The 72089-nt window shown below is 42.2% G+C and overlaps 2 protein-coding genes across 2 annotated transcripts; both read left to right on the top strand.

Annotated features, from left to right (window-relative positions):
• The first annotated feature begins 15088 nt into the window (after nt 1-15088).
• FETUB (fetuin B) lies at nt 15089-32298 on the top strand. The gene is made up of 8 exons (XM_010376613.2): nt 15089-15348; nt 19744-19969; nt 20315-20425; nt 21773-21860; nt 24360-24529; nt 25557-25658; nt 30507-30590; nt 31553-32298. The coding sequence occupies exons 2-8, from the start codon at nt 19745-19747 to the stop codon at nt 31919-31921; spliced, it is 1149 nt and encodes a 382-aa protein (XP_010374915.1). The 5' UTR covers nt 15089-15348; nt 19744; the 3' UTR covers nt 31922-32298.
• A 6941-nt stretch (nt 32299-39239) lies between these two features.
• Nucleotides 39240-52538, top strand: HRG (histidine rich glycoprotein). Its single transcript, XM_010376615.1, has 7 exons — nt 39240-39496; nt 42274-42390; nt 43282-43372; nt 45043-45209; nt 46208-46288; nt 49409-49510; nt 51354-52538. Exons 1-7 carry the CDS (start codon nt 39314-39316, stop codon nt 52191-52193), a joined length of 1581 nt encoding a protein of 526 aa, XP_010374917.1. The 5' UTR covers nt 39240-39313; the 3' UTR covers nt 52194-52538.
• Nucleotides 52539-72089: the final 19551 nt, after the last annotated feature.

Below are 72089 nucleotides of genomic sequence, written 5' to 3'. Positions count from 1 at the left end.
AAGCAGTCATAGCCAATATATAAATGAATAGGCATGGCTGTGTTCCAATAAAACTTTTATTACAAAGTTGGCAGTGAGCTGAATTTGGCCTTTGGCTATAGTTTGCCAGGGTGGCCTAGAACAGTGGAAATAAGGAGAATCGAGTTGGGGAGAAAATGGCAGTCAAAGAGTAGATCAGTTTCATGTGCAGTTAGGTGCTGGTTTCTGGTGTCAAGCTGGTCAAGCGAGAAAGAAGTAAGGGTGTTGTCTGTACAGAAGATGAATTCATGTGAGTAACAACAAGGTGAAGGTGGAGGGCAGAAGTGTAAGCCAGGAGACGAAGATGTTAGCAACACAGAGAGACCAGTAGGTCAGAAGATGGCCCGAACAGGAAGAGGAAAGTGTCTGCAAGCTAGGTGGCATGGTCCTCAAAGAAAAAGGGTTCTTTTGTTTTGTTTTGTTTTTTCGCTCTTGTTGCCCAGGCTGGCGTGCAATGATGCTATCTCGGCTCACCACAACCTCTGCCTCCCGGGTTCAAGCGATTCTCCTGCCTCAGTCTCCCAAGCAGCTGGGATTACAGGCATGTGCCACCATACCCAGCTAATTTTGTATTTTTAGTAGAGATGGGGTTTCTCCATGTTGGTCAGGCTGGTCTTGAACTCCTGACCCCAGGTGATCTGCCCACCTTGGCCTCCCAAAATGCTGGGATTACAGGTGTGAGCCACCACACTCAGCCGAGAAAAAAGGTTTTCTGTGAGCACAGAGGATTAATATCCTGGAAATAACATTGGGAAATTGGGAGGATACCAATGTTACTAAAAATAAGCATCCATTCCAGAGTTCTTATGGAGAAGTTGTGCTTGAGCAAAAGTGAGACTCGAGTTGAGCACAGAAAGTGACTCAGTTAATAGGGCAGGTAGTCTTTTATTCACTATGGCATGGAAATTTCAGAAGGCATGGTAGAAGGATGCGGGCAAAGGAGGCATACCTGATGGTACAGCAAGTCGAGGAAGAGGAAGCAGAAAGTGAAAAGAGATGATACTGCTGAGAAAGGACAGACAAAAAAAGGGTTCTGTTTGAGGCATATCGAGCTTTCAGGAGCTAGAGTACAGAATGAGTAGGCAGCAGCCTGCCTGGATTGTAGTTTGATGATTCAGGTCAAGACCAGGCCATGGGATTAATGAACTCTCAGGCCCTCAATACAGGAAGCAATGGCAATCTCTGGAGGATGGGAGGCCTTTTCTGAACTGGATAGCTGCCAGCCCCTTTCTGGAATCCCATCTCATCTATAGCCCATACATGGCTATGTTTCCTTAGGTCTCCACTGAGACAAGCCATGGATATAACTGGCTTGGGCGATAATGTTTTTATCATCTCCATCTCATCTTCCCTTGCACTTTCCATAGCACCTATAGTCCTGACTTTCTTTTTCACTTCTCTACCTCTTGGTACACTGCCTGGAGGAAGGACTCAACAAGGCTTTACAAAATCTATTCCCTCCCCTTCTCCATCTTATTTCCTTTAAATACTATGCTCTAACCAGGTAAGATCACCTAGTAGATCTTACTTGAACAAACCTGGGATTTCTTGTTCCTCTGTGACCACATATTACTCCCTGTGTGTACTGCCTCTTGCCCCATTTCCCAACACCATAAGTCTAAATGCTACTTCCACATCCACCTCAAATACCCTCTTCTTCAGAAGCCTTCCCCTAAGCCCCAACTAGGAAAACCTCAGCTTTTTCTGGACCTATTTTATGGTACAAAGCTCTTTCTGATCTGTTTTGCGTTGTTTAATGTACATGTGGCAGCTTGTCTGATCCATTTTAATTCTCTCCTCTCCTGCCCCAGCCACCTTCAACGCCCCTGCTCCAGCCACCTTCAACACCCCTGCTGATGACCTGTCCATCCAACATCTGCATCTCTTTCCATCTTGCCTTCTCTACCTCCACAACGTTTCTGCCACCCCCTGGTTCCCTCAGTCACACTCTCATGAATTAGTGGTCCTCTTCCTGGATGGCAGACCTCGTGTCCCCCTCACTCTGCCCTCAGCCACCTTTTGTCCACCTCTGATTCACTCCTGATCAGCTTCACTGAGAGCATCAATCCCTCTGTCCTAGGTATTGTTCAAGGTGTCAGACACTTCCTGGCTTCACTTCCTTGTCTTCTGGCCCCAACCCCACATTGGTCATTTCAAAGACATTCATGTAAGCAACTCTCTGCAGACCTTAACCTTCTGTCCTCCAGACCACATGCCTTATCAGGGCCCAACTCCAGCTGGACTTTCTCTCTGTTCCTGTTCCCACCCCGCAGGTCTCACTGAAGGGCTTTCCAGAGCATGGCTCTTGCTGCCCTGACAAAGTTTGCGCTCCATCCTCAGGCGGGATCCCCTCAGATCGCCACCATTATTCTTGTCTCTTCATGGCTTAATTTCCCCCTCCCCACAATGATTCACCTACATATTTTCCCCTCTCAAATCCTAATCACATCCCCACATCTCAACCCTCAACAGTTGAATCTCCCAGCTTCCAAAGAAATTAAAAGCTATTAGGTAAGAACTCCCTCCAATATATCTCTGAAGTCACCCACTCTCACCTCCATCTCTCCGGCTCAGAGGAAGTATCATTCTCCTCTGTTACGTTGGTTACTCCTCCCACCCTCACCTTCCCTGACCACTTCACCCTTCCCAGCATCCCTCCCACCTACACCAGCGTCACCCTTTCCTCTGACCACACTCTCAGATGACACCCATGCTAAAAGATCACTATCCTCTGATTCTATGTTCCTTTCAAGCCATTTCCCTATTTCCCCTTTTGTTTTACTACCAAGCCTCCTTTTAAAAAACATTTATTTCTAAAAATTTCTAAATGCTACATATTTACTAAAAAAAACGATGGAAAACTTCGAGAAGTTGAAGGAATGAAAATAAATGCCTCGCACAATCCCGTGTCTCAAATGCAAACACCGTTAACATTTTCCTGTATTACATTACCTTTCTTCCGCCTCCCACCTGCACAGCTAAGCAGGGCTGCTTTAAAAAACACAGCGCTGTGTCAAGGCAGTGTAGTTTCAATTGTCTGTCTGCTTTGCAACTTAACATTATAACATAAACATTTTCTGTATCACTAAACATCATAGCGTCATTTGTGATGGCTAACTGGTATCCATCAAATGTAGCCAAATTCAAGCTGGTACCACTTTCTGCACAACAGTAAGTCAAGAGACAAGGCACTGGGGCAAGGCAAACAACTTCATTCTTAGAGCAATATTTATTCTTTCTTTATTCTTCTCAGCAAACTGAGAAGATGGGCAGACTCATGTCCTAAAAAGCCATCTTAAGTTAATATGCATTTCAAGCTCCTTTTATGTTAGGGTAAGGGAGAAAAGGGAGGCAGTTGAGGTAAAGAAATAACCAATGACCACAGGCACCTGGGCGGCAGCAAGGGTCTGAGGAAGTGAAACTTCTTTGTCCTTGGCCAGGTCACAATGCTCTTATAAATCTTTAATGCAACATTGTTACTTTGTGTGTACACCCTTCTTTTCTCCTTGGGAGTTAGTTTTGGGAGCAGACTATTATCATCCTTGCTTTAAACTTCAGGCTGGGCGTGGTGGCTCATGCCTGTAATCCCAGCACTTTGGGAAGCCAAGGCAGGTGGATCACCTGAGGCCAGGAGTTCGAGACCAGCCTGGCCAACATGGTGAAACCCCCGTCTCTACTGAAAACACAAAAATTAGCTGGGGGTGGTGGCAGGTGCCTGTAATCCCAGCTACTTGGGAGGCTGAGGCAGGAAAATAGCTTGAACCTGGGAGGTGGAGGTTGCAGTGAACCGAGATCATACCACTGCACTCCAGCCAGGGCGACAAGAGCAAAATTCAGTTTCAAAAAAAAAAAAAAAAAGTTAAACTGCAGACTAAATGCCTCCCATAGTTAGGTTGGCCTATGTGCAAAGATAAGCAAAAGTAATTAACCTAAAAGATACCATTTTGGGGGTAGTTGCAGGGAGACTGGGAGAAAAATGGAGATAGTCATGTTAAGCCCCCTTTTCACTGTTACATAAATGGAAGTTTACTTAACCATTCTCCTGTTGTTGGACATTTAGATGGACACTTTTTAATGGTCGTAAATGGCGTATCAATAAATATTATTATGCGTAAAAGCTTTCCTATATGTGTGAATACTTTCAAAGGTAGAGTCTCAAAAATAGAACTAATACTCCAAAATAATGTGACTATCTTGCAACTCTTGACATGTATTGTCGAAGTGCTTTACAAACGGATTTTGCAAATCTACACTTCCAAAACCCAAGTGTGCCCATCTCACTGAACCTTTGCTATCACTTGGCCTTATCTTTTCTCTCTCCCAAGAATACCGACTTATAACTGTCTTAGTTATTAAGAGATGACTTATTATCTCTTCATCACATCTCAATACATTATATTCACACAGTGTAGTAAGATTATTCTGGAAAACATCATTGTTGACCTTCTTATTGTCAAAACCATTGACCCAGTGGTTTGTTTTTCCTTCTTATGCTATTTGGTCTCTCTGCGGCATTTGATGTTACTGCCTACCTCCTACTTGGAACTCTTTCTGCCTCCATCTCCTCCAGTTGCCTTTAAAATGTTGGGGCTTCTGAGATTTTCACCTTTATTTTTCTCACTTTATATGCTCCCATTGGTAATCTTATCCACTCTTGTAAATTCAGTTTATTCTATCTAGATTCTATCCCAAAAAATATATATTTTATTTTATTTTTTGAGAATCTCACTCTGTCGCCCAGGTTGGAGTGCAGTGGCGCAATCTCGGCTCATTGCAACCTCCACGTCCCTGGTTCAAACGATTCTCCTGCCTCAGCCTCCCTAGTGGCTGGAATTACAGGCATGCACCACCACGCCCAGCTAGTTTTTTGTATTTTAGTAGAAATGGGGTTTCACCATGTTGCCCAGGCTGGTCTTGAACTCCTGAGCTCAGTCAATCCACCCACCTCAGTCTCCCAAAGTGCTAGGATTACAGGCGTGAGCCACCGCGCCCGGCTTATTTTTTATTTTGAGGCAGAGTCTCACTCTGTCGCCCAGGCTGGAGTGCAGTGGTGTCATCTTAGCTCACCGCAACCTCTGTCTCCTGGGTTCAAGCGATTCTCCTATCTCAGCCTCCCAAGTAACTGGGATTACAGGTGTGCACCACCACGTCCCACAAGCTAATTTTTGTGGGATTTTTTTTGGTATTTTTATTAGAGATGGGGTTTAGCCATTTTGGCCAGGCTGGTCTTCAACTCCTGATCTCAAATGATCTGCCTGCCTTGGCCTCCGAAAATGCAGGGATTACAGGCGTGAGCCACTGTGCCTGGCCTTCTATTTATTCTTTTAAAGGTCTTTCCTCAACCTTATATTCTTCTTTTTAATGTTTGTTTTCCTTCCATTTATAAAGAAGCTTTTATAAACAATGGTCTATACTTGCTTGTCTCCACTTCCTGAACTCCTATTCGTTTTTTTTCCCACAGTAATCTGGCTTCTATTGCCACCCCTCCTCTGAAACTGCTACCAACAAAGATCACCGGGGAACTTCTGGATCAAATGGATACATGTTTAGCCCTTTATATTCAAGCTCTCCATGGCATCTGACCCTCTGACCATGCCTTTCGTTTTTGAATGTAGTCCTTCCTGGTCAATGGAGCCTGTCTTTCTCCTCTGCAGCCTTTCAATCTCCGACTCTTTTTCTTTTAGTTCATCTTCCTCTGCTTCCTCCTTAAATATTAGTTTTCTCAGAGCTCCACCTCATTCTCATCTCATTGCCTTACCTGCTCTCCCAGAATGAACTCACCCACTCCCAAGATTTTAGCCTCCACCTCTGGTTAATGATGATCTTGCTTATCCCCTTTAAGCCTCAAGTCCGTACATCCAACACATATTATGAGTCTCCACTTAGAGATCGCTCAGATTCTTCAAATTTAACAGCCTCAAACTCAGGTGCCCATCCCCTCCCCCTTCCAAATCTGCTCTATTCCTGTAATGGTAGCTCAACTCTTTGACTCGGTCAAATAACCTGAAAACTCTGGAGTCATTCTCGATCCCTCACCCCTTCTTGCTGCCATATTTTGTGAGTCACCAGGTCTTAATTTCCTAAATCCTCATCATATCTCAGATCCAGTCCTTCCTCTCTGTTCCCACTGTCACTTCCATCTCTTCAGCAGTGTCTCCTCACAGGCTTTTCTCATTCACAACTGTATCACTCAGGGTTCAACCAGGTTTAACATAACCAGGGAGGTATTGTAGGGAACTGGATTATGCAGTTGTGGGGGCTGGATAAAGAGTCCCTGTAAGGCTGTCTCTGTATCTGATGCTGGAGCCTGAAGTCCACAGGGCAGGTGTTCAGAAACAGAAGATGGATATGAAGTAGGGGGAATTGACAGCAGATTGGAACCCGCAAGCATGAGCTGAGACCCTACAAGGATGGACCCTCATCCACGTCTGTTTTTGTTGCCTATGGCCTTGCTGGTAAGGGTATCCTGGAGAAGCTGGGGTCCTTTCATTGCTGCTACTTGGAATAATCTTTCTGAGAATCTAGTTCTTAAAAACTTCAGTGATTCCCCAGTACTTTTAGTATGCTATTCTAATCACTACAGCACAGAAGACTCTCAGGCTTTTGCCTGACTACTACTCTGGCCTTATATCTTGTCATTACCTCACCATGCCTCTTCTCACCTCTTCCCTTCCACTTTCTAGTTCTCTCTCTCTCTCTCTCTCTCTCTCACACACACACACACACACACACACGCACACACACATAATCTCAATTACAGTAGAAAAAAATTTACCCATAATATTTGGGGCCTGGTTTACTTAAAATTAACTAGAAATGAGCACTTGAACAATTTTGTTGTTACCTGCTAAAGCACATAGATGGCAAGAATTGTCACAAATTTTACATTACAAGCCAGATATCTCAAATGTCACGAGAGATTTCATTTCAAAGAGTGTTACCCTGTTCTCATCAGAGAGGCTGTCCTCCCTATTGTCACCGATGGGTCCTTGGCAGCCCTGTGGTGTCTGTTATCTCACACTCAAGCAAAGGATTCTTCAATTGTTACAATGCAGAGGATTGAAAACTAGGCACTTATTTATTTATTTATTTATTTATTTATTTATTTATTTATTTAATCTTCTTGAGACAAGGTCTCACTCTGTCACCAGGCTGGAGTGCAGCGGCACAATCATGGCCCACTTCAGCCTTGACATCCTGGGCTCAAGTGATAATTCTGCCTAAGCCTCCTGAGTAGCTGGGTCTACAGGTGCATGCCATCATGCCTGGCCAATTTTTAATTTTTTTTTTTTAAGAGATGAGGTCTTGCTATTTTGCCCAGGTTGAACTCAAGCTCCGGGGTTCAAACAATCCTTCCAACTCAGCACCACAAAGTGCTGGGATTACAAACATGAGCCACTGTGCCCAGCTAGCTTTTTAATTTTTTATCCCCAACATCTAGCATAGTGCCTATCACAGAGCAGTTACTTCACTCACTGGAGAAGAACTTACGACATTACTTGAATGAAGGAACTTTTTTCTTACCCCCTAAACTCCTGATCCACCGGTCCATGGAGGAGCCCAGAAAGTCAAGCTTCACAGCCTCTCTCTGCATTTTTTTTTTTTTTAAACAGACGCTCACTCTGTCGCCCAGGCTGGAGGGCAGTGGCACCATCTCGGCTCCCTGCAATCTCTGCCTCCTGGGTTCAAGTGATTCTCCTGCCTTAGCCTACTGAGTAGCTGGGACTACAGCCATGCGCCACCACACACGGCTAATTTTTGTATTTTTAATAGGGACGTGGTTTCACCATATTGGCCAGACTGGTCTCAAACTCCTGACCTCATGATCTGCCCACCTCAGCCTCCCAAAGTGCTGGGATTACAGGCGTGAGCCACCTCTCCTGGCCTTTCTACCCTTTCAAGATAAGTTTTTGTTTACTGTGCTTGGAACATTCAAATGAAGATCATTTCCTAATGCTTTACCCACTGCTGGTGTGAATGCTATTGTTATAATATTTCTGGAGAGCAATATGGCAAATTATTATAATTATTAATTAATTTTTTTTTGAGACATGGTCTTGCTCCATCACCCAGGCTGGAGTGCAGTGGTGCAATGATAGCTCACTAAGTGCTCAAACTCCTGGGCTCAAGTGATCCTACCGCCGCAGCCTCTGAGTAGCTGGGACCAGAGATACATGCCGTCAAGCCCAGCTCACTTTTAAAACATTTTTTATAGAAATGAGGTCTTGCTGTGGTGCCCAGGCTGGTCTTAAACTCCTGGCCTCAAGTGATCCACCACCTTGGGCTCCCAAAGCACTGGCATGAACCATTGTGCCAGGCCTAATATGGCAAATTATATCAGAAGTTTTAACAGTAAGAATTGCCCTTGACCCAGTAATTCAATTTTTAGGCATTTGTACTAAGCAAATAATTAGGGATATGAACAAAGAATGTTAATTGCAACATTGTTTAAAATAGCAGAGAATTGGAAACAATCTACCTGTCTATCAAAGACAGTTGGCTTGAAGAACTGACTCACCTGTCAACAGACTATTGTGTAATAATTAAAAATTAAATTGCAGAAGTAGATTATCTCATATGTCAAGATGCTCAGGATCTATTGTTGGATTTTATTTATTTTTTTATTTTTTTGAGACAGAGTCTCACTCTGCAGCCCAGGCTGCAGTGCGGTGGCACTATTCTTGGCTCACTGCAAACTCTGCCTCCTGGGTTCACGCCATTCTCCTGCCTCAGCCTGGACTACAAGTAGCTGGGACTACAGGTGCCCACCACCATACCCGGCTAATTTTTTTGTAATTTTAGTAGAGACAGAGTTTCACCATATTAGCCAGGATGGTCTCGATCTCCTGACCTCATGATCTGCCCACCTCAGCCTCCCAAAGTGCTGGGATTACAGGCGTGAGCCACCGCACCTGGCTATTGCTGGATTTTAAAAGCAAGTTACCATACAGTAAGTGTACTACTACAGTATTTTGTATAAAAATGCATGTGATATATGCATAGAGGAAAGTCTGGAAGGACATCCATCAGCTATTAGCAGTGTGGTCAAATATTTTTGTCTTTTTATTTGCTTTTTATTTTTCTATAAGGTGCATATCACTTTGGTAATATTCTTCTAATGAGAAAAAAATTTAAATAACTTGTAGTGAGTTCTCCAAGCCCTGCACCCAGCTCCATTCATAGTCATAAATACTTTTGGAGCAAAAGAAAGAAGAAAACAATGACCAATTACTAAGATTTACTGTTGGGTGGGCATATATCACATACATGATCTCATTTAGTCTGGTAAATATGCATGTTGTTGCCATTTTTACTGATGAGAAAACTGAGTGCCAGATAAAATAAATGGTAGCTGTGCCTGAAGTGACACAGCTAGTAACAGATCTCATCTAGCAGCTCTACCCAACTATAAGCTCCAGCCCTTTCCACTGCAGCACACAGCGCAGGGAGCACCTACCTCTGAGACCATGGTCAGCACTGAGAAAGGTGAAAATAAATCAGTTCCCAGGGTCATTGTCCTCTGATGTAAGCCCACCAGAGGTCAGGGACCTTTGCATTAGCAGAAGCTAAGTCAAAGCTGCGGGGGTGTATATTGGCTTGTAGTTAATGGATAACAATGTATTTGTCTGAGTATTGACCCATGATGAACAAAAACAACCAATATCATGCACTCACTGTAAACACCTGGCCAGAGAGTCTTGGGCTCAACTCCTGGCTGGCTGTGTGGTTTTAGGCAGGTAATTCATTTTATCAAGATTTTGGTTACATCATTTCAAGAAAGTAGGATTTGGTCTACTGACTCTCTAAGGACCCTTCAACCTCTAACACTTTATGATTCTTTGATGAGTTGCAGATATCATGCACTTTTCTCTTTATCCCTAAATATCTCAGGGTCTAACTTTCTCTTACATAATCACTGTGTAGTTATCAAATTCACAGAATTTAACATGTATACATTATTACATATACAAAATCTGCCAACTGTCCCATGGTGTTCTTTAGAGGAATTTTTCCTTCTTATCTCAAAATCCAATCCAGGATCAAACTGATCGCATGTTGCATTTAGTTATGTAGTCTCTTTAGTCTCCTTTAATCTAGAACATTTCTTGAGCCTTTCTCTCTCATGAATTGACATTTTGGAATAGTACAAGCTAGTTGTCTTGCAGAATGCCCTTCGATTGGGTCCGTCTCATCTTTCCTCATGATGATTGTAGGTTACCTGTCCCCTCTGGAATACCATAAAAGTTGGTATTGATGTTGTGTCCTTCTCAGTGCATCGCATCAGGAAACACATGGTATCTGTCTGGCTTGTTATTGGTGATGTTGATTTTGATTATTTGGTTAAAGTGATGTCTTCCAGGTTCCTTTGGTATATAATTATAATTTCTCCCTTTACAGTTATTAAGTAATCTGTGGGGAGATACTCAGAGACTATGTAGATAACCTCTCCCATTTCAAATTTTTACTCTGTAGTTTTAACATACATTGATGATTCTTGCCTGGATTTATTATTACAATGATGATTGCAAAATAATGGTGATTTTCTAACTGTAATCTCTTCTATATTTTGCAATTGGCATTTTATCGTAAGCAAACAGTTTTCCTTTTTTTTTCTTTTTTTTTTTTGAGACGGAGTCTTGCTCTATCACCCAGGCTGAAGTGCAGTGGCATGATCTTGGCTCACTGCAACCTCTGCCTCCTGGGTTTAAGCAATTCTCCTGCCTCAGCCTCCCAAGTAGCTGGGATTATAGGCGCCTGCCACCAGGCCCGGCTAATTATTTGTATTTTTAGTAGAGACAGAGTTTCACCATGTTAGCCAGGATGGTCTCAATCTCTTGACCTTGTGATCCGCCCGCCTCAGCCTCCCAAAGTGCTGGGATTATAAGCGTGAGCCACTGCGCCCGGCCGTTTTCCTTCTTTCTTATTCAATTGGTGTCAGTATGGACCCATAGTTTGCTATTTTATTCAGTGGATTGTAATTCACTACTATCATTTTTTGTTGTGATGCTCAGATTGTCCTAGATTTCACAATGGATTCTCTTCAAGTGGTTTCTTTTTACATGAACTTATCATTCTTTGAGTCCTTCCTCACCTTCTGCACAGAATCAACTTATACTCTCCCTTTTCCTGGAATCAGTCATTTCTTCAAGGAGCTGTGGTTGCTTTTCATGGGGAATCAGATTTAGAAACCAAGTTCTGATAGTAGGTGGGCTTATTGGTACTGGAATATTCTCGCTTCTAGGCTTTCTCAGGGGACCAAGTTGGAAAGAACAATAATTTCATATGGGTTCATGTAAAATTATGGTTTCATTCTGCTACCTCTAGCACCAATCCAAGGTCCCAGAGTTTCTTGTCTTCTCTCATTGTCACTCTCTCACACAGTGAGAATCCTGGTTTTCAAACAACGTTATTAATTTGCTCAAGATTACAATACACATAAATAGTTTTAGGAATTGCTACACCCATTCCACTGTGGAAAAACAAACCTACTAAGTCGATTCCAAGATTTGTTTCCATTTCTTTTTGTTATTGTTGTTGTTCAGATTGAGGATATATACAATTGTCCCTTGGTATCTGTGGGGGATTGGTTCCAGGACCCCAAAGGATAGCAAAATCCGGGAATGCTCAAGTCCCTTATATAATATGGCATAGTATTTGCATATAACCTATGACATCCTTCCATACACTTTAAATCATCTCTAGATTACTTGTAATATCCAATACAATGTGAATGCTATATAAGTAGTTGTTACACTATATTGCTTTTTAATTATTTGTATTGTTATATTGTTTTTTGTTTTTTTCAAGTATTTTCATTGGTTGAATCCAAGGATGTGGAACTTACATATATGGAGGGCTACTGTAATCAAAGAATTGTGTCCAAAAGTTATTTGGATTAGTTTTCTTTTTTCCCCTTTCATTGTGTCTAGTATTCATTTGAAACACATTTAGGTTCATTTGTTTCTGTTGGTCTTTTAGTTTCCATTCCCCTATCTTTGTTCAACTGATTTTGTTTTAAATATATAAAATGCTAACATGATTCCAAAAGTCAAAATTAAAGAAATACTCTGAGCTTAGTATTGGAAATTTTGAGTAATTTTTTCTTTTACTCATATTTAGAATTCTCTTTTAATTATTACTAGATATACCTTCCTTCAATAGGATTTGATGAGATCGCCATTGAACATACCTCCTCCTTGTTCCATTCAATTTTGGCTGTCCCCATATACTTATTTTGTTGTTAAGATAGAGTCTCGCTCTATCATCCAGCCTAGAGAGGTATGATCTTGGCTCACTATAACCTCTGCCTCCTGGACTTAAGCAATCCTCTAACCTCAGCCTCCTGAGTAGTTGGGACCACAGGCACAGGCCACCACATCTGGTAATCTTAAAATTGTTGTAGAGATGGGGTCTCCCTATATTTCCCAGGCTGGTCTCAAACCTCTGGGCTCAAGCAATCCTCTCGCCTCGGCCTCCTAATGTGCTGGGATTACAGGTGGGAGCCACTGTGCCCAGCCCCCATATACTTTTGCTTTTTCTTTCTTTTTTTATTTATTATACTTTAAGTTCTATGGTACGTGTGCACAATGTGCAGGTTTGCTACATATTAGAATGTCGATCGTTAAACAGTCAGGAAACCACAGGTGCTGGAGAGGATGTGGAGAAATAGGAACACTTTTACACTGTTGGTGGCACTGTAAACTAGTTCAACCATTGTGGAAGACAGTGTGGCGATTCCTCAAGGATCTAGAACTAGAGATACCATTTGACCCAGCCATGCCATTACTGGGTATATACCCAAAGGATTATAAATCATGCTGCCCCCATATACTTTAAAAAAAATTATTAATGTTTTTATTGAGTTTTATTTTTTCAATATTTATTTATTTTAGACACAGGAGGTACCTGTGCAGGTTTTTCACCTAGGTATACTCTACCTAGATAATGAGCGTAGTACCCAATAGGTAGTTTTTCAACCCATACCCTCTCACATCCTCCCCACTCTAGTAGTTCACAGTGTCTACTGTTACCATGTTTATGTCCATGTGTGCTCAATGTTTAGTTCCCACTTGTAAGTGAGAACATGTGGCATTCGGTCTTCTGTTCCTGTGTTAATTTCACTTAGAATTATGGCCCTCAGCTGCAACCATGTTGCTGCAGAGGACAAGATTTCATTCTTTTTTATGGCTATGTAGTATTCCATGGTGTATATATACCATCTTTTTTTAATCCGTTCCACCATTGATGGGCACCTGGGTTGTTTCCGTGTCTTTGCTACTGTGAATAGTGTGGTGACAAACATACAAATGCATATGTCTTTTTGGTAGAGTGATTTATTTTCGTTTGGTTACATACCCAGTAAGGGGATTGCTGAGTCAAATGGCAGCTCTGTTTTAAGTTCTTTGCCAAATATCCAAGCTGCTTTCCACTGTGGCTGAACTAACTTACATTCCCAGCAATGGTGTATAAGCATTCCCTTTTCTCTGCAGTCTCACCAGCATCTGTTGTTTTTTGACTTTTTTTTTTTTTTTTTTTTTTGGAGACTGAGTCTTGCTCTGTCGCTGAGGCTAGAGTGCAGTGGCACAATCTTGGCTCACTGCAACCTCCACCTCCCAGGTTCAAGCGATTCTCCTGCCTCAGCCTCATGAGTAGCTGGGATTACAGGTGCGCGCCACCATGCCTGGCTAATTTTTGTGTTTTTAGTAGAGGTGGGGTTTCAACATGTTGGTCAGGCTGGTCTCGAACTCCTGACCTCGTGATCTGCCCGCCTTGGCCTCCCAAAGTGCTGGGATTACAGGCATGAGCCACCGCTCCTGGCCTTGACTTTTTAATAATAGTCGTTGTGACTGGTAGGAGATAGTATCTCAATGTGGTTTTGATTTGCATTTCTCTGATTATTAGTAATAATAAGTACTTTTTCATGTTTTCTTGGCTGCTTGTATGTCTTCTTCTGAGAAGAGTCTGCTCATATACTTTGCCCACTTTTTAATGGGGTTTGTTCACTTTTGTTTGTTGATTTACATTCCCTGCAGATTCTGGATATTAGAATATGCATATTTTGCATATTGTCATATGCATAACTTGTGAATATTTTCTCCATATCTTTAGGTTATCTGTTTACTCTGTTGGTAGTTTCTTTTGCTGTGCAGAATCTCTTTAGTTTAATTAGGTTCCACTTTCAATTTTTGTTTTTGTTGTAATTGCTTTTGGGGACTGCCAAAAATCCTTTGCCAAGGCTGACATTTAGAAGGGTATTTCCTAGGTTTCTTTTAAGATTTTTATAGTTTGAGGTCTTACATTTAAATATTTCATCCATTTTGAGTTAATTTTTGTACCCATATACTTTTATTTCTTCATCAGAACTTCAAAAATATCCAATATTCAGGACAAATCCAGGAAAGAAGCAACTGAATCATAGCTGAGTTTCCACTGAGAGAAAATGTGCCAGAGCTGTGACTTCTCCATGAGGATATGGTTTGCTGTTAGATCCTCGCTCTGTTAATTTGGCAGATGTTATCACATGTGGGGTATTTGAAAGGACATATGCTTTGAGGTGACACGATTGTCAAGTGGGATGAAGACACCTCCCAACAAAGCCTCATAGGATGAAATGTACATACCTCACACTTAGCACAGTACCTGGCATACAGTAGGCAGGCGGTGGTGTTAATCCCCCTTTCCTTCTTTGGTCAGGGTAGGAGTAGTACTGGTTATGATGGAATTTGGCAATAAAACTACCCATTGGGAGTGACACCCATAAGAACCAACAGCACTGGTTGAAGCAGTCCATCTACAGGGTGGCTGCACTCTCTGAATTGGCTTGTAAAGATGTTGATGAAGTAATCTGGGAAGAGCCCAGGTGTGTCCAAGGAGTGGGGCAGCTTCCAAGAAAAAGACTGTACCTAATTAAAGCTTAGCCTTCTGCTTATCACCCTGCCTTCAATTCAGGATTCAGGGTGTATGCCCGGCACTGGAGTCCAGCTAACCACCTGTATTGTTACCAGGTGTTCTGAAGTGACGATGCAATCTGTTTGTGGGCTATAAAAGGACAATCAGAGAGGAAGAACTTGTCAGCATTTGTCCAGGCCAGCTGGAGAGACACTAGGAGAGGCATCGGTCTCCAGTACAAATTAACAAACGGGCTTCTGGCTTATACATCAGTTGCGTATGCATAGGGTCAGTGTACTCACCCCCAGCCCTGAGCAACTCTGGCTCCTCAGGAACCCTGAAGGTGTGACTGGCAAAGCTGAGGCCCTGGCTCAGGGGCTGCTTCCCTGAAAGGACTGCACCTACAGCATCCTTGACATCTTTTCATAAACCAGCACAACTGTGAGTATGAGATATGGCTTGAAGATCCTACCTGCCCCTTCTTATCTTTTAGAATTTCTTCAGTGAGGTACTAAGGGCAAACTGCATGCCAGGCACTTAGTGTATAAAATCCCCCCTGGTCTTCACGTCCATCCTGTGGATTAGCTGTAGCCTCAGAGAATGTGAGAAACCCATCCTCGGACACAGCTGATGAGTGGCAGAGCTGGGATTTGAACCCCTGTGCTCTTAGCCATACCGCCATAGGGATTCGTGGAGGAAATCCCACTTTTGATGCTGTAAGGCAGATTTGTCCTAAGAATATTTTTGATTCTGAAAATTTTTTTGATTTTTGATTCCAAACATTTTGATTTTTTTTCATACATTGTCTAAATATGGTTGATAAAAGTAAGAGAGAGAGGGAGATTCCAAACATAGGATACTTCAGGAAGGAGTCAAGGACAAACTGCCAAAAGGTAGCCCTGAGGCTACCAGGTGGATTGGGAGCAGCAAATACTATCCTAATGACAGAAGAGACAGCTGCAAAAGTTGCAAGGACATAGAAAGTAAATGATGTGATTTATAGTTTTCGCCTTTACAGCTCCTGCAGGAAAAGTAACGCTCTGTTAGATACGCTCCCTGCCTTGTGCCTCAGGCATACTCTGTTCTTCCTTCAAGCCCCAGAGTGAATGTTACCCCCTCTAGGAAGCCTGTCTGGACTTCCCCAGCAGCACTAGTTTCTCCCCCTGGTGCATTCCTAGCATCCACACCTTGAGGGCAAGAACCATACCTCCTTCTCTGAAGCCATGTAGGTTGGATGCAAACCCTGGCTGTAAGACCTCAGGCAGGCAACGTAACCTTTCTCTTCCTCAGTCTCCTTATCTGTACAATGGGAATAATAGTGGTACCTACAGGCCTCGGTTGGTCATGGGCTTACATGAGAGAAGGAACACAGAGTGTTTAGCACAGGGCTGTGCACACACTGAAGCATATCAGTGTCATATGTAGTGCTGGGCCTTGGCGGTTGATGGAGTAGATGTTCATTCAGTGTTTGTGGAAGGAAGAAAAGATAAAGGGAGGAAAGGGAAGAGAGAGAGAAACACACCAACTAGCTGCAGAGACCATCATGAACCAGGCAGCACCCACCTGGTATTTTGGAGCCATGGCTGCTGTCCAGTTTTGCTAAGTACACACCCCGTCTCCTTATGCCAAGACTTGGTACCTAGATTTCTAATTCTCTGGATGCCTAATCATGTGTGCTGTGTGTCTCCCAGCTCTGCAGCCAACAATGTCTCACCTGTCTGATCTCTCCTTGTTCTCGAATCAATAATCCTAAGTCACCACCCTGGATCACACCTGTGTCAGGACGTGGGCAGGCCAGGAAGCCCCCTCCTTCTCCCTCCTCACTCAAGGAAAATCAGCCTTGTTTCTCCCAACCTGGTTCACCTGGAGATGCATCCATTCAAGTGTAACCAGAAAAAGGCCACTGACAGAGTCACATAAGAATCTGCACTGTGGGAGACAAAGTGAGGACCACAGGGTACAGTCACAGCACTGACAGCTGTCCTCGGACATTGTCTCTGGACGTCCTGTGCACCAGGACTGTGCTAAGCACCTCTGCACAATTCCCCTGTGATAAGTTTGTATTGCAACCTCAGAAGATGGAGACTCCTTTTTACATGGGAGGAGCCTGAGGCTCCCAAGAGCTAGACCTGGGCTGTCTGATAAGGTACCCACATGTAACTCTTGAGCATCTTAAATGTGGTTAGTCCAAATTGGGGTATGCCATATTGTGAAACAAAGAATGTAAACTGTGCCTTTCATAATTTTTATGTTAGTCACATATTGAAATTATAATATTTTGGATTGATAGGTTAAGCAAAATATCGTTAAAATTAATATCATCTGTTTCTTTTTACTTTTTGAATGCAGATACCAGAAATTTTAAAATTAAATATATAACTTGCATTGTATTTCTATTAGACAGCACTGGATTCAACAAAGCCTAGATTGATCTATCTCCACAGCCTTGTTCTTCACTCCTGTGCTGAAACTAAACTTTGATGCTGGTACTAAAGTTGTTCCCATGTATGATGGGAACCAAACACAAGTGTACCTGGGTTGGGCTTCTAGGGAAAGAGGAACTCCATTGTCTTTCTACAGGCGGGTGCAACTGTGCATGTATACATATGCTGGGAGTGCCATTGTTGTAGGAATACGGAAACAAAATGCTGTGTGGCACACCCAGTGTCACAGGCCCTCTGACCGTGCAGTGGAAGAGGTGGAATTTAAACCCAAGACTGCCTGACGCCAAAGGCTGGACTCTTCCCCTGCTTCCTCTCCCGGAGTTCCCACACTCCACAGCCTAGGAGGAGGCTGACTCAGGTTGTTTGAGACTGGGTTGAAACCCAGGTGCATAAGTGGTGGTGCACAAGTTCCATGTTAATGGATCTTTTTATCTATTTGAGTCCTGCCTTTTATTTTAGTTGCACTCATGGCCTTCACCTATATAAGTCTAATATATTCCTCAGGCCCCAGACCATTCTCCTCCTCTTTGTTCTGTGTCCTCAGGCCCCACATCCTTCTGTACATAGCTCAAGTTCAATTAATGTTTTTCTTCTCACTGGCTGAAGCTAAACCTTTGTTGTGCCCCAGAATCTGAATGTCTGGTTTCTGTACCCATTTTCCTAGTATTGTTCCTATCTGAAAACAATGCCTACGGCCCACATCCATGGAGCTGGGATCTTTAGATTTGGGTTTTTCAATCAATCCTCAAAAGCTACTTGCCTCCAGAAATTAATTAAGACTGTGCCTCAGTTAGTTTTGTGTAGTTATAGCAGAATATCACAGACCAGGGAATTTATAATGAACAGAAATTGCTTTGGCTCAACGTTTTGGGGGCTGGGAAGTCTGAGATCGAGGGGCTGTACCTGGTGAGAGCCTTCATGCTGCATCATAACATGGTGGAAGGCATCGCATAGGTGAGAGGAAGAGAGAAGGGGACCAAACGCATCCTTTTATCAGGAACTCACTTCCAAGATAATGGCTCCACCCTCATGAACAAATCACTTCTTAAGGGCCCCAACTCTCAACACTGTTACACTGGGGTAAAGTTTCCACCATGTGAACTTTGGGGACATATTCAGACTGTAACAGACTGTATCTAATTATTCTTAAAAGTTTTATTAATCCTCAATTCCCCCCAGAATCTTATCTCAGTTCCTGGCGTTTGTGGAGTTGCTCAGTAAGTGCTTGTTGAGTTATAAGTAACTATCAGGATTACACAATAGCCACCATTGTGTACCAGCAAGCACACAGAGGGATGCAGCAGTTCCTAAACTTATTCGAACACAGAATCCTTGGACAGGGACAGGAAGAGGGAAAAAGGACTAGCAGTCGGGAGAGAGTTAGGGGTGGTTACTCACCTCATGGACTAGGGCTTTATAGAATACCTTCCATGATAACCTCATCTAGAGGCTCCTTTCCCATTTTGTCTCTTTTCTCTCACGACAAACTACTGCTGATATGTGTTTTTTGTTGAAATAGAAAGTTTTTAAAAGATAATTGTCTTTTGTATGGTCCCAATAAGTAGAACCTTTCTGAACCACAAATAGAAGCTAAAAAAAAAAAAAAAAAAAAAGATAACAGTCCCAACCAACGTGTTGCCACTCACCCGCCCTTCAGTATCTTTCTTTTAGCAAGAGTATGGGGTTTTAGTCTCTTAATGAGTTTGCTTCCATCATATGCATAAAAGGAAGAAGAGGCTTGAAATATGATGTGAGAACTTTCGATATCTCTGTGACTTTTTCCTCTTAAGTAAAGTCATTGTTTAAAGATAACCTAAATGATGATTAGTGGAACATTTTTCACTCAGATGACCAAAGTGCTTAACGAATCTCAACTGTGCTTCTGGCAGATGACTGAAGGGTTCCACCACCTTCCTGATCTAACAAGGGCTTTGCACAGACTGTCAGCCAGGAAGTCTGAATTCACCAAGCACCACTGGGGCCTGAGAAAACTATTAGAGTGGCCAAGGAGATCTCCACAGCAAAGGTGCTAGGGGACAGGGGAGAATGGGACAGTCCTCCATATTCCTATTCAGGAGGGGATCTGCAAATCAGAATATAATCATAATAGCCTTGAACAAAAGTTATGATTTCTCGGGAAACAGTTGGGAAACTTAAATTTGTTTGTATGCACAGGTTGATATGAGGTTGCTCAAGGGTCTAAGGTTAGAATCATTGGCAAATTCTATCCAAAGTACTTTCTTAGGAAAATCCAAGTCCAGAATTCAAGGTCAACTTGTTTAGCCCTTCCAGTTATAAAAAGAACTACTCATGTCTGCCTTAAAGAGCCTCACAAGCCGGCCAGTCCCTACAGCTCCACAAACTGACCCATCCTGAGCCTTGTTTTCCACAGAATGGGTCTGCTCCTTCCCCTGGCACTCTGCACCCTCGTCCTGTGCTGCGGAGCAAGGTCTCTGCCCCAGCCGGTCCTCAACCCCTGGGCTCTGCTCTCCCGAGGCTGCAATGACTCAGATGTGCTAGCAGTTGCAGACTTTGCCCTGCGGGACATTAACAAAGACAGAAAGGACGGCTATGTGCTGAGTCTCAACCGAGTGAACGATGCCCAGGAACACAGACAGGCAAGTAATGACAGTCCCCACTCGGGCAGGGATGTGGGCAAGCTGGAGAGACTGGCCAGAGTGAGGGAACCCAGAGACACATGTTGGCAGGTGTTTTCCGTATTGGAAGCCCTGCCAACAACACTCTGTTCTCCTCTGCCAGGGTCAGCGACAATGCACTTATTGTTAGTAAAAACAAGTGTAACAGCGATCCTACTCTGACACTTGTGTCGGATTCAGCGGTTTACAGGGTATCTCCACAAACATCCTTTGGCTTTCCCATAAAGCAGGGTTTTTTTTGTGTGTGGTCTTTCTGGGTTTCTGCTTCCTGTGAAATGTGTTGTATTTCTCTACCCCTTCCCACAGGATGGCCTGGGATCTCTGTTCTATCTCACACTGGATGTGCTAGAGACTGACTGCCATGTGCTCAGTAAGAAGGCATGGCGAGACTGTGGAATGACGCCATTTTATCAATCGGTGAGTGCTTGTTTTTATAAACCGTTAAGGGCCCTATGGAAAGCAAGTAAGTGCCCTCTTTCTACAGGGTAAAGGGTGCTCAATGTCTGCCATATTTTAAATGGCCCACTTTATAATCTCCTGACAGGTGCCCATGAGCTTATTCTAATGCTCTAGACGGAACAAAGTATAACTCATGAGAGGGGTTTCTGAGAAGTCCCACTGGAGTCATGCAGAACAGAATGGAAAAGTTGCTCCCAAGTTTTTTATTTTTTATTTTTATTTTTTTACCTCCAAGACCTCCCATTAGGCTCTGAACCAGTGTTTAAATTGTGAGAAAAAGACCTGAGGTGTGAATATTCTGGACTTGGGGTTAATGTAGACTGCAGAAGTGATGGAGGTAGAGCTTTGTCTATTTGTTCTATTTTCCTTTGTGTTAATAAACACCGATGGCAGGTTTGAGGGGAGGAAAATGGATGATATGCAGTATGAAAGCTCTCAAGGGTGCCGTGTAAGGATTTCCTGAAACCACAGAACATAAAGGGCCTCAGAATTAATCTTTTGAAGATGATCATAGAAGAGACTTGAAAATAGATAATCCATTTCATTTGATTCTTAATTATCCTGGGAAGATTTTCATTAATTGACATAAAACTTTACAACATGAATGCAGGATAGTGACATAAATGTTTAGAAGCAAATTATTTGATCAAGATATTTTTCCTAATCATGTAACCAATTGGTCAAACTGCACCCACCTTGATTTTGAAAAGTGAATATCCTGTTGTGAATTATACTTGTTATGGTGACACTAGCTACTAAAACACACACACAAAGAGTGTATACTGACTCTAACATGATAGAAGTCCATTTCTCACGCATGGAAAGTTGAAAGTAGAAGTTCCTGATTAGATGGGGGCTTTGCTCCAGGGGTAATTTGAGATCCAAGTTTATTCCACACTGTGGCTCTAGACTCTGCCAGCCTCAGCTCATGACTCTCATGGTTACCTGCTCATCTGTATCAAGCTGTGCACAGAGAAAGAGCGTAGAGGACAGTGAGAACGTGGGAGATCCTTATGAGCCAGATCTGGAAATAGTTACACCTCATTTCTGCTCACCTTCCTGTGGTTAGAACTCAATTATACGCAGTCACACCTGTTGGGGAGGATGGGAAACATATTCTAGCTGTGTCCTAGGAAAAGATTAAACAGTTTGATCATCAACTGCAGTTCCTCCCAGCCAAAACCACAGAATTTGTTCTTAAGTTTCTAATTACTTTAAAAGAAAATGTCTGACTTTAATTTTGGAGGTATTTTTAAAACTCATAATTGCATTCGCTATATCATAAAATGTATTTGTTGGTTTCAGGTTTATGGTCAATGCAAAGCAATATTTTATATCAACAAACCAAGTAGAGTTCTCTATTTAGCTGCTTATAACTGTACTCTTCGCCCAGGTAAGCAATCACTATGATTTTGTTAGTTTTAACAAAGGATGGAAAAGAGTACTTAACCAGGTCTTTGCCAAGAGTGTGTAGGGTATCTCTGATTCTTATTTGCTGTTTATTCTTAATGCCAATTTCTCAATATTTCCAGTACTTACCTCCTTACTGAAGTTCATCTTATATTGCTCCTCTTCCCACAATAAATCTTACTCAATTACCTCTACATTTATATGCTGCATCAGATCTTAAATTTTCAGTCTGACATAAATGGTATAATTTCTATGACTGTTCCTCAGGCTTCCTTTCTTACTATCTCTGCCATTATTTCCCAGACTACACCAACTCTACACTCCATTCTGCTGGATGCCACACTGTTTTCTGAACATGCACTGCACTTTCCAGTCTCTGCGTCTTGCTTGTGCCTCTCCCTCTGCTAAGCATGCCCTCCCCGATGACCTCTGACCTTGAAACACACCCATTCTTTAAGGACCACCACCACTTCTTCCACAGTGTTCTCTATTCTAGAAAGGAATGGTGCTTTTGTAATCTGCATTCATATACAACTTTGTCTAAACTACTCAGGGAACATACAATGCACAGCCTTGATTTGGGGGTCGCATATCTTATATCATGTAGAATAGTTTCTCCTTTCTTCCTCTGGTTGCACCCTTCCTCAGTTCCCACGAAGTAGAAGGTGTCAGTAATGTTGTTAAGTAAATAATTGGACTAGAAATGAAGCTGAAACTTAATGACACTTGAAATATGCACGTGCATTCATTTGGGACCTTCCTTTTTTCAAGGGAAAGTCTTTGGAAAGAGAGCATCCACAGTGCGGGAAAACAGAATTTGGTCCCCTGTCGAACAACTACATGTGTGTCGCTCCCCTCGTGGATCCCATGCAAGTGTAGATTCTGATTCCATAGGTCTGGATCAGGGCCTGAGATCCTGCATCTCTAATAAGCTCCAGGAGATAAGAATGCTGCTGGTTGCTTTGAATAACAAGGCAAGCGAGTAAACATTTTGTTAGGCACAGTTTAAGTTTCCTGGTTGTGAAGGCAAGATTCACCTAAAATAAATTAGAACAGAAAATAGTAAACAGTCTCAGGACTTAAATGGAAGTCATAGGCATCAGAGCTACGGGAGATCAGGAAGTGACAGGTGGTGATGATTCAGGAGTGACAAGCTGTGGATGTAAGTCCCCCATTATCTCCACCAGTCCCCAGGTACATGCAGATAAATACAGAATTATTAAAAACAATGTGTTTGCTCTGCAAAAGCAGCTTCAAGATAAATTCTGTATCCTGACTTTCACACTAGGCTTGCTGCCCTCAGCTCCTCCCAAACAGAAATTTGGCTGTGCTTGGGGTGATCATTCTATCCAGTCACACAATGACTTGACCAATTTTGTTTTCGGGCTCACTTGCATTTTTCTTCTTAAAAACAAAATTATTTATTTTTATTTTTTATTGATAAATAATAGTTGTACATATTTATAGCATATATAGTGATATTTCCATATATATACTGTATTGTGATCAGATTAGGTTATTAGTATATCCATCATCTCAAACCTTTATCACTTCCTTGTGTTGGGAATATTCAATATCCTGCTTCTAGCTATTCGAAATTTTATCTTGTTGTTAACAGTAGTCATCCTACAGTGGTCTAGAACACTTGAATTTATCCCCCTATCTAGCTGTAATTTTGTATCCTTTGACAGATCTCACTTGCATTTCTAACCAAACAGGGTGCGCTTCCACCTTCTACTATGTCTTTCACTTATCCATACATTCTACAAGCATTTACTAAGCACTTCCTATGTATCAGATATGATGCTCAGTGTTAGGAACTGAAAGGTAAATAAGATATGATAGTAATGAAATCCCAACCTCTGAAGACACTCAGTCTACTTTACAGAGTCAATAATGAGAAAAGATATTGAACTAGTTGGAGGAAAAGGTCCTATTTTAACATACTGTATTACGTGTCTTTGAACAAAATTCTCAGGGTAAATGTGTGTGAGATGAAAACTTTGCTTTGGTCTCTTTTTTTTTTTTTGAGACGGAGTCTCGCTCTGTCGCCCAAACTGGAGTGCAGTGGCCGGATCTCAGCTCACTGCAAGCTCTGCCTTTCGGGTTCACGCCATTCTCCTGCCTCAGCCTCCCGAGTAGCTGAGACTACAGGCGCCTGCCACCTCGCCTGGCTAGTTTTTTTGTATTTTTTAGTAGAGACGGGGTTTCACCAGGTTAGCCAGGATGGTCTCGATCTCCTGACCTCGTGATCCGCCCGTCTCGGCCTCCCAAAGTGCTGGGATTACAGGCTTGAGCCACCGCGCCCGGCCTGGTCTCTTTTTCAATTGTGAAAGTAATACACGGTCATTACAGAAAACACTGCTGACAGCTAACTTCTATTCCAGAAAATGTCTTCCTCGCCCCATCCTTACCTCTTTACAGTCATATGATTTATTGAAAATTAATAATATTTTCAAACTTATGTTATTGGCATCAACAGTTTCAAAACGAAAGATTCACAGGACATGCCCTGACTGCCCAGCACCCATATCCACTGACCTTTCCAGTGACCAAGTGCTGGAGGCTGCCACTGAGTCTCTTGCAAAATACAACAATGAGAGCACATCCAAGCAGTATTCTCTCTTCAAAGTCACCAGGGCCTCTAGCCAGGTAAGGCTAAACTGCTCAAGCCAATTACACAGTGTGTCTCATAACTGTTGCTGTAGGTTCCTAAGCTGGGAGGAGAATGTCAAGGCCCTCATTTTGATTAGAACCAAAATATCTTTCTCTACTTTCCCCACTTTGATAGACCTGATGTCCATTCTATCATGCTTCAGTTTCTAAGTGATTGCATGGCATTTCTACAAGAGTCAGGTGGCTTGATTTTGCTTCCCTAACCTTAAGGCAAGAAGAGAAATGAACTCCTAGTCTCCTTGGGGGATTGTCCATAGGTTTACCACTTACTGCTGTATTCTCAAATGTGACTGATCATGGACCATTTTACAACATCACTTTTACTCTATTTTAAGGCCTAGAGTGAGTGTTGAATTTTATGGATTAGGGAAAATGAAGACTCATTTGTATTTAAATTATGTTGATTTCTTTCCTTTTTTCTCTCTCTCTCCCTCTCTGTCTATTTCTTTCTTTTTACTTTTTGAGACAGAGACACTCTGTCACTTAGGGTGAACTCAAACAGTCCTTGTACCTCAGTCTCTCAAATAGCTGAGACTCCAGGTGCATACCACCACACCTGGCTAATTTTGTATTTTTGTAGAGATTGGGTATCACTATGTTGCACAGGCTGGTCTCGAACTCCTGGACTCAAAACAATCCACCCGCCTTGGTCTCCCAAAGTGCCGGGATTACAGACATGAACCACTGTACCTGGCCTGATATTTCTTTCATAAGCATAAAAATCTAAAAGATAATTCTACATAAGGAAAAATAAATCAAAAGAAGGTGTTTAGGGCCCATTCAAATCTTTAAAAAGGGAAGAAAGGTGTGAGATTATGTTTTCTTAATAACTAAATCATGGTACATGGTTTGATCAGTGTGGGGATTTGCGGAACAACAGATATGTGCCTTGACAATGCCTCTGGTGACATGTTGTTTCTGTAGATATAATGCTGTCAAACCTGAGTCTTCTCCCCAGGCAGAAATGTTTGATTTTTACATCTCAGCTCTTGTTTCATAACAGTGGGTGTTTGGCCCTTCTTACTTTGTGGAATACTTAATTAAAGAATCACCATGTACCAAATCCCAGATCAGCAGCTGTTCACTTCAGTCCTCTGACTCTGTGGTGAGTTTTCCTGAATGTCTTCATAATTTGAGTGTTCACAGATCATCTCTAAGTGTTTGTGGAGCATAAATTACATATGAGGTGTCATAAGGCATGAGATGCTTTTCTTCCCCTCAAGGAGCAAGTTAGACTAGTTAGAGATTAGACAGATCCAGAATGCATTCAATTGTAAGTGCAATTTTCATCAGCAGTTGCAAAAGTGATTATATAGAGCTGTAAAACACAGACATCTCAGGGATGGGTAATGGCCCTGCTTTGGTCTAACGCAATCCAGTTACGTTTGTAATACAGCATGGTGTTCCATTTCTTGGACCACTCTTTAAGAAGGACAAAGTCAAATAGGCCTTCATTCAAAGAGGCATCCAAAAAGGAAAGTATGCCTTGAAGCCATCTGAAACACAATTGGTGGGAATTTAACCTGGCACAATGTGTTGGAGTGCAACTGGGCAAAATGCACCAACAATACTTTTCCTCTCATTTACTTACAGTAACAGCTTTATTAAGAAATAATTCATACATTGTAAAATTCATCCATTTAAGGTGTACAGTTCAGCAGTTTTTAGTATGTTCACAGGGTTGTGCCACCATCACCACTTTCTTATTTTAGATATTTTCATCAGCCTAAAAAGAAACCTCATGCCCACTAACAGTCATTTCCCATTGCCACCTTACCAAGCCCCTGGAAACCACTTACCTATCTTCTGTTTCTATGGCTTTGCCTATTCTGGATATTTCATGTAAATGGAATCCTACAGCATATGGTCTTTTGTTTCTGGCTTCTTTCACTTAGCATAGTGTTCTAAAGCTTCTCCATCTATAAATAGATGTAGTTTTACCTCTTCCTTAGTAAATAATATTTTATTGCATGGATATTGTTTATTGTTTATCCATCTATCAGTTGATAGACATTTGAGTTGTTTCCTGCTATGAACAAGTGTACAAGTTTTTATATACACATATGTTTCCATTTCTCTTGAGTATATACCTCAGAGTGGAGTTTTTGTTATATGAAAAACAACAGCAACAAAAACCCTCCATGTTTAACCCTTTCACTGCTATACTGTTTTCCACTGTGACTGCGTCAGTTTTGCAATCCCATCAGCAATGTATGAGGGTTTCAATTTCTCTACATCTTTGCCAACACCTATTATGATCTTTCTTTTGGTTATAGCCATCCTACTGGGCATGCATTGGTATCTCATCATGATTTTTATTTGCATTTTCCTAATAACTAATGATGTTGAGCACCTTTTATTGTGTTTATTATCTATTAGTATGTTTTCTTTGGGAAAATGTCTATACAAATCATTTGCCCACTTAAAATCCAGTTGCTTGTCTTTTCATTGTTGAATAATAAGAGTCTTTACATATTCTGGATACAATGTCCTTATCAGATACATATTTTTATGTATTTTCTCTCATTCTCTGGGTTGTCTATTCACTTTCTTGACAATGTTCTTTGAAATAGAGAAGTTTTAAATTTTGATGAAGTTCTATTTTTATATATTTTTTCTTATTTTGAATGTGCTTTTAATGTCATATCTAAGAAATCATTGCCTAATCCATAATCACGAAGATTTCCATGTGTAAAAATGCAAGGGATCCAGAATGCCAAAATAATCTTGAACAACAACAACAACAAAAATAGGAAGACATACCTCCCAAACTCAAAACCTACTACAAAGCTACAGTATTTAAGAAAATGTCTTGATGGTATGAGAATGATATGTAGATCAATGGAATAAAATTGAAAATAAAGAAATAAGCCCCTCTATGTAGGCCTATGACACATTTTGAGTTTTTGTACATGTGTGAGGCAGGGAGTTCAACTTCATTCTTTTACATACGAACATCCAATTTTTCCAGCCCTATTTGTTAAAAAGCTATTCTTTCCCCCATGTCATTGTCTTGGCATACTTCTTGAAGATCAATTGACCATAAATGTAAGGGTTTATTTCTTTAATCTCAATTTTATTCCATTGATCTACACTTCTAAGCTTATACCGGTATAACACTGTCTTGACTTCTGTATAGCTTTGTAGCACGTTTTGAGATTGGAACATTTAAGTCCTCCTATTTGTGCTCCTTGTTCAAGATTGCTTTGGGTATCCTGAATGCCTTGAATTTTTGCGCTGATTTTAGGACCAGTTTGCCAATTTCTATTTTTAAAAAGGCATGTGGAAATTTGATACATTTGATTGTATTGAATCTGTACATCCACATCAAAAGTACTGTCATCTTAACAACATTAAGTTTTCAAATCCATGAATATGCGGTATCTTTCCATTTGTTCAGAACTCATTTAATTTCTTTCGACAAAGTTTTGTAGTTTTCAGTGTACAAATTTCTCATTTATTTTGGTCAATTTACTCTCTGAATATTTTGTTCTCTTTGATGCTAATGTAATGAAACTGTCTTCTTAATTTCATTTTTGGATTGTTCATTGAAAGCGTGTAGAAAGACAATTGATTTTTTATATTGATCTTATATGCTGTAACCTTGATGAACTCATTTATTAGTTCTAGTAGTTTGCTACTGGATTTCTTAGGATTTTCTATATGATCATGTCACCTGGAAAGAGATAGCTTTTTACTTCTCCCTTTTAAATCTGGATGCCACATGTGTTCCCAGCCTCTAGGGCTCACATGTTCAGCACACTCATAAACTCCCTTCGTGATCCATTCTAGTGTCAGCACCAGGTAGGCCTGTGAACTTTGGTAGCTCAGCAAATCCTAGCTAGGGTGGGAGTGGCCAGGTCTCCTTGGTGCAAGTACCTGTAATTTCTCCAGAAGGTTCTCTGAGAGCCCCTCCTCTTTGTGACTTGGTGATGAAGAGAAGGAAAAGGCTGAAGCACCATTCCCCAGACACTTCATACTTTAATGGATTTTCCCACTTTAAGGAATTTCTAGTCTTTTTTTCATATTCTCCGGAGCTGAGTGACAGAATAATACTTAGGCAATCTGCTTAGACACTTTTTTCTTTTTGTGGATTTAAGGATACAAGTGCAGTTTTCTTACATGAATATATTGCATAAAGGTGAAGTCTGGGCTTTTAGTGTATCCATCACTCAAATAGTGTACACTGTATTCAGGGTGGGGTTTTTTTGTTTTTTGTTTTCTGTGTGTTTTTTTGAGACCAAATCTTGCTCTGTCACCCAGGCTGGAGTGCAGAGGCACAATCTCAGCTTACTGTAAACCTCCACCTCCTGGGTTCAAGCGATTCTCCTGCCTCAGCCTCCCAAGTAGCTGGGACTACAGGCACCTGCCACCTCGCCTGGCTAATTTTTGTATTTTTAGTAGACACAGGGTTTCACCATGTTGACCAGGCTGATCTCCAACTCCTGACCTTAAGTGATCCGTCTGCCTCAGCCTCCCAAAGTACTGGGATTACAGGCGTGAGCCACTGTGCCCAGCTCAGGATGGTATTTCATCCCTCACCACCCTCCCACCTTTTGGAGTCTTCAGTGTCTGTTACTCCACTTTGTGTCCATGTATACCCTTTCTTTAGCTTCCACTTTTAAGTGAGAACATGTGGGTTTTGGCTTTTTGTTTCTGAGTCATTTCACTTAGGATAATGGCCTCCAGTTCCAGCCATGTTGATGCAAGGGACATGATATCATTCTTTTTTATAACTGAGCAGTGTTCCATGGTGTGTGCGTGCACACACACACATATCACATTTTAATCTAATCATCCATTGATGGACACAACATTGGCTTCACATATTTGCTATTATGAATAGTGCTGTGATAAATATACAAGTGCAGTTGTCTTTTTCGTATAGTAGTTTCTTTTTTGTGAGGGTCGGGGGATAGATAACCAGTAGTGGGATTGCTGGATCAAATGGTAGTTCTATTTTTAGTTTATTTTTAGACAAATGTAGTAAATTTTATGCGGATATACTTAAGAGCTCTTCTTTAGAAATTGAAGCAACATTTTATTGTAATATTCTATTTATGCCTGAAAATATACACACTGTATGACTCTAAAACTCCTCTTCTAGGAATTTATCCTAAGGAAGTAACTAGGAATACATGAAAAGATGTAGCTTCAATGTTTAAATAACAGAAAAATTAGATTCAATCTAGCTGTCCAACAAAAGAGAGCTTGTTAAACATCACAGAGGAATACTAGGTTGCCATTATTTTAAAAACCCTAGAAGACCATTCAATGCCATAAAAGGGTTTTTACAATATATTGTTAAGTGACAAAATAGAGTTATAAAGTAATAAATATAATATGACTCTATTTTGTAGAAGAAAAATGTATATGCATAGGAAAAAAGATTGGAAGAAAAGAAATCAAATCACTGCAAGTAAAAAGTATCTTTCAGACAATTTAGAGGTCTTTATTTTCTTTTGTGTATCTATATTCTAACTATTACATTTGTAATAAGGAAACAAAGCTACTTTACTTTTAAGTAAAGAGAAATTTAAGGAGCTGAGAGTGGTTTTGTCTAAGAAGAGAAATCTCAGGTGGAACATACTTAAAGGGCTGCTACATAAAAGATGAAAACACGTTTTCTAGCTGACCCAAGGGTAGAACTAAAGCCAAGAGGTAGAATCTGTATAGACATAACTTTCCACTCAACACAAAGAATTTTTTTAGTAAACAGAGTTTCATTCCTCAAGAAATACTGAGTTTCTCATTATTTGAAGCAATTTAGCCTAATTTGGATGATTTCTTGGTAGGGGTGATCTAGAAAGAATTGACTCAGAATCTACCCATTACATAGTAGAAGCATAAAAATGTTGATTGGCTGTGTATCTACACAAGCAGAAAGCTAGTTGATTTCCATCTATGATCACTGGTAATACTCACATGACATTGTATTTTCTCTGTCATTTAGCCTGCTGGTCTTTGCAAAGGTTCTCTGACCCGAGGACACTGGGAAAAGTTTGTCTCTGTGACTTGTGACTTCTTTGAATCACAGGTATTTTTCAATCTAATTGCCTTTCTTTCTGTGAAGAAGAGCAGATTATCGATAGTTACCTACCACTAACTTACCCCCCTTCCTTTGATTTTCCCAACCACCTTGCTCACCACTTTCCGCAGGCTACCCTGAGGCCACACCCACAGGATAGCTAGTCAAAGACCTGTTAAGCCTTGTTTTAGTCACAATATGGTCCTGCAGAATAAGCCAGACAAATTCAGAAACAGAGAACTACTGGCTTGGATGTGATTCAAGCCTCTGAGACATTAAATTAAGTGTCCCAAAGAAACCTTACCTCAAGCCACAGGGAGAAGTTATTTCCAAGAAAATGTTCAATCCCTTTCCAGAAGTGTTTATTGCGCACTTATTATAAGGTAGCCTGGTATATTTGAGAGGCAGTTTATATTTGAGGTGTATTTGTGCCTGGTATATTTAAGGCCGTTGAAATGGGACACTTGGGATCCAGTTTTGCTCTGGTACCTGTGAGCTGTATAACAAGCACATACTTACCTATTTGAGTTGTGGTTGCCTCATTTATAAAATGGGATTGCAACATTGCATCATTCCGATTCTTGTGAGAAGCAAATGAAAGGACCTGAATGAAGGGTGCTATACAAGTCCTGGTGCAGAATAAACAATCAAGGAAAGGCACCTGCTGCTGCCACTACTGGGAACAGAAAGATAGCTTGCTGGAGACTTCGAGTGAGTCGTTGAACCGCTCTGGGCCATTATTCAGCTCTAAAATTGTGAGACTCACAGTCTCACAGTCAAGTTTCTACAGGTCTTGGTTCCCCCAGCCCTTATCTGTTTTGTTTTCTAACCCTTTCACCAGGAGGCCCATCCCTCTACCCAGTCTCCCTTTAAAATGTTTCAACAGAAGGGCACAGATCAGCTTAGGCTGGTACTAGGCATGGGAGGACTTTCCCTGTGGAACTCTGCATTTAAAAATGTTCTCGTTCCAGGCTCCAGCCGCTGGAAGTGAAAACTCTGCTGTTAACCAGAAACCTATAAACCTTTCCAAGGTGGAAGAATCCCAGCAGAAAAACACACCCCTCACAGACTCCCCCTCCAAAGCTGGGCCAAGAGGATCTGTCCAATATCTTCCTGACTTGGATGATAAAAATTCCCAGGAAAAGGACCCTCAGGAGGCCTTTCCTGTGCATCTGGATCTAACTACGAATCCCCAGGGAGAAACCCTGGATCTTTCCTTCCTCTTCCTGGAGCCAATGGAGAAGAAGGTGGTTGTCCTGCCTTTCCCCAGAGAAAAAGCACACACTGCTGAGTGCCCAGGGCCAGCCCAGGATGCCAGCCCTCTTGTCCTTCCGCCGTGAGAATCACACAGAATCTTCTGTAGGGGTATGGTGCACCCATGAAATGGGAGGCGCTGGGGACAATGGACAGAGACAGAGCGTGCACATGTAGAGAGTGGCTAATGAAGGACACCTTTTTGACTCTTCTTCGCCTCAGCATGTGGACTGGGATTGGAAATAATGAAACTGAACCCTCTGCTTGGGCTGCACTCTACCCTGTACACTGCCTTGTACCCTGGGCTGCATCCCCTCCTAAACTGAGCAGTCTCATGCCACGGAGAGATGCCTCTCTTATGTCTTCAGCCACTCACTTATAAAGATACTTATCCTTTCAGCAGTATATATGTGCTCAAATCTCAGCATGAAAGCATTGCGTGAGTAGAGACACTTCCCTAACACCAGGAGGCATGAGAAACTAATGCCCAGCACAGTTTCAGTCCCTAAATTCCCTTTAATTCCAGGACAGGTATTAGCTGCATAGGGCCCACACCATTTCCAAACCTCTACCTCTTTTCATCTGTCTGGAAGTCTCCAGGTCTCAACAGCAGGGTAATTCACTTAGAGCCAGGGGCACATGGAAGAGAAGTGCACATGTGGCCTGTGCTAGACACTGTGGGAGCAGCAGACCGTGACAGTTCTCATCACTGTTACAATTTCTCTAGGACAGATAGAGGAGGGTCCATCATAGCATTCAATTATAGTCTACGTTTTCCATCCTGCAAACACTGCAGGACCAATTTCCCCTCATTCAGTAATACATATGCGCACATGCACACATGCACACCAGATAAGACCTTGGACATTTTGACAGAGAATTTGCAGATGCAGCTATTGTCCTCTATCCTGGCGGCTATTAGAAGAGGCACACAGGTCTCGGCGTAATTAGCATAAGAGAAGTAGACAATATTCACACTCTGTTCATCTTATCTACGTCTCGTAAGAAGGAAGTGATTATGTGAGGGTATCATATGGGGTCTTATACCCTGTTGGTCAGGGTCTGAAAGAAGCAGAATTGTACTCAGGTGACTCAACTAAAAAGACTTCAGTTGGCCCAGCATGTTGGCCCACGCCTGTAATCCCAGCACTTTGGGAGGCTGAGGCAGGCAGATCACTGGAGATCAGGAGTTCGAGACCAGCCTGGCCAACATGGTGAAACTCTGTCTCTGCTAAAAATATAAAAATTATCCAGGCATGGTGGTACACGTCTGTAATCCCAGCTACTTGGGAGGCTGAGGCAGGAGAATCACTTGAACCTGGGAGGTGGAGGTTGCAGTGAGCTGAGATCATGCCACTGTACGCCGCCAGCCTGGGTAACAGATCTAGACTCCGTTTCAAAAAAAGAAAAAGACTTCAGTGAAGGGACCTTTAGTGAAGGCTTGTGGCTCAGGTGAAGGGGAGGTCAAGGGATGCTGAGGCACCTGGACAACAGCGTCAGCAGGGAGTCTTCACCACCTGAGGCTGAGCAGGAGCAGGAGTGGCTGGCTTCTCTGCTCTGTTGGAACTATCCTGTGGAGAAGCCACCTGCAGGAGCCGCCCTGGTGGAGGGCTGCAGCCCCTGCAGAACCCAGTGCTGAAGCGGGAAGGAGCAGGGAATAAGCACCCTCCCCTCTCCCTACTTTCCTGCTTCCTTCAAGTCTCCTCCTCCCCGTGGCTCTTTGAACTCAGTAGTAAATTAACCAGCAGGGAGAGCTTGGGTTATTCAATTCCCCGGAGTCAGCCTAGGAGACAAGACCAGGCAGAGAAAGTTAAAGGATGGGCCTGAGGCCAACAGAGAGAAACCATTAGGAGCCTCAACTGGGGTTTCCCAAGGGGTGTTCTATAAGGCCCTTCTCTACTGGTAAAAGGATGGGGAAGGGCCTCAGACTTTGTTTCTCCTTCTACCTACCACCTCCTTTCTCTTTCCATGGCTTAATTCATGAAAGACTAGATTGTTCCCATGCTTGCCACTGCCCCACCACCTCCTCATTCCTTAGGTCACTGTAATGTGAATCCATCTCTTTTCCTATAACCCACTGACTTGGTGTTCCCTCACAATCTTTTATTTTAAATTTAAAAACAAAAATCTGCTCACTTTTACTTACACTTTCAAGCATCTGACAATGCTGACCTTGCTTGTTCTTCAGACTTTTTTAAGGAGACTTTGTCTATATCCTCTAGGTTTTTCTTCTACTTTTCTGACCACTCCCCCTCATATCCCACCTTGGGCTCCTCTTCTCTGGCTCATCTCTTAGATGCTGTTTCTCTGGCTTTCAGTCCTTGATCTTTTTTTTCTTACTCTGCAGACTCCATGCAGACAAGCTAATCTGCATCCTTGTCAATAGTTGCAAAATGCTGCATTTATTACTGATCTGAGGCTCTTGCATTCAAGTCATCAGTAGTTTGTAATTGCTAACACTAATCTTCTACAACAAAATTTCAGGAGCTGAGTATTTCTAGTTATATAATATTAAGAGTTACCTCTGCTGAATGTTTAAAATGAACATATTCAACAAGAGGAAAATGAACAACCCACTTTGAAAATGGGCAAAGCATTTAAAAAAAAATGAGATCGTGTCTTTCACAGTAACATGGATGGAGCTGAAGGTTATCATCCTTAGCAAACTAATGCAGGAACAGAAAACCAAATACTGCACGCTCTCACTTATAAGTAGGAGCTAAATAATGAGAACACATGTACACATAGAGGGAAACAACACACACTGGGGCCTACTCAAAGGTGGAGGGTGGGAGGAAGGAGAGGATCAGAAGAAAATGACTGTTTGGTACTAGGCTTAGTACTTGCATGACAAATAATCTGTACAACAGACCCCTGTGACATGAGTTTACCTGTATAACAAATGTGCACATGTACCCATGGATTTAAAAATAGAAGTTAAAAAAATAAAAATAAAAATGGGCAAAAGATTTAAACCTCACCAAAAAAAAAAAAAAAAGTGAGTGAACATCTGTAAAAATGCTGAACTTCAGTGAACTTCATATGTCATCAAAGAAATGCAAATTATAACAACAATGAGATACCACTACATATCTGTCAGAATGGCCAAAATCTAGAACACTGACAATACCAAATGGTGGCAAGGATATGGAGCAAAAGGAACTTCTCATTCATTGCTGCTGGGAATGCAAATGTACAGCCACTTTGGAAGACAGTTTGACAGTTACTTTCAAAACTTAACATACTCTTATAATATGATCCAGTAGTCACACTCCTTGGTATTTACCCAAATGATGTGAAAATTATGTCCATACAAAAACCCACACATGGATATTCATAGCAGATCTGCTCATAATTGCTGAAATTTGGAAGCAACAAACTGTCCTGCACCAGGTGAGTGATAAGTAAATCCTGACAATGGAATATTATTTGGCACTAAAAAAGAATACAAATATCAAGTCATAAAAAGACATAGAGGAAGCTTAAATACATATTACTGAGTGAAAGAAAGCAATCTGAAAAGATTAAATACTGTATGGTTCCAACCATATGACATTTTGGAAAAGGCAAAATTATGAAGACAGTAAAAAGATCACTGGTTGCCAGTGGTTAGCAAGGAGACAGGGATGGAATATGTGGAGCACAGAGGATTTTTAGTCAGTGAAGCTATTCTGTATGCTGCTACAATGGTGGATACATTTCATTCTATATTTGTCAAAACCCACAGATGTGCAACATCAAGGGTAAACGCTAATGTAAGTCATAGACTTTAGGTTATAACTATGGGTCACTGTAAGTTCATCAGCTGTAACAAATGCACTGCTAGTGTTCAGAGGTTTATAGTAGGGGAGGCTGTGAGTGTGAGGGGAATATGTAGGGCCTGCGTAGGAACTCTGTACTCGCCACTCAGTTGTACCGTTAACCTAAAACTGCTCTAAAAATTAAAGCCCATTTTTAAAGTAAATTAACAAAATAGATACATTAAGCCTGATAAAAACTGCATTTTCTTTAAAAAGTGACTCCTATTACAAAAAAATCAAATGTCATAAAATTCTGTCAACCAGTCTAGTGATTCTCAAACAAATAGTCAGAGATTTACAAAGAGGTCCACTGTAGCATTTATTTATTTATTTATTTATATTATTATTATACTTTAAGTTCTAGTATAATGTTGGTGAATGAACATCTGAAAAAAATGCTCGAGTGCTGCACCCATTCATTCGTCAGATACATTAGGTATATCTCCTAATGCTATCCCTCCCCCCTCCCTCCGCCCCATGACAGGCCACCGTGTGTGATGTTCCCCTTCCTGTGTCCAAGTGTTCTCATTGTTCAATTCCCACCTATGAGTGAGAACATGCGGTGTTTGGTTTATTTTGTTTGTTTGTTTATTTGTTTGTTTTGTTTATTTTTGAGGCAGTGTCCCGCTCTGTCACCCAGGCTAGAGTGCAGTGGCACGCTTTCGGCTCACTGCAACTCCACCTCCCGGGTTCACGCCATTCTCCTGCCTCAGCCTCCTGAGTAGCTGGCACTACAGGCGCCCGCCACCACGCCCGGCTAATGTTTTGTATTTTTAGTAGAGACGAGGTTTCACTGTGTTAGCCAGGATGGTCTCAATCTCCTGACCTTGTGATCCGCCCGCCTCGGCCTCCCAAAGTGCTGGGATTACAGGCGTGAGCCACCGCGCCCGGCCATGGTGTTTGGTTTTTTGTCCTTGCGATAGTTTGCTGAGAATGATGGTTTCCAGCTTCATCCATGTCCCTACAAAGGACATGAACTCATTCTTTTTTTATAAGAACAAATAATTGGAAACAATATGCATGGCCAAAAATTGGGGAATGTTGAATACATTAACACATATAACATGCAATATTATGTAATCTCAAAAATAATCTTTCTGAAGAATATTTAATGATCTGAGAAAGTCCTCATGGTATACCCTTAAGGGAAAATACAGTATTTAAACCATATATAGCAAGGGATTGTTAAAAGTCCTTCTCTTGGGAAAGGATTTGGGAGGTGAAGAATGGAGGAAAGAGACTTAATTTTTATTTTACAGTATTCTAAAATATTGCTTGCTTTTTTACTTTGTGCAGGGATTATGTTTATGACTAAAAATTATATACTTAAAATAACTCAAACATTTAAAATCCTATAAAAACACAAAAACATCTATAAAGCGTATATGGTTTCTATTAATACCTGAAAAAAAAATAGAGGTTATAAGTAAATACATACTCAACTACAGTGGAGGGAAAGAAACATCTGTATGTACAGAATAATTCTAATGATGCAAAACATATATATTACATATATTCAAATAGCAAAAAGTATATGAAGCAATCATGCATTATAAATAGTTGGTTTTCCTTATGGTTGTAGAATTAGAGGTGAATTTTCTTTATGCTTTTTGTATTTTCCACATTTTTTGCAAAAAGCATGTGTTCTATTATGAGTCAAAAAGGTTTAAAGAATAAAAATTCGTTAGCTAACTGTTTTTTCTGGTAAAATATCCAGGACACACAGAAATAACCTAAATGCAGAATGAAAATGTGAAGACAGCAGGGCACAGTGGCTCATTCCTATAATCACAGAGCTATGGGAGGCCGAGGCAGGTGGATCACCTGAGGTCAGGAGTTCGAGATCAGCCCAACCAATATGGTGAAACCTTGTCTTTACTAAAAATACAAAATTTAGCCAGGTGTGGTGGTGGACATCTGTAGTCACAGCACTCGGGAGGCTGAGACAGAAGAATTGCTTGAACCTGGGAGGCGGAGGTTGCAGTGAGCCGAGATGGCACCACTGTACTCCAGCCTGGGCAACAGAGAAAGTGAGACTCTGTATCAAAAAAAAAAAACAAAATGAAAAGGTGAAGATGAATATTTTACCCGCCCAGTCTGCCCAGACTGTGTAAAGTCAGCACTTCCATCTGAGGCCACTCTCTAGTTCCCTAAATGCTTAATAGGAACCATCCCCAAAGCCAAATGTCACGTCCTGGATCAAGGTTCTCAGGACAGAGTGTCTCTCTTATTACCATTCAGCTTCCTCCCAACCATTACCATCCCAGCACCCTTAATGTGCTGTCTCCCCTGAAGCCACTCCAGTTGCCAGAATGGCATCATTAGTACTGTATGGCTCTTTAAGATTCAGTAAAGGAAGAGGATGTATGGATCCCTGAGGTACCCCTTAGCTTCAGCAGAACAGTACGGTAGGAAAATTATATTCCTGCTCTTGATGCCTCTTCCCATCCCCTCAACATTCCCATTCCTTTTCGTACACCAGCATTTGGTTCACCCAGGACACCCCATTTAGGGTGCAGCCAATATAGCCATAATAGAAAAGCTTCATTAAGGAATTCAACTCATAATAACAAAAACTCAAAATAGTTTTTGTTTTAATCAATAGCTTTCCCCTTCCCCACTGGGTTGGAGCCTCTTAATAGCACCTTGACCAGATTCCATACATTCCTGTCATTCTCCGTTACTCTGGACTGGTCCCATTGGGTATTTAAAAGCCAGGGTTACTGACATTAAAAGTTCAGTCACAAACAATATTCAAAACATGTTGCACTCACTAACCCTGTGACTTGTAGAAATGAGATCTACTTTTCATATACCTCCCTTTTTGTTCTCTCTTCAAATCCTTTCCCTCTCTTCGGTTCTCTCTAGAATCCCAGTAATTCTCAACCTTGACCGCACACACTGGATTACTTAGGAGTTTTAAAACTACCAATACCAAAGTCCACTCTCAGAGATTTTGATTAAATTGTCCTGGAGGAAGTCCTTGACATCAGGACTTTTTAAAGCTCCCGGGGTGATTCTAATATGAAGCCAAGTCTGAGAGACATTACTGCAGACTCTCACAGACACGAGGAAACTAAGAATCAGAGAAGTTTTGTTGCTTACCCAGCATTACACAGTAGGAAAGTAATAGAGCCAGGTTGGAAATTCAGATCTGACTTTAAAATGACAGCCTCTTCATTATTCTATTTTTACCTGAAGTCGCTTCCTTTTTATAATGGTACCTGTTTAACATGTTCCCTCCCTTAGATAATGCAGCTGCCTTCTACTGAGGAGTTTTAGTGCCTTGATCCATCAATCCACTGACTGATGATGGAGATTTCCAGCTGAGACAGACAGGCAGATAGAGGAAAATTGCCCCTAGCCCCACCCCTACACCAATATAGGCACTGCTTCGTTCAAAGACATACTTTAGATCTGCTATCTACTAGAAAAATCCAGATTTGTGCAGATCACAGTTCCACCCACTCAGCAGCAGCATTTCTCAACTTTCTGTCCCCAAGACCCACTAATCATTTACAGCTTGTTGATGTTTATTTGAACCCAGGGTCAAGGTGAACACCCCCAGTTACACAACAAAAATGTATCAAGGTTTTGTTTAATCAATTGCGTGTGTTTCGGAGAGTCTGCATAAAATTCTCTGCAGTGGCAGATCATAGCAAGGGATGGTTTAACAAAATGAAGACGCTCATTGCAGCACTGCTTTTGATCACACTGCAGGATTCGTGGGCTGTGAGTCCCACCGACTGTAGCGCTATTGAGCCGGAGGCTGAGAAAGCTGTAGACCTGATCAATAAAAGGCGATGGGATGGCTACCTTTTCCAATTGCTGCGGGTTGCTGATGCCCACTTGGACAAAGTGGTGAGGAACTGCCATTGGCAGAGCTGAGTTGGGAGATTATGCATGGGAGCAAATGTGACTCTACCCCCTAGGCTTACTGCTTTGCACAATGAATGGCTTTGGTCAGAGTTTTTTGTTTGGTTTCTGTGGCTACTCTAAATTGTTCTTTTTTCCTTCAAACTAAGATCTGTTATTAGTGTGCCCTTAACTATGATTCGATTTGTGGGTACGTATAAGCGTTTATGCTGAGCCCAGTTATGTGCTAAGTACTGCCAGAGAAACATTAGAATAAACTATGGGCCTTGGCCTCCAGGCAATAATAATATGCTGGCACATACAGGCAAACTTTGTAAGTTACTCGGATAAACTAGAGAGAAGGCAAAGTTTTCTCAACCCTCCTAAGGCTCTTAACTTAGCCTGAAATAAAACTGGTAGACGAGGCCAGGCGCGGTGGCTCACGCCTGTAATCCCAGCACTTTGAGAGGCCAAGGCAGGCAGATCATGAGGTCAGGAGTTCAAGACCAGCCTGGCCAACATGGTGAAACCCTGTCTCTACTAAAAATATGAAAATTAGCTGGGCATGGTGGTGCACGCCTGTAATCCCAGCTACTCAGGAGGCTGAGGCAGAAGAATCGCTTGAACTCGGGAGGCAGAGTTTGCAGTGAGTCGAGATGGTGTCACTGCACTCCAGCCTGGGCAACAGAGCTAGACTCCATCTCAAAAGAAGAAGAAGAAGAAGAAGAAGAAGAAGAAGAAGAAGAAGAAGAAGAAGAAGAAGAAGAAGAAGAAGAAGAAGAAGAAGAAGAAGACATACAACTTTATTTAATCCAAAGTTTATCTGACACAGGAGTCTTCACAAATGAAGACTCAGATATCCAAAGAAACTGGCCACTTGCATACTTAGAATCCACGAAGAGTGTGCAGAATGCAGAAGTGTGGTGGGACAAAAGGCTGTAATCTAAGAGTCATAGACTGAAAGAAGGACCCAACAAGGCCTGTCTGTTTGAGTTCTTCATGGCCTCTCTGTGTGGCATTTCTGGCTCCCAAGTATGAGACAGGATCCCTCTGGAATGCGGATCTGAGGACCTACTATCAAACAGAGTAGGTCAGAGAATTTCTTCATGGCCAGCTCCTACAAAGAAAGATGCAGGGGGAAGGTTAGATTCATATTTTAGGATTTATGGATGCTTTCGGGGAGAGAGATTCTGCTGTCTGTGACCTGACCTGGAGAAGAGAAATTTTAATTTCTATGACTTGCCTTGGGGGAGAAAGCAGAGTAGGAGAACAAAGGGCAGAAGGTCAGACAGATCTTGCTACTGAGGCCCTTCCCATTTCCTTCAGTTCAAAGGACTCAGCATGCCAAAGTACCATACTTTGAGGTACCATGTCCTGAACTCCAACAATAGCCAAGTGGCCAAAGGAGTGGTAAATGTACTCGGGCAGTTTAATGAGGGGAGATCTAGTAAGACTGGATGGGAGGAGGCTTCCACTGTGTAATGATGCATGGGTAGGATTTGAACAGGTCTGGATAAAGGTGTTCCTGGTGAATTCCTGGCACCACCTCTTCTACGTGGGTGTGGAATCAGGAAGAAGGGTGTTAGGGAGCCATTTAATATAAGCAGGAGGGCTTCAGAAGTTCCATGTGGGCTCTGGAGCAGCCATCAGGTGGGAGCCAAGCCTGTGGGCTTGTCTTGAGGTGAAACAAGCTGTCTTCACTTAGATTACACACCTACCTAAACTGGACTAGAGGAGCTGATAGACATTATAGAGAGACATGAAGCCTGCCTCTAAGCTCCCCAGATAACCTACTCTCCCTCTGATGGAAAAACTGAAATTAAGGAGGGCAGACGAGGAGTACTACAGAAAACAATTTACCCTTCTGAAAGCATCAAAGGGCACTCTGGGTTGCAGAGAACAGGTGTGCAGGAGTTTAGGACTCAACCAGTAATTCAGTGACCATTAGTCCCATGTCAGGCTCGTCGACACATATTAGGGTATAGGATGCATCAGCACAGAGCTACCTCTGAGAGCTAGGGTAGAGAGCGGGTGGGTGGGGAGGGGACCTGATGTGCCTGGGGAAACTGAGGCAAGAGACAGGGACATGAAGTAGAAAGCTATTTATGTATTCAGGAATGAAAGAACAAGGGTTAGACCTGGGTAGTGGGAGTCAAGGAAATGAGACTGAGGAATAGACATGAGAGACGTTGACAAGAAAGACCATTCAAGGCCTGGTACTGGATAGCAATAGCAAGGACAAGGAAGACATCTCACAGGTTTACATGTTTTACCCCAGAGTCTAAGGCAATATGTTGTTAGTGGTGGCACTGACAAAGACAAGGGAAGTGGAGAGGCAGCTGGTTTGTAAGGGAAGAGAGAGGGTTTAGCTTTGGGCAAAGTGACATCAAGGCAGAAAATCCCATGATCAGTAATAGAGCTGGGCAAGAGGACACAACTACAAGGACAGATTGGAGGCCCTGATGAGGTTGTCATGACTTACACTTCTAGGCATGTATAGGTGATGACACCTCCACTAAACCACCACTGCCATTTAGTGATCGCTTCTTAAAGTTTATGGGCAGGAGACACATCAGGACCACTTAAAAAGAAGTTTTGGAAATAGCTCATTGAAATTATGTATTGGAATCAATAGATCAAATGACACAAAGGTAGGGCAATTGCAAAGACAGTGAGAGGAATAGGAATTCTGTTTTAGTAATAAATATATAGCTTTAATAAATTTCAAAAAAACCCACCAGGTTTCCATGTGCTACTCACATGTTGCTTTTGGCATTCCTCAGGAAAACGCAACGGTATATTACTTAGCCTTAGATGTGCAAGAATCTGACTGCTTGGTCCTATCCAGGAAACACTGGAATGACTGTGAGCCACCTGATTCCAGACGTCCATCTGAAATAGTAAGTAAAGAGAGCACCTTCGCTCTGCTCTTATCATTCTTATTTTCTATCTACTCTGTTCACTCAGGGCAGCCAATGCCTGGGCTAACACAGTAGAAGAGAAAGGGCAGCTTTTGCCTTGAGATTCACCAAAATGATGTTAACCTTGAGCGATACTCTTGAGAGTCTTTCCTGGGAAACCAGTTCAGGACAACTCAGCAGGGTGTGTGTTCCCATCAAAGAGCATAACCAGCTGTGAGTCCTTTTGGGCAAATCACCTAATAACATCCCTCCACTTCGGTGTTTTTTGACTGTAAAATAAGAAGTGAGTTTAGGAAATCATGGACTCTAAAGGCCTTCCACTCTTGACAGTCTACAGGTATGAGAATCTATGAACTTGTAATTGTGTCCTATGAACAATGGTCCTATTTTCAGGAATGGCCAAAGGGATTACTCGCAGTGAGGAATTGGGTCTTGCTCGGCGCCCACGATATACACTGAGGAATAAGATCTGGCTTTGCATGTGGGAGGTGGGTACTCAAATGCCAGGCTCTCCGACACAGGTGGAGAACATGAAGATGAATAAGCAGAGATTCAAGATTTCACTTCCAGAAAATAAGAGGTTCACACTCCTTGGAGTTTCACCACTTTTTCCCTTGAAAATGTTTGGGGTATGGTCATGATGCTTTAAATAGTTTCTTGCTGGTTCTCCTGAGGATTTTGAGTTCCAACAGGAGGCAGCATACAGACATTGACTAAGAAAATGCGCAGTTTGAGACAAGCTTTGATGAAAGAAATGTGTTTAAATGGACTGTAGGAGGACGCTGCATCACCTTTTTGCTCTTTCACATCCGACCTGAGGAAGGCGGGATGCAGTGACTCAGCAAGTCCTCAAGAACCTCTGTTTTACAGGTGATCGGACAATGTAAGGTAATAGCTACAAGACATTCCCATGAATCTCAGGATCTCAGAGTGATTGACTTTAACTGCACCACAAGTTCTGGTATGGTAATCTGTTAAATTGCTAATTAATTCTTGATTCATGCAAATTCAATCACACAGTGGTATTTGTCTCATCTATGTACATATGTATTCATATATATTCAGATGTATTCATGTACATCTATGATGTACATGAAAGAAAAACCTTCATAGACTTCATTATTATTCATTCTCCAGGTAATAGAAGGGAGACAAGTTTCCCCTGGTACTGGTACACTTTCCTTTAAAGAAATTCAATACACGAAAATAGAGATTTAGGAGAGGTAGGTTAGCATGATTATAGATATAGGCTTTGGAGTCAGACTTGCTTTAGCTTGAGTCATCATCTGGCAGTTGTATAGTCTTGGGAGGAAGTAAAGTCTTGGGACTATGAAGTAAAGATTATGACACTTTCTAGTTAAGACAAAATAATTGACGCTCAAAGAGGTTAAATGACTTGGCCTCGAGAACAAAGCCAAGATATTGTGAAGATGTGACACTATCCCAGGAGTGTTAACTCTAAATTCCATAGCATTTATTTATTTATTTATTTATTTATTTATTTATTTTTTTATTTTTATTTTTGAGACAGAGTGTCACTCTTGTTGCCCAGGCTGAAGTGCAATAGTGTGATCTCGGCTCACTGCAACCTCCGCCTCCCAGGTTCAAGTAATTCTCCTGTCTCAGCCTCCCAGGTCGCTGGGATTACAGGCAGATGCTACCACACCCAACTAATTTTGTATTTTTAGTAGAGATGGAGTTTCTCCGTGTTGGTCAGGCTGGTCTCAAACTCTTGACCTCAGGTGATCTGCCACCTTGGCCTCCCAAAGTGCTGGGATTACAGGTGCGAGCCACCAAGCCCGGCCTCCATACCCTTTTTATTTACATTTTCAGAAAGAATTATCACAGAATTCCTTTTTAAAATAGCAAATCCAAATATGATATTAATACAAAAATGCAAGCTACTGCCACAGGAGGTTGCATTGAAGAAAGGATGATCTGTATCTTCTCCTCTCTCTGAGCAAAACTCTGTGTTAATACTCCATCTTCCTCCTTGGCAACAGCAGGAAGAACTTATTAAAATATTAGTGGCCTGGTGCGGTGGCTCACATCTATAATCCCAGCACTTTGGGAGGCTGAGGCCAGAGGGTCGCTTGAGCCCAGGAGTTTGAGACTAGCCTGGACAATGTGGCTCCACCCCATCTCTATTGTTTAATATATATATTAATATATGTCATATTAATACATAAATATATAATATGTATTATATAATACATAAATATATAATATGTATTATATAATACATAAATACATAATATGTATTATATAACACATAAATATATGATATATTAGATAATATATAAATATATAATAGATATTAGATAATAGATAATATATATTTATATATTAGCAAATGTCATATATATATATATGTTAGCACCTTGTCAGTGGTACTGGTGAAGGCGTCGTGAGTAGGGGTCACAACATAGACATTGGGATCAGAAAGAGTCAAAGGAAGAATCAGCAGTTTAGCTCTGTTGCGAAATGGCTGATTGATCTTGAAGCAGTTACTTAGCTCTTCCAACCCTCAATTTGCCCATCTGTAAAATGAAAGTTACTGTCATTCTTGCCACCAAGCCACCATTAACATTTCCAGCCCTTAACTGTGACACTGCCATCTTCTTTCTCCAGTCTCTTCAGCACTGGCCAATACCAAAGATAGTTCCGTCCTGTTAGATTTCTTTGAGGATACTGAGAGTTACAGAAAGCAAGCCGACAAAGCCCTTGAGAAGTACAAAGAGGAGAATGATGACTTTGCCTCTTTCAGAGTGGACCGAATCGAGAGAGTTGCAAGAGCGGTGAGTCTCCACTAAGGTTCAGCTGGAGTCTGAAGGCCCAGACTCCAAATTGGCAGCAGGAACTGAACGGCACACCCTCTCCACGTGCCTCAATTGACCAGCTGCCTTTTAATTTGTCACTTTTGGGGCCATAAAAGATAGGCAGCAGATATTTTTTAAAATACCGAACAATTGCCTTCCTCAAACACTTTTATTTTTTGAAGGGTGGGTGGGGGAGTGGACATCTGACAGAGAGGACAGAAAATCTAAAGAGGAATCAGGGACAGACAAAAGCATATGAGGGTTGTGTCATTACAAATCATCCAGTACTAACTCTTGTACTATGATGGAAAACTGAAGTTCAGAGAAACTACCTCACAACACCCAGTAATGTGCCTATGGCTAGACAGTTCCCTGCTCGCTCTACAAGGACCCAAGTGCTTTCACCCAGAACTGTCTTGTAGAGCAACTGGTTGACATTTGCTATGCATTCAGAAAATGCAACGTTAAATAGATTGTGTTACATACAAGTAAGGAAATGAGTACTATGCAGTTGCTCAAAGAATGTTTGGACCCATGCGCACTGGAGTTTCAAAACATATTGGTATAGGAAAACACAGGTTATAGAACAGTACTTAGACTATGAACCCATTTATATGAAACACTTAGATCTACCTGTGTATGTGTAACATATCTAGGAAAACACTCAAAGAGGAAACACATCAAATAAATGAGAATGACAACTCTGGGAAGAAGTTGGAGTGCAGGAGGAGTGATTTTTCACACTCTACTTCATCATGTATTTATTACTTGAACCTTTTCAGTGAAATGGTATTCACCTTATCACTTAGGTGACACATTTTTAAAAGGCAGTAACCATTTTAAAAAATTACACATACTGGTGATTTTGAATTCTCATACTGCCTTAAAAAATATTGAATGGTAGTTATAGTTATCTACTGCTTTTTTTCCCTTTTCTTTGTCTGTTCTTGAAACTATTTTGATCCCATCTGTTCTAGAGAGGAGGGGAAGGAACCAGTTACTTCGTGGACTTCTCTGTGCGGAACTGCTCCAGACACTATTTCCCCAGACACCCCAATGTGAGTATAAGAAACAAACCTGCACATTGTGCACATGTACCCTAGAACTTAAAGTATAATAATTAAAAAAAAAAAAGAAATGTCTGTGATCACTGACTAGAGTCACAGAGAAGAAGAAGAAGAAGAAGAAGAAGAAGAAGAAGAAGAAGAAGAAGAAGAAGAAGAAGAAGAAGAAGAAGAAGAAGAAGAAGAAGAAGAAGAAGAAGAAGAAGAAGAAGAGGAGGAGGAGGAGGAGGAGGAGGAGGAGGAGGAGGAGGAGGAGGAGGAGGAGGAGGAGGAGGAGGAGAAAGAGAAGGAGAAGGAGAAGAGGAAGGAGAGGAAGAAAGAGAAAACGAGGAGGAGAAGGAGGAAGAAATGTCTGTGAAATACAAAGTATCATCTGGGATGCACTTAGTACCTGCCAGGCACTCTTCTAAGTGATTTACACACAGGATAACTTTTGTTTTTGAGATGGAATTTCGCTCTTGTTGCCCAGGATGGAGTGCAATGGCGTGATCTCGGCTCACTGCAACCTCCGCCTCCCAGGTTCAGGTGATTCTCCTGCCTCACCCTCCTGAGTAACTGGGATTACAGACATGCACCACCATGCCTGGCTAATTTTTGTATTTTTAGTAGAGATGGGGTTTCACCATGTTGGTCAGGTTGGTCTCAAACTCCTGACCTCAGGTGATCCACCCACTTCGGCCTCTCAAAGTGCTGGGATTACAGGCATCAGCCATCACACCCAGCCTGTGATAATTTATTAACCCTCACACTACCATATGAGATAGATGCTACTTTCTTCCCAAATTAGCAGATAGGGAAACTGAGGCACAGAGAACATAAGCGAACCATAAGAACATGATTTCATAATATACATGATATATATCTAAACTTAAAACTAAGTTGCTAACTCATTAGGATTACAGGCTTAGTTAGAACTATAGCAACTTGTACTAAGGCCCTACACCCAGTGGTTTTATTAATTCCACATCATTGATACTCACGCAATCCCACGCGACAAATAAGGAGGCAACTGAAGCTCAGCAAAGGAAAGCTCTTGCTGATGTTGACAACCAAGCTGAGATTAAAACTTAGTTATTCTTATAGAAAGTTCAGTGGGATTTTTCCTCTAATCATTTACCAATAGATTCCCATGTATCTGCAGGGAGACATTATTAATACTACCTGGCATTTGCATGGTGATCTACAGTTAAAGAAACACCTCCACATCTATTATTATCAGGTCAGAGCCTCGTGAAAATCCTGCTAACAAGGAAAAGCAAGTATCTGCCTACATTTCCCTGTGACAAGGGGAGCTAAAATTAAAACCACTTACCTAAGGGCACTTAGCTAGAGAGTGTTAGGAAATGGAATTTTAATTACGATGTCAAGTCCAGGATTTTTCTGAGGTTTAACAGCACATTCTCAAGAAGTCAGGAAACAACAGGTGTTGGAGAGGATGTGGAGAAATAGGAACACTTTTACACTGTTGGTGGGATTGTAAACTAGTTCAACCATTATGGAAAACAGTATGGCAATTCCTCAAGGATCTAGAACTAGATGTACCATATGACCCAGCCATCCCACTACTGGGTATATACCCAAAGGATTATAAATTATTCTACTACAAAGACACATGCACACATATGTTTATTGCAGCACTATTCACAATAGCAAAGACTTGGAATCAACCCAAATGTCCATTTGTGACAGACTGGATTAAGAAAATGTGGCACATATACACCATGGAATACTATGCAGCCATAAAAAAGGATGAGTTTGCGTCCTTTGTAGGGACATGGATGCAGCTGGAAACCATCATTCTTAGCAAACTATCACAAGAAGAGAAAACCAAACACCGCATGTTCTCACTCATAGGTGGGAACTGAACAATGAGATCACTTGGACTCGGGAAGGGGATCATCACACACTGGGGCCTATCATGGGGAGGGGGAAGGAGGGAGGGATTGCATTGGGGAGTTATACATGATATAAATGATGAATTGATGGGTGCTGACGAGTTGGTGGGTGCAGCACACCAACATGGCATAAGTATGCATATGTAACAAACCTGCACGTTATGCACATGTACCCTAGAACTTAAAATATAATAAAAAAAAAACAAACAAACAAACAAAAAAAAACAGCACATTCTCCCTGGTCAAAAGGGAGAAACCATCCATTAGTACCTTTGTTAGCTGTTCTAATATCCAAACTGAACCAGGTCTAGGATCCTTCTTAGTGGCCACCAGAAAAGACACCTCTCTCCCTTATTCCTATGGTCAAGAAACCCTTTTGGTATGGATAATGTAACCCCAGACCTGATGCATCAGAGCTGAAGAAGAGACTCAGGAGTAAGTGTTTTACACCATCCTCTCATTTAATTAAGTCCTCCCACAACCTGTGAATACATAGTATTATCCCCATTTTACAATGGCTGACTTCCAGAAATCTTTTGTAACTTTCCCAAACTCAGACAACTAGGAAATGGAGAAGCCAGGATTAATATAGGTCTCTCTGATTCCCAAACTGTACTCAGAACCCTGGTGCTTAGCAATTTCTTCTAGCAGACAGCCGTCCTCCTGTCCTAGTCGATCTTTCACAGGTGAGTTTAGGAGCTGGAGCACAGGAGTGCCATCCAGTTGTAGCCCTCATACTTGAGTGGAGTCAGCAGACACTTGCCTTAACAATGTCCACGAAAACCCATCTTTATGCCGTACAGATTCCCTCCTGTCCAACACTTTCCTCCAAGGGACTCGCTGAAGTTGTAAAAGTCCCTCTTTGGCACCATTCCTCATTGTCCTAGGCACAGGCAACTGAGGTCTCCAGGGCAGAAGGGTTGGCCTAAAGGCAAGGCAGCAATGATGTGGTCTTCCTCACCACCACCCTTGGGAAGCCCAGTGCTGGTGCCTGCTCATGAAAAAAACACAGCAACTTGAGTGATACCCTTCGCCATCTGCACTTCCCCCAAAGCTTGATGAGGAAAGATTGCTGAACAACTGGTGGGGCTATCTGATCATGTTACCCTGATTTTTCTGAAGCACTTCTTCCTTTTCTGAATGTCTGGAAGCTAACTCCGGCTTGTCATCTTCACACCACCTGGACACACACACTAACAGGCTCCTCATTCTTTTGTAGGTCTTTGGATTCTGCAGAGCAGATTTGTTCTATGATGTAGAAGCCTTGGACTTGGAAAGCCCGAAAGACCTTTTCATAAACTGCGAAGTCTTCGACCCTCAGGTGGGTTGTCTAAGCAGACTTTGTCGTGGCAGTGCCAGATTAAGTGACATATGTACACAAATAGTGTTGTTGGTTCCTAAAGCTCTATGTATGGGTGTGTGTGTGTGTGTGTGAGAGAGAGAGAGAGAGAGAGAGAGAGAGAGAGAGAGAGAGAGAGAGAGAGAGAGAGAGAGAGAGACACAGACAGACATGCAAGAAAAGATACAGAGAGTACCCCACAACTGGGGAAAGGAGTGCAATTGCCAGCTTACACAAAAAGTATGAAAACTTTTCCAAGAATTGGAGAGGGGTAACAATTGGCAGAAAATTAAAATCATGTCCAATTCAACCAAACTTGAATGAATTTGAAAATGCTCCTTGTAGTCGGGACTCTGACGCTGAGACTTAGTCATACCTAAGCTTGTATTATTGGGCACGGAATCTAAGGGGAATAAATTAGCCTCAAATTTATTATGTAAATGTATATAAAATGAGATGCAAAACCATATTTTGCATCTGTCTCAGAAATCTTTTTTCTATTTTTACGTGAGTACAAAGATTTGCTTCATGAAATTTTTCATATCAGAAACAAAACTGAAAATAATCCAAACATCCAATCCCAAATTTAAAAAAAAGAAAAAGAAACAAAGGGCAGGATTGTCGCCACGAACATGGCTCTGTCTTTTTTTTTTTTTCTGAGACGGAGTCTCGCTCTTGTTGGCCAGGCTGGGGTGCAATGGTGCCATCTCAGCTCATCGCAACCTCCGCCTCCTGGGTTTAAGCGATTCTCCTACCTCAGCCTCCTGAGTAGCTGGGATTACGGGCATGCAACACCACGCCTGGCTAATTTTGCATTTTTAGTAGAGACGGGGTTTCTGCATGTTGGCCAGGCTGGTCTCAAACTCCCAACCTCAGGTGATCCACCTCCCTCGGCCTCCCAAAGTTCTGGGATTGCAGACGTGAGCCACCACGCCCAGCCTCTGTAGCTATTTTTTAAAAATTAAACTCGGAACAGGGAAGAGAGAGAAGAGGTCAAGTGTTCAGCCTTTAGGAGTAAGGGACATTGATACCGTCAAGTCTCAGTTAAGAATATCAGTTATAAGGCACTAGTTTTCTAGTGTTGGTCTACAGATGGGTGCCAGGTGATAATATTGTTTCACCACTCTGTGTAGTAAAAATGAAAAAAAAATAAAGGTAATGGAGTTTTTTATATTTAACATTTATCCATCTAAAGGACAATCCTTTACTCTGATATTGTGTTTCTGGCTCTTTTTTTTTTTTTTTTTTTTCTTTTTTTAATCAAAATTTCCTTCCAGGCTAGGCATGGTGGCTCACACCTGCAATCCCAGCACTTTGAGGCTGGGATGGGTGGATCACTTGAAACAAGGAATTGAACATGGTAAAACCCATCTCTACTAAAAATACACAAATTAGGAGCCTGGGCAACAGAGCGAGACTCTGTCTCAAAAAAAGGAAAAACAAATTAGGTGGGCATGGTGGCTTGGGCCTGTGGTCCCAGCTACATGGGAGGCTGAGGTAAGAGAATTGCTTGAACCTGAGAGGTGGACGTTGCAATGAGCAGAGATCGCACCACTGCACTCCAGACTGGGTGACAGAGTGAGACTCAGTCTTAGAAAAAAAAGTCGTTTCTTTTGTGAAACAATAATAGTGGTAAATGATACTTATATTTATATTTTAAATATCAACTGGGCTAGATAACAATTTGAGAATCCTTTTTTGTAATCCTTTTAAAATTGATTTGTGGAATCTATGATCTGGGAGTCATTGGTGTAAATCGAGTCAAGTATCTAACATCTTCTTTTATGTTCCATGACGATAGGCACTTTTCTGTGTCCTTTTCCAGGAACATGGGAACATCAATGGTGTACCGCCTCATTTGAGACATCCCTTCCACTGGGGTGGGCATGAGCATTCTTCTACCACCACCAAGTCTCCACTCAAGCCCCATGGATCCAGAGATCATCGTCATCCCCACGAGCCACACGAACATGGACGCCCACCTCCTCCAGATGAAAGAGATCACTTACATGGACCCCCACTTCCACAAGGCACTCCTCCACTATTGCCCATGTCCTGCTCAAGATGTCATCATGCCACTTTTGGCACGAATGGGGCCCAAATACATCCTCATAATAATAATTCCAGTGACCTCCATCCTCATAAGCATCATTCCCATGAACACCATCCTCATGGACACCATCCCCATGCACACCATCCTCACGAACACGGTACCCATAGACAGCATCCCCATGGACACCATCCCCCTGGACACCATCCCCACAGGCACCATCCCCATGGACACCATCCCCATGGACACCATCCCCACTGCCATGATTTCCAAGATTATGGACCTTGTGACCCACCACCCCATAACCAATGTCACCATTGCCATGGCCACGGCCCACCACCTGGGCACTTAAGAAGACGAGGCCCAGGTAAAGGACATCGACCCTTCCATTGCAGACAAACTGGATCTGTGTACCGACTCCCTTCTCTAAGGAAAGGTGAGGTGCTGCCACTTCCTGAAGCCAATTTTCCCAGTTTCCCATTGCCGCACCACAAACACCCTCTAAAGCCAGACATTCAGCCCTTTCCTCAGTCAGCCTCTGAATTATGTCCAGGGAAGTTCAAGAGTGAGTTTCCACAAGTTTCCACGTTTTTCACACACTCACTTCCAAAATAAAATGTGATTCCTTTGAAGAGGAAAATGAATTATACCTTTTAGAATCATAAATAAAATGACCAGTAATTTTGAAAATTACAGTTCTTTTCTACTTGCTTTCATACTGGAGATGCAGCAAAATGTGAATGGGAAAAGAGATGGCTTGAGAAGAAAGATCAAATGGAAAGGAGAGGAAAGAACTCAGTGCTGCCAATTAGTAGTTAATTCTGTCACTCACCACTACAACACCTGAGGCGAATCTATGCCACTCAGAATCTCCTTTCCTGGACTTAACTCTAATTCTAGAGTCTCTGTTACTGCTTGGGCTATACCTGGGCATACCAATAAAGTATGGTATTGAAACTATTATTATTATTTATTTCATTTTATTTTCTAAGTTCCAGGGCACATGTGCAGGGTGTGCAGGTTTGTTATATAGGTAAATGCATGCCATGGTGGCTTGCTGCACCTATCAACCCATCACCTAGGTATTAAGCCCAGCATGCTTTAGTTCTTTTTCTGAGTGCTCTCCTGCTTCCCACCCTCTCCCTATTTATTATTATTAAAGTGACCTAAATTCTCTCCTAGTGATTATTACTAGGCATCTAAATTTTCTTTTGGACAAATAAGTTCTAAATTCAGTCATGAAGCAAACAAACTTCTGGTTATAAATTGCAAAGAAGCTTGCTAACATGAATCATGACCATAAATTCAGGTGCACAAGAAATGTCACTTTATGCTCAGAACAAATTAATTTCTATTTGAGAATGCCATTCTACTGGCTTACTGGGAAATTTAACACTGGTCCTTCCTGGAGTTCCCTTGCCCTACCCTGCTACTTTCCACACAAAGTTGGCCACAGTTCTAGAATCTTACACAGTGCCAAGCTGTCCAGGTGGTGGGAAACAGGGTAGTGACTATCCCTCAGCCAGGGTGACTGTTGGACCAATGATCATCATCATGAGTGATAGCCATCATGCTCAGGGATAGTCACGACCCTGTTCACATCACTCTTTCAGTCTGATTTATTTGCTACTTCTCTAGCGAACTGTAAATGCAGGAGTGTCTGTACACTAGCAATGGACATGACTGCCAAGGTATGGCATATGGTTACTCTCTCCCTGGGATCTTGCTGTCTTCCCAGCTGCATGCCCAGAAAGCACTCTTCTTCCTATACCTTCTCCCTCAGCTAAGGACTCTCTTGCTAGTCTCAGGTAAGTTCACTTTGTCTATTTTTAGGGCCAGAAGACTCTTTTTCCACTCTGTACTCCTCTTTGTCTTTCCTCCTCAAATCAGGACTTAATCATTTGAACAAACTAAAAGAATTCAGATTCTGTCTATCTTCCAACTACAATAGTGATACTCAAAGTATTTCATAACCAACGTGACCCAAGCACTGACCAATCAGACCAGAAACAACAACCTATCAGAAGAGTCATCATCCATAAACAACCCACGTGACCACACCAGCAGCTGCAGCTGAATGTGGCCCTGCAGAATCACTTTCCTCCTGGAGGCATGAACACCAGGTCAGTTGCTTGAACAGGGAGAGGAGAAAGATGAGACCCATGGAGGGCAAAAGATACAGAGGTTAATAACTCAGGATGTATCCTCCCGCAGAAGCACTGGAGTAGGGTTCAATAATTTATAAAGTATTTTTGTAAACATTGCTTGAGTTAATGAAAATATTCCTTGGAATACAGAGGAGTTGAAGCTCTCAATTCATTTCAGTTAAGTGCATTCTTCTTATGCACACCCGATACTGCAGGGGAATAATGGGATAAGAAACCATTCCCACCCTGAGACGGTACATTCTACTAGAGGTTTTAAACAACACACCATGCTTTTTTAGACTTCTTTTTTTTCCCCCCCCAGAGTCTTGCTCTGTCACCCAGGCTGGAGTGCAGTGGCACAATCTCAGCTCACTGCAATCTCCGCCTCCTGGGTTCAAGCGATTCCCCTGCCTCAGCCTCCCGAGCAGCTGGGACTACAGGTGCCTGCCACCATGCTCGGCTAATTTTTGCATTTTTAGTAGAGATGGGGTTTCACCATATTGGCCAGGATGGTCTTGAACTCCTGACTTCATGATCCACCTGCCTCAGCCTGACAAAGTGCTGGGATTACAGACGTGAGCCAATGCCCTCAGCTGCTTTTCTAGGCTTCTTATGTCATCCCAGCTAAAAAGTGTATCAATTTTTGTTTACAAATATTTCATAAACTTTCAAAGGTGATGTTCACAGAAGCAATATAATTAATGCCTCTTAAAAGTCTAAAGTCCAAACTCCTCATTCTTCTCCAGGAAAGCTCTCCCACTTCCTAATATCAGCCTTTCTGTCAGTGGCGATACCATTCTTAAAATCCTTCAGGCTAGAAATGTTTATTGATTTTCCCTTTTTCTTCATCCCCAATTTATGCTATAACAGAAAACACTTTGTCTGCTTTGTTCATTAAAGCACTTGCCACACACTAAGGGTTTAAGAAATGTTTGTATAATGAGTGGGTACATTAAGCATTTACTATGAGTCTGAACATATGGCTGATCACAGTGGCTCATGCCTATAATCCCAGCACTTTGGGAGGCTGAAGCAGGTGGATCACTGGTAAACATGGTAAAACCCCATCTCTACCAAAAAATACAAAAATTACCTGGGCATGGTGGCTCACGCCTGTATGGAGGCTGAGGTGGGAGAAATACTTGAATCTGGGAGGTGGAGATTGCAGTGAACCAAGATCCCATGACTGCACTTCAACCTGGGCAACAGAGCGAGACCTTGTCTCCAAATAAATTAATAATAAAAATAAAAATTAAGATGTTTAATACGTTTTGGAACTTAATCTTTACCAACAACTCTCTCATACAGAAAATATCATTGTATCAGAATAGGCCAGTTGCTGGAACAAACTCAGTGGCCTAATGATGGAGAATTTGATTTCTCTCTCATGTTACAGGTCAATATGGGTTATCAGCAGATGGCCATCCAAACGGTGATTCAGGGTGCCAGGCTCCTTTTGTCTGGGGGATCTGCTCTCCCCTTGGCCTCAGAATTGTCTCTTGGATCCTCTGCATCCAGCCAACATGGGGAGAGAGTGGAGGATCATAAAAGTGGTTTCTGTGGGTCAGGCCTGGAAGGCGTATGCATGATTCATGCTCACATTTCACTGGCTAGAACTCAGTCATATGGCCACATCATATGCAAGGGAGATGGGGAAATGAAGTCTGCCTGTACTCCAAGGAGGAAAGGGACATAGGTAGGGAAAATGGGCTGTACAATCACCATTTCTTAGGGAAAGAAGAGAACCAAAGAGGTTGAATTACTTGCTTAGGATCTTACAGTCAGTAAACATGGGACTGGGATTAGAACTTTGATTGGCCTCCACCAAAGCCACATGCTGTCTTCTTGATGACACTGCCGGCAATGATGCCCGGGCCTGTTTCTGAGTCTTCACTGCAAACACTTGCTGGTCAGCCGTGACCATTCTGGTCTACTTCCCCCAGACTCTGCTCCCTTATGCATTTCTTCATCCTCCCAGCATTCAGTTTCCACATCTCTGCTTCTCCTCCTTCCTCTCAACCTAAGAACTTCACAAAATCTCTTCCATTTTTCATATTTTCCACACAATTCCCCATTAAAATCTGCCTTCTCCCATGACTATGCACTTGAACCTATTTCAGTCAGGCAGGTATCTTAGACACCTTTGTTGCGGGAGGTCAGGGACCCCGAATGGAGGGACTGGCTGAAGCCGTGGCAGAAGAACATGAATTGTGAAGATTTCATGGACATCTATTAGTTCCCCAAATTAATACTTTTATAATTTCTTATGCCTGTCTTTACTGCAATCTCTGAACATAAATTGTGAAGATTTTATGGACACTTATCACTTCCCTAATCAATACCCTTGTGATTTCCTATGCCTGTCTTTACTTTAATCTCCTAATGTCATCATCTTTGTAAGCTGAAGAGGATGTATATCGCCTCAGGACCCTTTGATGATTGCATTAACTGCACAAATTGTTTGTAGAGCATGTATGCTTGAAAAATATAAAATCTGGGCACCTTGCAAAAAGAACAGGATAACAGCAATGTTCAGGGAATAAGGGAGAGAACCTTAAACTCTGACTGCCAGTGAGCTGGGTGGAATAGAGCCATATTTCTCTTCTTTCAAAAGCAAATGGAGAAATATCACTGAATTCTTTTTCTCAGCAAGGAACATCCCTGAGAAAGAGAATGGCCCCTGAGGGTAGGCCTCTGAAATGGCCACTTTGGGGTGGCTGTCTTTTACGGTCGAAAATGAAGGGATGAAATAAGCCCTGGTCTCCCATAGCGCTCCCAAGAGGAAATTCCCGCCTGATAAATTTTGGTCAGACTGGTTGTCTGCTCTCAAACCTTGTCTCTTAATAAGATGTTATCAATGACAATGCATGCCCAAAACTTCGTTAGCAATTTTAATTTCACCCCGTCCTGTGGTCCTGTGATCTCACCCTGCCTCCATTTGCTTTGTGATATTACCTTGTGAAGTACGTGATCTCTGTGACCCACACCCTATTCGTATACTCCCTCCCCCTTTTGAAAATTGCTAATAAAAACTTGCTGGTTTTATGGCTCAGGGAGCATCACAGAACCTGCTGACATGTGATATCTCCCCTGGACACCCAGCTTTAAAATTTCTCTCTCTTGTACTCTTTCTCTTTATTTCTTAGACCAGCCAAAGCTTAGGAAGATAGAAAAGAACCCATGTTGAATATCGGGGGTGGGATTTTCCCCCAATACACCTTTCCGTAGGATTGGAGATAGTTTATGAGAACTAATCACCAGGTCCTGCACATTTATTAATTACCTCATTCACCCCTCAAAAACACCCTGTTAAGATATCATGGTTTTCCACCTATTACAGGTGAGAAACCTAAGCCTCATAAACTTTATGTGACCCTGTCTTCCTTGGGATCACATAGGTAAGTAGCAGAACTACATTGGAATCCAGGTTGGACTTACTGCCAAGTTCATGTTCCTGCCCCACCCCTACAATAGCCCCATTGGCTCCCACTGCCCCTTCTTCTCCAGGGACTCCAGGGAGAATCATTTGGCAAGTCAGATTGGCAAGAGATTCTAACAGCAACAAAACTTCAATCTTTTATGTTTGTAAGACTTGAAGACACACATTTACTACAGGAAAACACATGTCTCTAACCTACCTTTAAAACTCCTCTCTCCAAATAGTTTAACTTTACGAAAAAGGTTGCTTAGGCTTGGTGAGTGCAAAACACTGTATCCACTGTAGGACTGCAAAAGTTGCAATGCCCTTCCTCACCCATCCTCAGGGTCAGAGCTGACTTACCTACAACAAATGACAGGTGAACAAGAGAAAGCAGAGCATATTTATTTAATTCGTTTCCATAACATGAGAGCCTTCAGAGTGAAGGCCCGAAGACCCAAGGGACAACTGTCCATTGCTAAGCTTGGATGGCGTGAAGACTGAACAGCAGTGTGGTCCAACAAAAAAGAAAAGATCCAATAGTAATAGACTATCAGGGGAAACCCCACAGGCCTTCAGTTGGAGTTCTCCATGGCCTCTCTGTGGCATTTCTTGCTCCCAGTTATGGTGCAGCACCCATTTGACATGCAGATTTTAGGATCTACTAGCAGAAAGAGTAGATTAGAGAATTTATTTTATGGCCAATTCCTACACAGAAAGGCCTGGATGAAAGGTGAGAGTCATATTTTAGGTTTTACGGCTGATTTGGGGCAGAGGAATTCCTCTTTCTGTGACCTGCCTGTGGGAAGAGGAATTCTAGTTTCTATGGTCTGCCTTGGGGGAGAAAGGAGAGTAGGAGAACAAAGAGTGGGAGCAGGTCAGATAGATCTTGCCTCTGAGGTCCTTTTTGGTTTCCTCCAGTTCAAGGGGCTCAGCATGCCAAGGCACCATACTGTGGGGTATCCTTTTTTGAGCCCTAAAATATTCAAGTGAACACAGGAGTGGTAAATGTACTGGAACCATCTAATGAAGGGAGGTCTAGTAGGATTGCATGGGAGAAGGCTTCAGCCAATGTATTAGTCTGTTTTCACATTGCTGATAAAGCCATATCTGTGACTGGGCAATTTACAGAAGGAAGAGGTTTATTGACTTACAGTTCCACGTGGCTAGAGAGACCTCACAATCATGGTGGAAGCTGAAAGGCATGCCTCACATGACAGCAGACAAGAGAGCTTGTGCAGGGAAACTCCCCTTTTTAAAACCACCATATCTCATGGGACTTATTCACTATCATGAGAATAGCACAGGAAAGACCTGCCTCCATGATTCAATCATCTCCCACTGGGTCCCTCCCATGACACATGGGAATTCAAGATGAGATGTGGGTTGAAACAGAACCAAACCATATCATTCTCCTCCTGGCTTTCCCCAAATCTCATGTCCTCACATTTCAAAACCAATCATGCCTTTCCAACAGTCCCCTAGAGTCTTAAATTATTTCAGCATTAACTCAAAAGTTCAAAGTCCAAAGTCTCATCTGAGACAAGGCAAGTCCCTTCTGCCTATAAGCCTGTAAAATCAAAAGCAAGTCAGTTACTTCCTAGATACAATAGGGTTACAGGCATTAGGTAAATACAGTCATTCCAAATGGGAGAGATTGACCAAAACAAAGGGGCTACAGGCACCATGCAAGTCCAAAATCCAACAGGGTGGTCAAATCTTAAAGCTCCATGATCTTTGACTCCATATCTCACATCCAGGTCACGCTGATACAAGAGGTGGGTTCCCATGGTCTTGGGTAGCTCTGCCCCTGTGGCTTTGCAGGGTACAGCCTCCCTCCCAGCTGCTTTCATGGGCTGGCATTGAGTGTCTGTGGTTTTTCCAGCCATACGGAAGTTGTCAGTGGATCTACCATTCTGGGGTCTTTAGGATGGTGGCTTTCTTCCCCCAGCTCCACTAAGTGGCGTCCCAGTGGGAACTCTGTGTAGGGCCTCTGACCCCATATTTCCCTTCCACATTGCCCTAGAAGAGGTTCTCCATGAGAGCCCCACCCTGCAGCAAACTTCTGGCTGGACATCCAGGCATTTCCTTACATCATCTGAAAACTAGGTGGCAGTTCCCAAACCCCAATTCTTGACTTCTGTGCACTCGCAGACTCAACATCACATGGAAGCTGCCAAGGCTTGAGGCTTCCACCCTCTGAAGCCACAGTCCAAGCTCTACATTGGCCTCCTTTCAGCAATAGCCAGAGTGGCTGAGATACAGGGTATCAAGTCCCTAGGCTGCACACAGCACGGGGACCCTGCGCCTGGCCCAGAAAAACACTTTATCCTCCTAGGCCTCCAGATCTGTGATGGGAGGGGCTGCTGTGAAGACCTTTGAAATGCCCTGGAGACATTTTCCCCATTGTCTTGGGAATTAACATTCAGCTCTGCAGCCGACTTGGATTTCTCTGCAGAAAATGGAATTTTCTTTTCTATTGCATTGTCAAGTTGCAAATTTTCCAAACTTTTATGCTCTGCTTCTCTTATAGAACTAAATGCTGGCCAGGCACGTTGGCTCATGCCTGTAATCCCAGCACTTTGGGAGGCTGAGTGGATCACCAGAGGTCAGGAGTTTGAGAGCAGTCTGGCCAATATGGTGAAACTCTGTCTCTACTAAAAATAGAAAATGATCTGGGTGCAGTGGCAGGTGCCTGCAATCCCAGCTACTCCAGAGGCTAAGGCTGGAAAATCACCTGAACCCAGGAGGCGGAGGTTGCAGTGAGTAGAGATCATGCCATTGCACTCCAGCCTGGATGACAAGAGCAAAACTCCATTTGAAAAAAAAAAGAAAAGCCACCTGAATGCCTTTAACAGCACTGAAGTCACCTCTCAAATGCTTTGCTGCTTAGAAATTTCTTTCGCCGGAACCCATCATTCTCAGCAAACTGACACAAGAACAGAAAACCAAACACCGCATGTTCTCACTCATAAATGGAAGTTAAACAATGAGAACACATGGACACAGGGTGGGGAACATCACACAGTGGGGCTTGTCGGGAGGTGGAAGGCAAGGGGAGGGAGAGCATTAGGACAAATAACTAATGCATGCAGGGCTTAAAACCTAGATGATGGGTTGATCAGTGCAGCAAACCACCATGGCACATGTATACCTAAGTAAAAAATCTGCACATTCTGCACATGAATCCCAGAACTTAAAGTAAAATAAAAATTAAAAAAAAAGAAAGTTCTTCTACCAGATGCCCTAAATCATCTCTCTCAAGTTCAAAGTTCCACAAATCTCTAGGGCAGGGGAAAAATGCCACCAGTCTCTTTACTAAAACATAACAACAGTCACCTTTGCTTCAGTTCCCAACAAGCTCCTCATTTCCATCTGAGACCACCTCAGCCTGGACTTTACTGTCCATATCACTATCAGCATTTTGGGCAAAGCCATTCAACAAGTCTCTAGGAAGGTTCAAACTTTCCCACATTTTTCTATTTTCCTCTGAGCCCTCTAAACTGTTCCAACCTCTGCCTGTTACCCAGTACTAAAGTCACTTCCACATTTTTGGGTAACTTTTCAGCAGCGCCCCACTCTACTGGTACCAATTTACTGTATTGATCTGTTTCCATGCTGCTGATAAAGACATACCTGAGACTGGGCAATTTACAAAATTAAAGAGGCTTATTGAACTTACAGTTACATGTAGCTGGGGAGAACTCACAATGATGGTGGAAGGTGAAGGGCATGTCTCACATGGTGGCAGACAAAAGAAGAGAGCTTGCGCAGGGAAACTCCCCTTTTGAAAACCATCAGGTCTCATGAGACTTACTATCACAAGAATAGCATGGGAAAGAGAGCCCCCATGATTCAATCACCTCCCACCTTGTCCCTCCCATAACACATAAGAATTCAAGATAAGATTTGAGTGGGGACAGAATCATACCATATCAGCCAGACAGTGATGCATGGTGGGAAATGCATTAAGAAAAGGGTCTGGGTAAAGGCATTTCTGGTGAATTCACGGCACATCACTTCTAGGAGGGTAGGGAATCAGGAAGAGGGGTATTATGAGCCGTTGAATATACACAGAGGGATTGCAGAAGGTCTATGTGGGCTCTGGAGCTGCCATCACATGGGAGGAAAGACTGTGGACTTATCTTCAGGCAAAGCAAACTTACTGTCTTCACTTAGATTATTCACCTGCCTGAAGTGGACTTGAGGGGCTGATGGACATTATGGAGAGAACTGAAGCCTCCCTCCTCCATCCCAAAATAAGCTGCCCTCTCTTTGGTGGAACAGCTGAAATCAGGAAGACAGACCAGGAGTACAACAGAGGACAAGCAGAGCAATCCACCCTTCTACCCTTCTTAAAGTATCAGAGAGGTAGGCATTGAAGGTTGTAGAAAACAAGAGTGCAGGAGTTCAGGATTCAACCAGTAATTCAGTGATCATTAGTCCCATTCCAGGCTCGTCGACACATGTTAGGGCACAGGATGCATCAGCACAGAGATACCTCTGAGAGTTATCGTAGAGAGCGGGTGGGTGGGGAGGGGACCCAATGTGCCTGGGGAAACTGAGTCAAGAGACAGGGACACGAACTAGGAAGCTATTTTATGTATGCAGGTGTGAGAGAATGAGGGCCAGACACAGCAGTGGGATTCAGGGCAATGAACATGAGGAATAGACATGAGAGACATTGCCAAGAAGTCTATACAGGGCCTGGTCCTGGATAGCAAAAGCAAGCACAAGTGTAAATCTTATAGGTTTACACTTTTTAACCCAGAGTCTAAGGCAATATGTTGTTAGTGGTGCCACTGACAAAGACAAGGGAAATGGAGAGGCAGCTGGTTTGTCAAAGAAGAGAGAAGATTTAGCTTTGGGCAAGGTGACATCAAAGCAGGAAATCCATGATCAGTGGTAGACCTGGGTGAGAGGACACAACTGCAAGAACAAACTGGAGGCCGTGCTGAGGCCGTCATCACTTATACTTCTCAGTGTGTCCTTCAACACTTCCACCAAACCACCACTGCCATTTAGTGATAGCTGCTTAAAGCTCAAGGGCACAAGAAACATGACCACATAAAAAGAAGATTTGGAAATAACTCATTGAAGCTATTTATTCAAATTAACACATCAAATGACACAAAGGTAGGACATCTGCAAAGATGAGGAGAGTAGTGAGAGTTCTGTGTAAGATATAAACATAGATATGTCCTTTATTTGAAAAAAAGAAAGAAAGAAAGAATTGGGAGGCCAAGGCGGGCAGATCATGAGATCAGGAGATCGAGACCATCCTGGCCAACATGGGGAAACCCCATCTCTACTAAAAAATACAAAAATTAGCTAGGAGTGTTGACACGTGCTTGTAATCCCAGCTACTTGGGAGGTTGAGGCACAAGAATCGCTTGAACCCAGGAGGTGGAGGTTGCAATGAGCTGAGATCGCACCATCGCACTCCAGCCTGGCGAAAAAGTGAGACTCCATCTCAAAAAAAGAAAAGAAAAAGAAAAAGAAAAAGAAAGAAAAAGAAAACTAGACTGCCACATGCTACTCACATGTTGCTTTTTGCATTCCTCAGGAAAATGCAACTGTGTATTATTTAGCCCCAGATGTTCAAGAATCTAATGGCCGGGTTCTATCCAGGAAACACTGGAATGACTGTGAGCCAGCTGTTTCCAGGTGTTCATCTGATATCCTAAGTAAATAGGGCACCATTACCCTGTTCTATTCATTGTTACTTTCTATCTACTCCATTCACTCAGGGCAGCCAATGCCTGGACTGACACAGCAGAAGACAAAGTGCAGCTTTTCCCTTGAGATTCATGAAGATGATGTTGACTTTGAGTAATACTCTTGAGAGTCGTTCTTGGGAACCCAGTTCAAGATACCTCAGCAGGGCTGTGGTCCCATGAAAGAACATGACCAACTGTGAGTCCTTGGGCAAATCACCTAATAACATCCCTCCATGTCAGGGTGTTTGACTGTAAAATAAGAAGAGGGGTTTGGAGTTCATGGACTCTAAGGCCTTCCGCTCCTGACCATCTATGAGTATAAGAATCCATGAACTTGTAATTGTGTCCTATGAACACTGGTCCTATTTTCAGGAATGGCCAAAGGGACATGTTGCGAATTATGAGGGGACATGTGAAGACTCGTGTCTGCTTCTATGCTTTCCTCATACACTGAGGAAGAGGGTTTTGTTGTGCATGTGGGAGGTGGGTACTCAAATGCCAGAGTCTCTGACACAAGTGGAGAACGTGAAGATAAAGAAGCAAAGATTCAAGACTTCATTTCCAGAAAATGAGATGTTCATACTCCTAGGAATTTCACTACTTTTTCCCTTGAAAATGTTTGGGGGATAGCCATGATGCCTTAAATAGTTTCTTGCTGGTTCTCCTGAGGATTTTTGGTGCCAACAGGAAGCAGCACACAGAAACTGACTAAGAAAATGCAGGTTTTGAGACAAACTTTGATGAAGCAAATCCTAAATGCATTTTAAATGGACAGTAGGAGGATGTTGCTTCTTTTTGCTCTCTCATACCTGACCTGAGGAAGGCGGGATGCAATGACTCAGCAAGGCCTCAAGAGCCTCTTTCTTACTGGTGATCAGACAATGTAAGATAATAGCTACAAGACATTCCCATGAATCTCAGGATCTCAGAGTGATTGACTTTAGCTGCACCACAAGTTCTGATATGGTAATTTGTCAAATTGCTAATTAATTCCTGATTAATACAAATTCAATCATACTGTGGTATACATCACATAATGCCATAATGTACATGAAAGAAAGGGTCCCTGCCCTCATGGACTCCATTAATCACACTTCAGATAATAGAAGGGAGACAGGTTTCCCTGGTACTGGTACATCTTCCTTTAAGAAAATTCAGTATATAAAATTAGAGATTTGGCTGGACACAGTGGCTCACGCCTGTACTCCCAACACGTTGGGAGGCCGAGGCTGGCAGATTACCTGAGGTCAGGAGTTCAAGACCAACCTGACCAACATGGAGAAACCCTGTCTCTACTAAAAATACAAAATTAGCCAGGCGTGGTGGCGCATGCCTGTAATCCCAGCTACTCAGGATGCTGAGGCAGGAGAATCGCTTGAACCCGAGAGGCAGAGGTTGCAGTGAGCCGAGATCGCACCATTGCACTTCAGCCTGGGCAATAAGGGTGAAACTCCATCTCAAAAAAAAAAAAAAGGAGAGATTTATGAGAGGTAGGAGAACATCACTACAGAGACATAGGCTTGGGTAAGGCTGGCTTTAGTTTGAATATGAACCTCATCGCTTAGTAGCTGTGTAAGATTACACAAGAAGGCAGTTACTTAAACTTTTTAACCTTTTCTCACTTGTAAAATGAGGATAGTAACAGCATTAGCTTTCAGGATTCCTGTTAGAATTGAATAAGATGCTCCATGTAGCACACTCTGCAGATTATTCTTAGCACTCCATAAATATTGACATCAATGTTTAAATGCCGTGAATTACTCTACAGTTTACAAAGCAATGATACCTGTTATCTCATTTAACTTCCCAACAAGGCAATAAAATATAGATTATGATACTGTCAACTTACAAACTAAAATAATTCTTATTGGAAGAGATTTAATGACTTGCCCTCAGGAACACAGCCAAGGTGTGATGAAGATAGGACTCTATACCAACAGTGTTGACACTAATTTCTATGTTTTTTTTTTTTTTTTTACTTTTTTAAAAATGAATTATCACGGAATTTTTAATGGCAAATTTCACTATGATTCTTTATACAAAAATTCGATAGGCAAGCTACTGCTATAGGCGGTTGTTTTAAAGAAAGGTTCTATATCTTCTCCTCTCTCTGTGCAAAATTTTATATTAATGATGCCTCCTCCCTTTTGACAAACACAGGAGGACTTCTTTAAAATATTAGCACTTGATGATGGCATTGGTGGAGGGATCATGAGTAGGGGTAACAACTGAGACTCAGGCATCACAGGAAAGGAAGGAAGGCTCAGCAGTTCAGCTCTGTTGCTGGTTGGCTGATTCATCTTGAAGAAGTCACTTACATCCCCCAACCTTCCATTTGTCCATCTGTAAAATGAAAGTTATTGTCCTTCCTTCCACTGAGCCCCCATTGCCATTTTCAAACCTTAACTGCAACACTGCCATATTCTTTCTCTAGTCTCTTCAGCATTGGCCAATACCAAGGATAGTCCCACCCTCTTACATTCCCTCAAGGATACCAAGCTCTACAGAAAACAAGTCAACAAAGCCCTTGAGAAGTACAAAGGAGAAAATGATGACTATCCCTCTTTCAGAATGGACCAAGTCCAGAGAATTGCAAGAGTGTTGAGTCTCCACTAATAACTAACTGGAGTCTGAGGGCTCAAGCTCCAACCTGGCAGCAGGAATTGAATGGCATCCTCTCTCCACCTGCCTCACTGGACAAGCCGCCTTTTCATCTGAGGCCCCCATTGTAGCATTTGGAGGAACAAAAGTCAGGCAGCAGGTACTGCTCTCCTGGAAGAACTGCTCTCCTGGAAGAACTGCTCTCCTGCAATTTTTAAAAAATTTTTGGAGGGTGTGGGGGCAGCGAATATCTGTTAGAAAGGAAGGAAAATCCAAAGAGGAAAGAGAGAAAGACAAGACCAAATGAGGGTTGTGTCACTACAAATCATCCAATATTAACCTCCTTGCACTACGATAGGAAACTGAGGCTCAGAGAAACGTCACCACACCCAGTGGTGTGACTGGAATTAGACAGTTCCCTGCTCACTCTGCAAGGACTCAAGTGATCCCACCCAGGGCTGTTTTCAGAGCAGCTGGTTGATGCTTGTCACACATTCAGAAAATGTAACATTAAATCATTTGTGAAGCATATAAGAAATGAAGACAGTGAAGCTGCTCAAAGAATGTTTGAACTCATGTGCATTTGAAAGAGTTTCAAGACATATTGTTATGGGAAAGTTTACAGAACAATATTTAGAAAGGAATGCAAATGCTAATATCACACCAAAAGTATAAAAACTTTTCCAAGAGTTGGGGAGAAATAAGATTTGGCACAAAAGTAAAATCATGTCCTATTGAATCAACCTTGAATGAATTTGAAAATGCTCCTTGTAGTCAGGACTCCTGTGCTGAGACTTAGTCATTCCCAGCTTTTATTATTAGGCACAGAATCTAAGGGGAATAAATTAGCCTCAAATTTATTATATAAATATATATAAAATAAGATGCAAAACTATATTTTACATCTGTCCCAGAAATCTTAGTTTTATTTTTTACATGAGTACAAAGATTTGCTTCATGGAATTTTTTATATGATAAACAAAACTGAAAATAATTCAAATATTTATGTCCCAAGTTAAAAAAAAAAAAAGAGGAAGAAAAGAAAAGAAAAGAAAAGAAAGAAAGAAAGAAAGAAAGAAAGAAAGAAAGAAAGAAAGAAAGAAAGAAAGAAAGAAAGAAAGAAAGAAAGAAAGAAAGGAAGGAAGGAAGGAAGGAAGGAAGGAAGGAAGGAAGGAAGGAAGGAAGGAAGGAAGGAAGGAAGGGCAGGAAAGTCACTATGAACATGGCTCCACAGATTTTTAAACATTATACTCTGAACAAGGAGGAGATGAAAGAGGTTAAGTGTTCAGCCTTGGGGAGTAAGAAATGTTGATACCATCAACTTTCTCAGACCTCTGTCAAGAATATTAATTATAAATCACCAGTTTTCCAATATTGGTCTACGAATGGTTGATATTACATAATACACTCTTGCCACTCTGTATTGAAATGGAAAAACAAGGATTTTCAGACATTGCAGACAAACTGAACTGTGTACCGACTCCCTCCTGTAATACCTTTGTGTCTAGCATTTATTCCATCTAAGGACTATTCTTTACTCTCATATGGTGCTTCTGAAGTTTCTATGGTTTTCCTCATCTTTGTTATCAAAATACCACTCATTTTGTGAAACAGTGATGGTGGTAGGTGATAGTTGTTGTTTATATTTTAAATATTAGTTGGGCTAGATAACAATTTTAGAACTTTTTTTATTCTACTTTTCAAATTCATTTGTGGAATTCAAAATCTGAGTGCCACTGGTCTAAATCCAATGTCTAACTTCTCTTAGAAGTTGAATGTCTAGCTTCTCTTTGTGTGTTACATGATAATATTTATTTTTCTGTGTCCTTCATTAGACATATACGATCATCAATTGCGTGCAACCCCATTTGGCCCATCCTCTCCATCCTGGTGGGCGTGAACATTCTCCACCAGCCAAGCCTCCATGTAAGCCCTAAAGATCCAGAAATCGTCGTCATCCTGAGAAGCCACATGAACACGGATGCCCACTTCCAGTAGATGAAAAAGACGACTCAGACATTAACCACTTCAAGGCGAGGCTCCTCCACTATTGCGCCTCCACTGCTGCCTCGCTATTACCATCCATAGACCAACATTGGCCCCAACTTTCCACAGTTGGGCCACAGTTCTAGGATCTCACACAGTTGCCAAGCTGTTCAGGTAGTGGAATCAGGAGGTCAGATCCTTGATCATTGGTCCGACAGTCACCCCTGCTGAGGGATAGTCGGGACCCTGTTCACATCACTCTGAATCCAGATATAACCATGTTTCTTCTAACATGATTGGAACCCAAATTTACTCTCATAATCATAATTCCAGTGAGCTTCATCCTCATGACCATCATCCCCATGGACACCATCTCCAAGGACACTGTTGCTATGCACAACACCACCATGACCGTGATTTCTGTGACAATGGACCCTGTAACCCACCACCCTATAGCCAATGTCCCCAAGGTCACCATTGCCATGGCCACAGCCCACCACCTGGTCACTCAAAAGGACGAGCCCAAGGTAAAGGACACTGTTGCTTCCACTGCAGACGAACTGGATCTGTGTACCCACTCCCTCCCGTAAGGAATGGTAGATGCTTCCACTTCCTGAAGCTGATTTTCTCTTCCCATTGCTACATGACAACAACCCTCTAAAGCCAGACATTCAACCCTCCCTCAATCTGCCTCTGACTCATGTCCAGGGAAGTTCAAGAGTGAGTTTCCAGAAGTATTCAAGGTTTTTGGATATACGTTTCCAAAACAAAATGCAATTTTTTGATGAGGAAAAATGTATAATAGTTTGAATTAGAATCATAAATTAAATGACCAACACTCAGGAAAATCACTGTTCCTTTTAACTTCAGTTGCATACTCAGGATGAAGCAAAATATGGATAGTAGAGGTGATGGCCTGAAAGAATAGATCAAATGGAAAGGAGAGGAAAGAGCTCAGTGCTGCCAATTAGTAGTTAATTTTGTCACTCGCCACTACATCACTTTAGGAAATCTATACCCCTCAGAATTTCCTTCTTTCCTGGACTTAATGCTAATTCCAGAGTCTCTGTTACCACTTGGGCTATACCTGGGCATAGCAAGAAAATATGGTACTTAAACTATTATTATTATTAAAGTGACCTAAATTCTTTCTTAGCGATTATTTCTAGTCATCTAAATTTCCTTTAGGAAAAATAAGTTAAATTCAATCATGAAGCAAAAACACCTCTGGCTATAAATTGCAAAGAAACTTGCTAGCATGAATCATGACCATAAATTCAGGCGCACAAGAAGTGTCACTTTATGTTCAGAACAAATTAATTTCTATCTCAGGTTGCCATCCTATTGGGCTAACAGGAAATTTAACTGCAGTCCTTCTTGGAATTCCCTTGCTGTGCCCTGCTACCTTCCACAGTTGGGCCATAGTTCTAGGATCTCACACAGTTGCCAAGCTGTTCAGGTGGTGGAATCAGGAGGTCAGATCCTTGATAATTTGCCCAACAGTCGTCCCTGCTGAGAGATAGTCACGAACCCTGTTCACATCACTCTTTGAGTCCAGTTTATCTGCTACTTCTGTAGCAAACTGTAAATGCAGGAGTGTCTGTACACTAGCAATGGACATGACTGCCAGGGTATGGCATATGGCTATCTCTCCCTAGGATCTTGCTGCCTTCCTGGCCGCATGCCCAGAAAGCAAGGCAGAGGTGTCCTCTGCCTCGGAGACCCCTCATCCGACTCTTCTTCTTATATCTTCTCCCTCAGCTAAGGACTCTCTTTCTAGTCTCAGGTAAGTTCACTTTATTTATTTTTAGGGCCAGAAGACTTTTTTTCACACCATAATTTTCTTTCTTTTTCCTTCTCAAATTGAGGCTCGACCATTTGAAACAAGCAAAAAGAATCAGATGCTCTATACTTTCCAACTACAATGGTGATATTCAGAGTATTGCATAACCAATATGAAACAAGCACTGACCAATCAGACCAGAAACAACAACCTATCAGAACAGCCGCTATCCATAAACAAACAGTGTAGCCACACTGGCAGATGCAGCTGAATGTGGCCCTGCAGAATCCCATTCCTCCTGGAGGCTTGGACACCAGGTCAGCCACTTGATTGAGGAAAAGAGAAAGGTGAGTCCTGGGGAGGAGAAAAAGGTGAGACCCAGGGAGGACAAAAGATACAGAGGTTAACAACTCAGAACGTATCCTCCCGCACAAGCCCTGGAGTAGAGTTTAATAATTTACAAAGTACTTTCACAAACACTGTTTGAGTTAATAACAGTATTACCTGGAATGCAGAGGAGTTGAAGCTCTCAATTCATTTCAATTAAGTGCACTCTTCCCATGCACACCCAAACTGCAGGGGAATAATTGGATAAGAAACAATTTCTGCACTAGGAGCATGTTCTATACTAGAGGTTTTGCACAATACACTATGGATCATTGTTTTTCTGGACATTTTATGTCATCATGGCTAAAAAGTCTCTGTATCTTGTTTGCAATTATTCAAAAAACTTTCACAGATGTTCACGGACAGAATATAATAGTAGTGTCTCTTCAAATTCTAAAGCCCAAACTCCTCATTCTTCTCCAGAAAATTTCTCCCACTTCTTACCATCACCTTTGCTGTCAGTGACACAACCATTCTTTAAATCCTACAGGCTAGAAATATCTATTGATTCTTTCTTTCTTCATCCCCAATACACTCTATGACAGCACAGGCTTTGCTTTGTTCACTAAAGTGACTCCCACATACTAGGGATACAATAAATGTTTGTTTAATGAACTGGTACAGTAAACACTCATTGTGACTCTGAAGATTTTTTTGTTTTGTAATTTCATCTCCACCAACAAGTTCGTTACACAGAAAATATTATTGTATCAAAATAGGTCAGTTTCTGGAACAAACAAACTCAGTGGCCTAATGATGGAGAATTTGACTTCTCTCTCATGTTACAGGTCAATATGGGTTATCAGCAGGCAGCCATCCAAACAGTGATTTCGGTGCCAGGCTCCTTTTGTCTGTGACTCTGCTCTCCCCTTGGCCTCAGAATTGTCTCTTGGATCCTCTGCATCCAGCCCACACGGGGAGAGAGTGGAGGATCATGAAGGTGGTTTCTGTGGGCCAGGCCTGGAAGGCGTATGCATGATTCATGCTCACATTTCACTGCCTAGAACTCAGTCATATGGCCACATCATATGCAAGGGAGATGGGGAAATGAAGTCTGCCTGTACTCCAAGGAGGAAAGGGACATAGGTAGGGAAAAATGGGCCGTACAATCACCATTTCTTAGGGAAGAAAGAGGAGAACCAAAGAGGTTGAATTACTTGCTTAGGATCTTACAGTCAGAAAATGTGGGACTGGGATTCGAACTTTGATTGGCTTCCTCCAAAGCCACATGCTGTCTTCTTGATGACACTGCCGGCCGACAGTGGCCAGGCCTGTTTCTGAGTCTTCATGGGAAACACACTTGCTGGTCAGCCTTAACCATTCCTGTCCACTTCCTCCTGGACAGTGCTCCCTCATGCATTTCCCCATCCTCCTAGCGTTCAGCTTCTCCATTTCTAATTCTCTTCCTTCCTCTCTGCCTCATAACTTCACAAAATCTCTTCCACTCTCCATGTTTTCCACACATCTCACCATTACAATCTACTTTGTCCCATGACTATGAACCTGAACCTATTTCAGTCAGGCAGGGATTCCTAGACACCTTTCCCTAGTATTAGAGATAGTTTATAAGGACTAATCACCAGGTCCTGCATATGTATTACCTCATTCACTTCTAAAATATACCCTGTTAAGATACCATGATTTTACCTAAGGCTCAGAAAGGTTAGGTGACCCTGTCTTGCTTGGGATCACATAGGTAAGTAGCAGAGCTAGATTGGAATCCAGGTTTGACTTATTGCCAAGCTCATGTTCCTGCCCCACCCCTACAAGGGCCCCATTTGTTCCCAATGACCCTTTTGCAGTGGCTCCAGGGAGAATCAATTAGCAAGTTGGAGATCCTAACAACAACAAAAAGTCAACCTTTATGTTTGTAAAACTTAAAGACCCACATTTACTACAGAAAAGCACATGTCTCGAACTTATCTTTAAAACTCCTCCCTCTGAATAGTCTAACTTTATGAAAAAGGATGCTTAGGCTTGGTGAATGCAAAACACTATATCCACCATAGGGGCAAAAGTGCAATGCCCTTCCTCACCCATCCTCAGGGTCACAGCTGACTTACCTACAACAAACGGCAGGTGAGCAAGAGAAAGCAGAGCATATCTATTTAATCCAAGTTTCCACAACATGAAAGCCTTCAGAGTGAAGGCCCAAAAACCCAAGGGACAACTGTCCATTGCTAAACTTAGACTCCATGAAGACTGGACAGCAACGTGATCCAACAAAAAAGAAAAGATCCAATAGTAATAGACTATCAGGGAAACCCCGCAGGCCTTCAGCTGCAGTTCTCCATGGCCCCTCTGTGCGACATTTCCTGCTCCCAAGTATGGGGCAGGACCCATCTGGCATGCAGATCTTAGGACCTGCTAGCAGACAGAGTAGGTTAGAGAATTTAGTTTATGGCCAGCTCCTACACAGAAAGGCCTGGATGAAAGGTGAGAGTTTTATGACCACTTTGGGGCAGAGGG

This window comes from Rhinopithecus roxellana, chromosome 1 (genome assembly GCF_007565055.1).
Source record: "Rhinopithecus roxellana isolate Shanxi Qingling chromosome 1, ASM756505v1, whole genome shotgun sequence".
NCBI classification, from domain to species: domain Eukaryota; kingdom Metazoa; phylum Chordata; class Mammalia; order Primates; family Cercopithecidae; genus Rhinopithecus; species Rhinopithecus roxellana.
This window is presented reverse-complemented; position numbering and strand designations above follow the sequence as displayed.

What these genes read in the sequence shown, in the direction of transcription:
- FETUB (XM_010376613.2), top strand. Translation starts at nt 19,745, where the DNA reads ATGGGTCTGCTCCTTCCCCTGGCACTCTGCACCCTCGTCCTGTGCTGC. An exon ending in TTCAGTCCTCTGACTCTGTG is followed by an intron (nt 25,659 to 30,506) that starts GTGAGTTTTCCT and finishes TCTGTCATTTAG; the next exon opens with CCTGCTGGTCTTTGCAAAGG. An exon ending in GTGACTTCTTTGAATCACAG is followed by an intron (nt 30,591 to 31,552) that starts GTATTTTTCAAT and finishes TTCTCGTTCCAG; the next exon opens with GCTCCAGCCGCTGGAAGTGA.
- HRG (XM_010376615.1), top strand. Translation starts at nt 39,314, where the DNA reads ATGAAGACGCTCATTGCAGCACTGCTTTTGATCACACTGCAGGATTCG. An exon ending in ATGCCCACTTGGACAAAGTG is followed by an intron (nt 39,497 to 42,273) that starts GTGAGGAACTGC and finishes GGCATTCCTCAG; the next exon opens with GAAAACGCAACGGTATATTA. An exon ending in GCGAAGTCTTCGACCCTCAG is followed by an intron (nt 49,511 to 51,353) that starts GTGGGTTGTCTA and finishes GTCCTTTTCCAG; the next exon opens with GAACATGGGAACATCAATGG.